Source organism: Melanotaenia boesemani, chromosome 16 (genome assembly GCF_017639745.1).
Source record: "Melanotaenia boesemani isolate fMelBoe1 chromosome 16, fMelBoe1.pri, whole genome shotgun sequence".
NCBI lineage: Eukaryota > Metazoa > Chordata > Actinopteri > Atheriniformes > Melanotaeniidae > Melanotaenia > Melanotaenia boesemani.
In genome coordinates this window covers 8,903,017-8,963,964 of record NC_055697.1, presented here as the reverse complement: position 1 = coordinate 8,963,964, position 60,948 = coordinate 8,903,017, and the positions used below count along the sequence as shown (strand labels likewise).

The 60,948-nt window shown below is 39.2% G+C and overlaps 1 protein-coding gene across 2 annotated transcripts; it reads left to right on the top strand.

Annotated features, from left to right (window-relative positions):
* The first annotated feature begins 23,316 nt into the window (after positions 1 to 23,316).
* Positions 23,317 to 29,469, top strand: cdc42ep3 (CDC42 effector protein (Rho GTPase binding) 3). Of its 2 annotated transcripts, XM_042011213.1 has the most exons (3): positions 23,317 to 23,580; positions 24,022 to 24,168; positions 27,634 to 29,469. In XM_042011213.1, the coding sequence occupies exon 3, from the start codon at positions 27,733 to 27,735 to the stop codon at positions 28,927 to 28,929; it is 1,197 nt and encodes a 398-aa protein (XP_041867147.1). In that variant the 5' UTR covers positions 23,317 to 23,580; positions 24,022 to 24,168; positions 27,634 to 27,732; the 3' UTR covers positions 28,930 to 29,469. The 2 variants fall into 2 exon arrangements, with proteins under 2 accessions (XP_041867147.1, XP_041867146.1); XM_042011212.1 differs by lacking the exon at positions 24,022 to 24,168.
* The last annotated feature ends 31,479 nt before the right edge of the window (positions 29,470 to 60,948 follow it).

Below are 60,948 nucleotides of genomic sequence, written 5' to 3'. Positions count from 1 at the left end.
TGACACTGCCCTCACAGGTCTCCCTAAAAAATTCCATCATACAGCTGCAGTTAGTCCAGAACGCTGCTGCTTGGGTCCTCACTAAGACCAAGAAAGTAGATCATATAAGTCCAGTCCTCAGATCTTTACACTGGCTTCCTGTCGCTCAAAGAATTGACTTCAAAATCCTGCTGTTAGTTTACAAAACACTGAATGGTTTAGGACCAAATACATTTAGGATCTTCTGGTTCGTTATAAAGCAACCAGATCCCTCAGGGTCAAACCTACTTTCTGTTCCCAGAGTCAGAACTAAACGAGAGACAGGGTTCAGCTTTTATGCTCCTCACATGTGGAACAAACTCAGAAAACTGCAGGTCTGTTGAAACTCTCAGCAGTTTTTAAATAAGGGTTTATAACTTTTCTATTTGCTGCCTTTTATCAGAACAACTGTTAATTTCTCACACTGGAACTTCATTTATTGCATTTCATCTATTTTATTTTAGTTTTTTTTTTCTCTTTTTATTTAATTTCTTTCATTTCTTTTAAACTTTGCTTTTAATGCACTTGGTTTTGCTTCCTGCACCCTGCTGTAATTTAATGTTTTATGTTAAGTGCTTTCAATTGTCTTGTACATGAAATGTGCTATACAAAAAAACTTGCCCTGCTTGTCTAGATTCACTTCTCTCCTTCACCTAAATTCTATTTCATTTTACTCCTCACCTCCTAAATACCTTTAAATCATTCCCACTATCTCTACTCCAGATTTATTACAGGTTAAATTACCCCTTGGCAAATATATTCAAGGTATTTTTCAGTGTTATGTCTGTTTAAAACTATGCAGTAATATAACTCTGGTGACCCGGCTTGCCTTTTTTCCATTCTCATGATGTGCTAAGGGGAAGGGAAGTAAATGTAGATGTAAATTTAAGAAATAATACAAGCAGTTAGTCAAATACAGGATGCTATTTCTGGGTATAAGAATGTAAGCTGTACAGGATGGTGCTGTTAATCATGGCATCAGTCATCAGCGTTAACGATAACACCAACATTCCCAGGATGTAACCACTGCTGATCACCCAATTATGTGGAGCTGATTAGGCAAAATTCAGTGACTAATGAGTGTTTGGATCCCTTGAGGCAGATGGAAAAAAATGCAGAACATTCCTTTTTGTTTGGTATCTGAAGGTGTTGGCGAACTTACTCCACTGGGAAATATAAATTCTAAACAATGTAATGGCAGACTGCTGGGGAATTCTTCAGCCATACAGAGAGGGCTATTGTTATGGGGAGGCCAAAAGTTAACATTTGTCATTCTTCAGCTTTCTTTGCTGACTTAAACGTGCAGCACTGAGCAACACAAAGGACCATATGAGTGAAATATTGCCTTTTTATCCAGATGCATTCCAGGCACCTGGTGAAGCACAAACACACACACACACACACACACACACACACACACACACACACACACACACACACACACACACACACACACACACACACACACACTCACCACTGAAAACCCCTGCTATATCTCAAACACTGTCACCCTCTCTGACCCCCACCCCCTCCCGTTTTAACCTAAACTCACACTCACTTTACTTTAATGGCCTGCAAGCGTGCCAACAAGGCCTACTGTATTGATTTACTGTGTAAGAATGACAGACTAAGGGCCTCAGTTAAAGGTTTAGTGACCTGAAATGCCCGTGCTGTCAAACCCGACACATTTAAACAAAGAAATATAAGGAAATTCCTACCATCCATCCTCTGTACAACACCCCAGTTTTGCCCTCATGTCACAGCCCAGGCAATTCTGTCTCCATCAGGGGCTGAAGGTTCTGATCAATGGCTTGTCTTGGCTCAACAAAGTTAGAGATAAGCAGACCCAGATGGGGCAGGTCGGATGTGTCTGTCCACACAATTTAGCTTAGAATGTGGGACAGTAGAGGGGACAAGAGCCTAACACCCCCAGCCGCCATCCCCTGTCAAATACATACCACATGGGAAAGATGTAGATCACTTTGATGATCTTTTTTGATCTGCCCTGTGGGGGAATCAGGATTTCCAGATGTGGCTGACATGTCTCTCTGTCCTCAGCCTCTGTATGACCCAGCAAACACAGGCAGAGGGGTTAGCTATGCAGTGGATGAAATATATAGCTGCTCATTATACAATAAAAGAACTCTAACAGGCTTTTCTTGGACTTCATTACTTTACAGTAGCATCTCTTTCTATGACCCTGCTATCTGGAAAGGTGGTTTGGGAGGCTGCAGTAAAACATAGCAGGTTGAAAGATGGCCACTAATTATGACAGAGAAGATGAAGGATGGATATGTAATAGTTCAAATAAATGAATAAAAAATTAGGACATGATCATTTATTATTTTGTAGTGAACTAGTTAGACATGCAGATGTATTAAGGAGTAGATTCAGCACTGATCTGGTAATCTAAGACAGTGGGTCTCAATCTGGTGGTTGCAAGATAATTTCAGGGGGTTACCAGATAAATTCGAAAAATATATAGCCTATATTTATCAAATCAATTTGGGATTTTTACCAGGATTGTCAAATTTAAACCAAAATTGGCACCTTAATTTTTTCAAAACATTAACGTATAAACAACAAAGTTAGTACACATGTCACATTAAAAATATGAATTTGGCATTATCTCCGTGAGAGAAGTTGATTTAGGGCATGTAGGTGCCTTGAACCACCAAAAACCACTTTATCACCTTTTTTTATGAAGATTATGACAGTTTTCAAAATGTTTGAGAACCACTGATCTAAGACAAGACTACTATAGACTGACCAATTCCAACTATACTGTTTTTCCATTTATAGTACAGCACATCTTTTGTATTACGTCCTTACATATACTAGCATTTTTCATTCAAACATATCTACTTGCAGCTAGATTAAAAATCTACTCCATAAAACACTGCATATTAAAGAACACTTTATCAATAAACTCTGTTATTTAAGCCAAACAGCATCAATTACTTCCATCTAATCTTAGCAGCTCTGTAATTTTCCAGAGGCATTTACTCCCCCAAATCCTTTTAACTTAAGTGATGTCTAAAACATTTATGCCAAAAGAGCTGTGTGCTACCATCATCGTTCACAGTGATTTAGTGTGTTGTAGCCTCCCATATGATCATAGTAAGGAAGAGCACTAAAAAAGTTTATTCAAGTAGGTCAGTCTCTGCCCTCTATATGAAGGTAAACAGCTGGAAATCTGCTTGGACTCCAAATTTAAAAGTGATACGAATATGTGCATTATCAAAACTAATGATGAATTTCACATCTGAAAGCCGGCATCAAGGTCCAGACAAAGGTTCTTGTGTTCGTTTTTGTATGTGTTTGTTCTAGTTGACTTCACTCTGAACTTTATACAAAAAGCTTTACACAACAACATTTACCCATTTGTCACCACCTGCAAGATCTGTATCACTTTAAACTTGGTATTGATCGATTTAGAGATAGACATGCATCTGGATTGGGGTGGTGGCGGGTCGCCTGGCACCATCTGAATGAATAGAGGTTGGAGCCTAGAGTGTTACTGAAATAATAATATCATTATGGCACAACTACCAGCAGCTCTAATTTCAAGGACAGTATTCAAAGCTATTGAACTTACATTGTAGAAATACCGGTACCACTGCCAAAAGGACAAGACTTTCTGCAGAACTTGGAAAGCCCACTTAGTAAAAGGCTGCTAAGATAAGTGGAAGTCTGTTCCAGACGATTAAATAAACCTGGTCTTCCTCTTCTGAAATGCAGCAGCAGCTCAATTTTTCTCTCTTTGAAAACTGGCTCAATTCAACACGAACAAAGACCATCTCTTTTTGTCTAGACCAAATAAGGTACATGTAGCATCCTAAGAGTCAACAACTATGCTAGCATGGCTAAAGCTGACATGGCAACAAAATGCTAACATGCAGACTCTAAGCAGGAATAATGTTCTCATCATTCTTCTAGCTAGCTTAAAATGTTAGCATTACTTAATATTTGTTTTCTTTAATATATTTTAATTAATTTGATTTTATCTTTTACATTTTTTTAAAACTAGCATCTGAAACTAGGGCCTGACCAATATGGATTTTTTTAATTTTAAAAATATACAATGAATAAATTACCTTCATTTTTGGTTCCTTAACGCTTACACCAATAAAAATTTGAATTACAGTCATAACATTCTACTGTTTCACAATATTTTGTTCTTTATATGTTTAACATTACAACAGAAGAATTTCCAAAAACATGCAACAAAGCATTAAATAACTGGGAAATTATATAACCTTAAAAAAGTCTATAAATTAATTGTATAAATGAATGATGAATTAATTAAATATATCCTGTTTTGTACTCTTTGTTGATGCAAATTAGAAGTAGGTCAAAGTACAGGTAGAAAAATAGAAGGTGTATGCCTTATATAACCAACATGAGTTAAGTTGGCAAAACATTATTTTTGGAGCCTTCTGATGCCCTTTAATGTTAAATTACATTTTCTTTACTACAATATTTTCTTTGCCATGAAATATATAATGGCATATCATATATGAACCACAATAAAAACCAGATATGCTTTTCTCAAATGTCAAAAAGATGTTGTCTTTGATAGAGTTGTATTTTATAATGGTCACAAAAGGTCTGGTACTTACTGTAACACATAGAGAGTCGCTGTTACAGCCGGTCACATTAGTATTTTCTGACAAAGTAAAACTAAGGGAGACATGACATCATGACAGTGGCTGAAGACAGACTATAATATTAATAATGTTAGGTTTTTGGTGCTGCAGTGAATAAATCTCCTCCGTTCTGCATTCAAATCTCTCCTCCTAAAATACACCTCAACCTGCAGCTGACGGAGTGATGAACGGTCGTTCTGTACTCTCAGATGTTTTGTACGCTTATTTTATGCAGTCACTAGCTACTTAGCTAATACTATGCTAGGTTGGGATAACCACAGCGTTGTTATTGCTAACATAGACGGGGAGCGCCTTAAGCTAATTTTAGCCCAACTTTAGCAATGCAGCATAAATAAAAAGCTGACCGACACAACAAAGCATGCGTCATTCGTCATTACACATGGCAAACAGAGTTAAACTGAAACTGGAGACGTGCTGAGTCATTAATTTCACATTATTATAAACTTACCTATCGGCAACCTCCACTCAGCCCACTACTGTAATGTAACCTGGCTGTAGCTACTCCTGTTGAAAAGACAGGGGATGATTGTGGGATTGAATAAAATCAGTGCGCTTTCTAGTGGACAAACACTGCAATGACATTATTCTGCATGACTCCCACACTTAACAGTATTTACTGTTTTATGAGAAATTAAGAATAAATCAGCGTTCATTCGGTAAAACAACGGCCAATATTGGCCATTTTGAAAAAGGCTAATATCGGCCAATTTAATTTGCTAGCAGATAATCGGTTGGGCCCTTCTGAAGCCACAACACAAAACACAACAATTGGCTAAGTTTACATTGATATAAAAATGAGAAATTATGGTTAGGCTAGCGGAAAAACAATCGAAACAATATGAATCCCATTGTAAAAATGGACAAGACATGTAGACCAGTTTAGAACAAAAAAGCCTCCCATGTTCTGTAGAACATATGATCTTTAGAGTTTAACAGACAATGCTCAATGGCAGAACTGCCCTGTGCCACTGAGCTATAGATGGAGCCTTTCCTGTTATCCAATTAATGAGTACATTTTCTCACACAAAATGTTAACAGTCCATACAGACTGATTTTGTATGTTTCACCAACAACACTATTTGGTGTAACAAGCAACCCATATTTTTGGTCATTGTCTAGATTAACAGCTATAATATCAGCCCAACAAAATTCCAAACCAACCACAAACAAGGGGTCAAATTTTCCATCTCTGTTTAGCACTTGAGGCAAAAGTGTGAAAGTCTTGAGTTAAACTGATGCTGAGATGGGGATATATGGGCTAGCATAAAATTTTAAATTGCATAACTTTTTTTTTATTGCAAACACTTAATAAGAAGCAACGTTAATCTTACTGTTCTCTTTAGTTTAGGATTTCAGTATTACATAATATTTGCTAATAATTCCTAAAACAAGGAAGAGATGAAGTTAATAATTATTTGTTCAGTGAATATCTTTCACAACAAAGAAAATGAGATGCTTTCCTACACTGATCAATATAATTTAACTAGATGAACATAACCTGGGGACATGGATGGACTCTTGCTAAATGCTGGTAAGACTACACTGGAAAGTTGATCTTACACTGAGGTATTCTTTTGGCTCCAATGACTCAGAACATTTGTGGATTTTCATTAACTCAACCTTTAATCCAGAATATTGGATGTTTACAGACAACACTAGATCATAACCTTTGATAAATAATGAATGGCATGGGATTTGTCAAAACTGTGAAATCACCATCCTATTTACTGATTTTTATATTGATGTCACAAATAATTTGTCTTCAGTCCATCAAAAGCCGGTCCTTTCACATGATCAGCTCTTTTGTGGCCTCTTTGCGCCTCGGTTATGGCTGTTGACACATGCTCGGTTTCATTGCACACGCTTGGTGTCTCAAAACGTCTGTACACGCTCACTGGTTCTGAATACAATAAAGGCTGAGGTATCCCTGGCATTCATGCTGCCCCCACAGCAGCTCTTTCTGCCTCTCACACATTCAAAAGGTTCTGAGGTGCAAGCTATTATTACAGACCTCCCTACAATCCTCTCTGAGTTAATTTCTACGTCTGAGTTAAGTATGATGATGTGTGTGGCATGCATTGTTACATAAATTGTAGGGTCAACTTTATGAAGTTGAACAAAGGAAGAGAGGAATGTTCGAAGGTCATTGGACTTCATTAAGTTAGACAGAGTAACTGCAGAGATGTCAGGTTAAAATACCTGCACTGTTTTTGCCTTTAATCAACAGGTTTGGACAGGTTGTCACGGTCAGCTTTTTAACTTTTAAACTACAGTGTCAGCTTTATTTTGGTTACAGCAGGTTGGGGAGTGCAGGGAATAAGGAAGGGGTTTAGAAATATAATATGCTATAGTATGCAATAACAGTCATTTTCAAACATGAACATTGTAGGTGTTTGGGAGAATATGTAGTACCCATTCATGTTGGAGCCTTTATCCATACATGCAGTGGAGTCCTGAAATGTTCTTGAGGTGCTCAGGAGAGGTGGTATGGAAAAACATAACTATCCATCTGACTTCTTGGATGCTGTGTGGAAAATCTACAAGTGAAATCTCCAGAACTTTAGGCAACAGGGAAACATAGCGGTGCTGCTTTCTACCCCCTCTATTTTGTGCACATCTAGAATTGATATTAGCAGAACAATCATCAAGGAGCTTCACCTGATGTTTTCTGTGAGTTAAAAAGAAAAAAAAATGTTTGAAACACCTAATAATATAAATAGTGTGTTTTTGTTTCTCTGGGAGAAAATCTCCTGAAAAAGAAGTAGGCTGAAAATCCCATTAAAGAAGTCTAGAGCGAATTTTGTGGCCATTTGCTTTAATATATGCCACCATCCCAGAACATCTCCAGGGAATTTGAGGACTCCAATATATGTGCGGAAAAAGCAAATGGCATAGATGGCACTGTGGCTTTTCGTGCTCAAAAAAAAGAGAATGCCAGTTTTCCTGATATTAATGGGTGCAGATAGTTGAGGATAACAGTAGCATACGGCATAATTTAGTGTAGGAGCTCCATTCTCATGACTAGCCTTAGCAAAAAGATCCACAATAATAAGAATAATCATATTTAGGGAGATGAAGCCAGAAGAACAGGACTCCAATTTAACATCAAAAGTCCTTTTCATGATCAAAGTAATGTAAAAGTTTAACTGTCAGTTGTACAGTTGACTGTGCTCAGAGGTTGCACAATTAACTTCTCCACAAGTACTTTCAGCCTTTCTTACTTTTCATGGAAAATGTCCATACCACCCCTGTGTTCGGGAAGTCAAAACAGCACTTGACTTTAGTTAATTATTTGTAAGAAGTTGGCAATTTATCAACTAAAAATCACCATAGCTACGAAAAAAAGGGGGGGGGGGGGACACTATACAAAAGAGTATACCTAAAAGATAACACTAAATTAAAAATGTGTGACCATGACTATATATAGCTCTTAAACAGCCACTTCCAGCCTAATAAACCTGTTACATTTAATTTCAACAAATAATAAGCTGTCATTTTTATAATGTTAAAGATTTATTATCCACTTATACTGAAAAATAAACCAGTACTAGTGAATGAATGCATTTGTTTTTTTTTTTTTTGTTTTTTTAACGCTCCCATCTGCAAACTAAAAGCTGTTCTCCTGTAAACTGCATGTAGAAAAATAAGTCTATATATCATTAAATGTTCTTGATAGTAGAGTTAAGCTTGATTTATGCTTTAATGTTGATGAAGGCAGCCGAGTTTCCATTTACCAGTGAAGCAAATCTGAACCAGCTTTTGATGAGCAACAAAATTGTGTGAATTTGACACAATGCCATGACTGGTCTGCAGTGAATACACCAAACAATGTAGTATCATCAGGGAATAGTGGTGGATCACTAGTGATTGTAATATACAAAAAAAAAAAAAAAAAAACAAGAAAAAAAAAAAAAGAAAGAGAACCCATTAAATGTTTATCATTTTCAAATGAGCATTTAAATTTAAATGGAAACCCAGCCTGCACTGTTAAGTGTTTGCTCCCATAAAGTGTGGCACCTTGATTGCTCTGCAATTAGACCATAAAAACACCTGCTGGAGGTCTGTGTCAACTGTACAAGTGTCTTTGTTGGACCTTAAACAGCGGCACATAAAATCAGATAGCATTATTCTCACAGGAGAGTTCAATATGAGCAAAACTATTTAGATAGGTATTAGTTTTCAGAACTACCTCGGTTCTAGTTGTATCAGACCGCAGCATTGATAAACAACTCATTTTAGGATTTGTTTTGACCTAACATGGAGACTTAAATCACGCTTTAGAATCATCATCAGGTCTACGGGGACCTGTTGTATATGCAGGCTACAGCGCAAGCTTTACGCTCCTTGGATTCAGTGTTCCACGCCTCTTTGCGCTTCATAACAAATTGTAGCGCACGAACCCACCATTGTGAACTATACTCTCGTGTTGGTTGGCCTGCTTTAGCGACTCGGGGCCTCACACACTGGTACAGGTTTATCTACAAAGGACTTATTGGTCTCCTTCCTTCTTATTTGAGCGTGTATCTTCACAGGACTGAAGGTCATTATCATCTGCGCTCTCAGGAGGTCTACACACTAACTGTTCCTAGTGTTAGAACAAAGACGGGAAAAATGTCTTTCCAATATTGTGCACCAACAGATTGGAATTTTTTACAGAGAGCTCTTAAAATTCAAACACTTGTGTCAATGCCTCATTTTAATTCTTTTCTTGATGACCTAGAAATGCAGTCAATGGTATGTCGCTGTTTTTAACCAGGTTTCTGCACTGTATGAAATGTATGAAATTGTATGAAATGTGTGTGTTGGAGCCTCTTGGCCAGGACTCCCTTGAAAAAGAGACCTTTCGAGTCTCAATGGGACTTTCCTGGTTAAATAAAGGTTAAATAAAAAAAAAAAAAAAAATCTTAAAGACTGTCAAACCACTTAGCCATGACATCCACTACAAGACTTCATCCATTACCTTACTTAAAGAAAGAAAATTTTGATTAATTGGAGCAATTTAGGAATAATTAGATTTGCGTGGCATGCTACATTCACTGTTGAAAAGAATGATATTGTCATTGAAGTCTGTTGAACTGATAAATACAACAGGCGGTGTCTGGGTATCTTTAAAATTCTGGCTAAAATCTTCTGCCTGTCTGTGCTCAACACTGTTTTGGAACCAATCGTACACTTTTATTAAGGGGTACAGAAGACTCCAGCTAAAGTGAGCATATTCAATGGCTGAGAAATCATGGAGAATGTTTCTTATAAGAACTATAGATATAATCATTTCAATCAAAGTATTTCTAAATCAGCAGCTGGAAACCTCCAACATCTTTCATGAACTGAGTCTGCAGTGATAATCTCACCAGATGTTACAAAGCACAGTGCTGCTGGTGGAAAAGAACGCACTCATACTTCTGTCTAAGGCTGGTGAAAAGTAGCCAACAAACACACTGTTTGATTATGCACAGTGCTGCAGAAAACTCCCACTGATCACAAATGTTTGTTATTATTATTGGCATTATCAATCAAAAGCAAAACATTATGTCAGTGAATTTTCTCCTCTGCTGAAACTTTCATTCTGTCTTTTTATTGCAAACAAGTAAATTGAATGTGCATGTTAAATGTTTTTTTTTCTGCTTCAAGTCTGGAATGTTATTTCCTGATCAAACAGATAAGGTTTTGTAAACTGAACTCAAGCGACACTTGGATTCCCAGTGGACATGTAAGAAGGTATGAAGACAAACAGGAAGCAATCATTTGATCAGATTGGACGTAACATAACTACAATGGGTTTCAACTGAGGTCACTCTCACTCCCAGAGTTGTCATGCAATAACCATCTGAAGCCCTGTTTCCACTGAGCAGTTAATAGCCTCCAGGTTTCAAAACATAACTGTTTTTTATTGGGTATTTCACAGAAATAGTGGGAATGTTTCCTTCTCCCCTTGTGACCAGCGAGATGCACCACTGAAAAATGTAACCTCTCAGTTGTTGCCCAATAACTGTGTCCAAACATCAGTTTACTCACATTAAACCTTAAAATGAAAATTACATAACCACTGCTGTGTACATTCTCAAAATTCCAACATGGTGGAACATGTTTCCAGAAAGCCAAATCCCACTTCTAATGAGGAACAGACTCTGCCAGGGGGCAAAGAATAAATCAAAGATCTACTAAGGACACTGTACTGCACAGTACACCATGTCCTTCAGCCTATCTACAGATCTGCACCAGTACAACATGAGATTTACAGTGACTCTAGTTTGTGACTCAAGTTCAGGCCTGTAGCTGGCCTCAGCTTGACTCTAGCTGGTATACAACTCCCTCACTCCTCTATGACATGAGGGAAGCCTGCCAGTTCTCATGGATGTAACAGTGAAGTGGTTGTAGATGCAGGAGGATGCAGGGTGGTGAAAATGGACAGCCACGAGTTGATTACAAGAGGGCAGCCTGTGGCACTGTGAAATTCCATTGGAAAGACTCACTTTTTACCCCATGATGCATCACTTGCTCTCTTTCCAAGGATGTAAGCTAGACATCAACACACCAGCATATGCTAGATGTGGTCAGATATTCCTAAATTGTAGACAAGTTTGTCTTTAGAAGAAAAAAAATCCCCTTGGATATTCTCAGACTGACACCAGTCTGATATGTTAACGCATTGCAGTAGTGTATAATGATAAAGTGTTACGTAGTTACAGTTACTTATACATCTTCCCATAGTCTGCTTCCACCCTCCAGACAATTACTCAGTCGGCTGTGCTTTTACATGGACATCATGTCTGAGGAGATATACATAACATGAGTAAATAATTCCTCTAGTTGATATGAATAAATAGGTTACTTTTTATTGTTTTTACCCTAAAGAAAATATAAAATGATCCTGTAAAGTTTCACAACTACAAGCAACAGGAGGGACACATGAATGTTTCCACATCACAGATGTCGTTCCCAAATATTTTTTCTAAGAAACCACAAAATTTTCACAAGGAGGTAGATGGAAGTTCACTTCCTGGTTGTGTTTAGTCAGTAACATTTGGTTAGGTTTAGAAAAAGATTTTAGTAAGAGTTAAATAACTTTATTTTTTTAAAGTAAATGTTGTCCCCATAGACATCGTTTGCTGGTTGCCTTGGTTACATATAAACAAAATATATTACAGCAAAATTTTAGGTCCTTTTGCATATTGTGTCATAAAATAATCATTTAAAAATGTGTTTTCATTGACCCATCTCTTTTGCCTTGGTAATTCTTAAATGCAAAGTAGAGGTGACTCAACTTCATATCAGTGTGTGCTTACACACATTAAACTGGCATTATGGGGTCAGCTAAGTGATAACAGCATAAGGATAACTTAGTGTGTGAAAATGCGGAAAGAATGCACATCAGTCCTGGCTTGAAAGGCATATGTGAAAACATCTTTTGTTACATCCAGGTTGAGTTTATCCAATAACTTCACTTAACCAGCGTTTGGTGACACAGGGAACAAATTATGTAAAAGCAAAAGAGAGAAGGTCGTATTGTTTTCACTTTTTTTGTTGTTATTTGGTAAAATTTACCAAAATTTACACTGCATTGTTAGGTTCAGGAAAAGATCATAGTTTCAGGTAAATATTATTCATTTTAACCTTAATAAACAAACACTTTTTCAGTGTATGTAAAGCAGAACATGACACTGACATGCTATTCTGTGTTAAATCTGCCGAAATGATGCTTGGACTGGAAACTCAGCTCTTGGGCCACTTGTTGTCGTAATTCCAGGTTGAAAGCAATTCAGGCAAACAGGCAGAAAGACAAAAATCAAGACTTTATTTGAAAACAGCAAAACGTGCTGCCACAGCATGCTCAACAAAGTACATAACTCAAAAAAAGAACTCAAACCTCAGAAATAAACACAAGACTGATTGAGTAATTGAGAATTACTGAAAGAGGATGGATTACTTCATTATATTTGCATAATAATACAGCTTTATGTTATTACCATATAAACAACTATACAAACTTTATAGTTTAATGTTTAAAACTAAATCAAACATATTATTACCTTCTAAAATGACAACAAAAATATGTATACCAAAGAAGGCATGTTGTTTACAGTGAGTATAAAGTGTCTTGTAATTGCTCGTACACAGTGATATTAAAGGCAACATTTTGAACTTGGCCTTCTGCCTCCATCCTCCCGATCTCCACATTTCACCTTGAACGATGTTTGTTCACTTGCTAAAATAAACACGGAAGCCGAGGTGCTACCTCATGGTGTGTGTGGTCTGCTGTAATTCAGGACGGTCTGTCGCCCACACACACTGAGAAAAACATTTTGGGATACAGCCACAGAGCAATACAGTGTTTAGACTGCCCACAATCCCATCCTCTCCTCCGCTCAGCTTTACAGTCTTCTACACACAGAACTTTGGCCTGTGCCCCTCATGTTGGGTCCCTCCCTGTATGCGGCCTGTTGGAGTGAGAACATTGTGAAATGTTCAGTGTCAAGATGAGAAGAAATGTGCAGAAAGGAGCCTCGGGGATATAGAAAGAGGGAACTCAGACAGAAAGCTTTTTAAGAGGATGAAACGCAGAGAACGGGGGGTGTCAAGCCTCCAACTCTTCAGGCTGGATATTTAGCTAATGAGAATGTTATGAAACATTCTGACTTACAAGGAAGATTTTAGTTGCTCCAGCTATATTTATTGTGTCATTGTAGAGTTATCTCCTCCTATAGACAGATATGAAACGGCACAACAGTTTTATGAACTCCCCATTTCTCTTATTCCAAAAATCTTCTATCACCGGTTTCATATCATCCCACTAAAGCAAAGAAGAAACAGAGGCAGCTGCCAGTTTAAAAGTCTATGATGCTGCTTTGTGTTTCATCCATAGTCCTTGTCTCAGTTCCTCAGCCTCTCTTAAACATCAAGTGATAACGATGCAGGTTGCTCAATAATGGGTGTAATCACTTGTCATAGAAAAGAGCAAGGGTGGGGTTGTGTTAGGGGCTGATATAAGATTAAACTAAATCTGTGAGACATGAGAGAGTCAACAGCTTTCAGCAATCCCTGGCTGTGTAAACACTGCCCGCCTCAAAACATGTCTGTAAATCGGAATAAATGTGTAGAGCCATACTCTTCCCTGTAAATGTGCCTTTTCCTGTTAATTTGCTTCTGCAGACAAGGAAAGGCTTGTTCAACCTGACCTGCGATCGGTGTGGGGTGTGTCAGTGGGGGCAGGAGTGACATCAGTGGAGCAGTTTGGACAGGACGACTAAAACACCGCAGAGGAACTTTGCTTACAGAGAGTCTTCTTGTTGAAAAGGCCAAAACACAGCAGCCCAAAGCACATTAGGTTTGAAGTGGAAATTTTTTTAAAGATGCATTTCTTCCATGACAAACTGAAAATATGGTGAAAAAACAAATAAGATGACACATCTATTCCTGGCAAACATGATACCATCAGCAGAATACGCCAAACAGCACACAGTGAGCTTCATGCTGCTTCCTTGGGTTTGGTCAACAATTTATTAATACAGAGATGTCATACTGAAGGAGATATATATGTCTTAAAGTCATATAGAGTACAAAGGTAAGCAGTCAGAGACTGCAGACCTCTGCCAATCCATTGTAATTTATAATCCAGAGTAACTGCATTGTTACACGCAAAATGTCTCTTTCCTTTAAATATTGGTTTACAAACACAACATCAGGGGTCTCCAACCTCCGACTCTGGAGCTGCAAGTGTCTCTCTGCACCTTCCACAATGCCTCTAAATATGTGGCTAAAATATTTTTTTAAATCTATCTTTCTTGTCATTAGGTTGGAAACCAGGGACTTTTTTTTTTTTTTTTTTTTTTTTACATTACATAATTTTCCACAAATATCTACATCCCTTAGAAGAAAGTCTGTCTATCCTCTGTTTATAAAGGGTTTATGTTTTTATTTATTTTGAAACCTAAAAACAGAAATAAAAATGTGATTCTTCAGAAATAACAAATATCTTATGGTGGCTCTTTATTAAAAAAAATATTAAGTTGCCTTTTTGAAAAGTCTTGTAACATTTGCGTCTCTAAATGAGTTTTATTTAGCTGGCTGAGGGAAAAATGGCTCTTTGAATTGGAAAGGCTGCAGACCCCTGCACTAAACACATAAACAGATTTAGCAGCAGTTTTCTCTTTAAACAGCAACAGTTAAAATATTTCTTCACATATATTTATTAAATCAAATATTTATGAGAAAGAAGGATGACATGTTCAGGATTTACTAACTAAAAGGTAAAAGGTCAGCAGGATGAATTTAAAACTGTGAAAAATTCACAATATGCACAATAACTTCCATCCGTGCACCTTCAGTGCTTCATTATTCAGATTTTTGGCCTATAAATTCTGTAAATCTGCATTCTTAGCTTGACAGTACTGGCTTCACCTGCAGCCTCCGCTACCAGGAGTTAAGCGATTAACGCGTTAACGTGCCCATCACTACTCTGTGTCAAGGCTAGAAAAAGATATGAGGCAAAGCTTGTAGGACTGATCGAATGCCCTTATGTCCATCTGCCGTGAGAACTTCACAAAAACCACCAACAGGTGTTTGTTATTGTTACTGTAACCAGGCATTTTGTGGTATAGTTGGATCTATATAAAAACAACCATATGTTTTAAACAACAATATACAAAATATTTTACTCACCAGTCACAAAATGATCTAAACAAATTTTCTAATATTTATTTCTAAGGACTCTAAGGTGTACCATCAGCATTACATGTTTGATCGCCGTTAGCCACTTATCACATCTTTCTGCTTCTGTGTATTTTCAGTAGTTTAAGAACGATCTCTTGTTGTCTGTAGAATAATGTTTACAGCAGCCAACCACGACATATGTATTGTGAAACAGCTGTGAGAAAAAGAAATGTATAATTAATTTCTCACTGTATGCAAGCTGTGTAAATGTGTCTGTTTCTGATTAAGCTCCTAAACAAATTTACTTTCCCCAAATACCTCACATCACTATATAGTTGTTGATTAGAGTCAGTGGGGGATTTGTTTGAATCAGAATCATGTTGTTTCATATAGAAAGTGTGTTAGCATGCCTTTGCTAGCATGATTCAGCAAGGCAAGACCTACAACTGGCCAAGTGTGTGTGGTCACAAAATGTATATGATGGGTTCTGCAACAATAATCCAACCCAGCTGCAGAGTTGTAAATGCCCAAAAGTTGATCAGGAATTTTCCACTACTTGGCAACCCATTTTCTCTTCTTCTTTACTTGTAAAGAATACTATACTATACTTGTTTGTGCCCTTTTAGTTTGTACCTTATGAAAACCAGAATTGTACCTCAGGTTGCTGTTTGTATCCTAATTTAAAAGTAAAATAAAATGCCTGTGTCCCACCATAGAACAAAAGAAGTCATTCTTTGTCTCTATCACATACATATTTACATGCCAATGAACATGATGGAGATCAAGTGGGTTTTTGCCCAAGGGCTCTTGAACATATGGTCTGAGGAAACCTGGGCCCTGACTGATAGATAAATGCTCTTCTGCCTGAGCTACAGCCAACTGTGAAGCATTAAAATCTATGAGTAATAAAACCTTTCTTTCTTTTGTACCCAGTACAGACTCCTAATACATAGTTACCTTGAGGTGTAGTTATGAGCTGTAGTGGATATATAAGTCCTGACTGGGGATAGAAATATATTCCTACTTTATCTTTTTTTCTGTAAGTGCTCATGCAAAACGTGTGGCTATAGCTGCATTGACTTTGTAATTTTTCATGCTGCTTTGCATGAACACACCATGTCCTGAACAGTGAATGTCACAATCACATTTATGTTTTGCTGTTTCTTGTTTCTCCACATTGCTACAGGGCTTGTACATAAATTTAAAGGAGACATATTGTGCCATTAAGCTGACATAAAGCTGAGATGCTGAATGTAAAAGTGGACAAGTAAAGATTAACCAACCACTTACACTGGGAATTCTATTCTCAAACACTTTTTCTTGTCTGCATTTAAGCTATGGAAAGTTGGTACTAATCCCTTTTAGACAGTCTCATTACAACTTGTGAGCCACTTTGAGCTGACAGAGTTTGGGAAAACACTTCCACAGAGAGAAACATTGAAGTAACACAATAACCAGCTGGCAAGTGGTGGTTAACACAATGTCACATTTTAATCTGTCACATATGTATAGGCTTGATAAACTCTATTCTCTATTCTCTATTATTATTGATTAAGTCTATTCTTTTGTGTTTGGTCTCCTTTAAGAAGGCAATGTTATGAAATGCAGCACCTGTGGGAGAATCCTACTGTTTATAAGCTCCGTTTTGCAAAGGATATTAGGTGATACTTTAAATATAAAAAGCTCAGTTAATACAGTAGGATGTTTTGAGATTTGCTGTCATGTGGATGTGTGTAAACTTTTTCAGACAAATTAGCTTCAAATACCTTAAAACATATCAAGCAAAGCCAAAATTTTGACTGTTATTAACATGCCCAAGAGAGCTGATTTATAGCAGCAAAATTAGGATTTCACTGTCCCAAAATTTGTTTCTGAAAAAAAGTGTTATTGAATTTTAAAAAAATAAATAAATAAGTGTGAATGATCAAATTATGATGACTGGATTCCATTCAGATGCTTCTAGATAAGGATCTTGGTATTTTGCATGGTGGCTTGCGGTCAGATGGTCATGTCTTACTGAAAGTGATGAGGTATGAACATGATTATCATGCTAGCTGCTATGTTTTGAGACTAACAGCAAGTTTAACTTATACACACAGCATCAGGAGAGAATGTATTTAAATTTTCTGCATTGATAAACACTAATAGTGCACAAAAACATGTACTTAAGGGCTAAAAAAAGTGAATTTTTCATGATATATCCCTTTTCAAATTTCAGCTCCAGCGGGACACTTTTCGTTCTCACTGTGCAGTGCACGTTTTTAATAGCTGTCTAGCAAAGCATATACCAGTGAACTAGCCTGTTACTTAGCTCTCGTGCACCAGCATTGAACCGGCAAAGTACCGGGCTGGCAAGGAAATAAGCAGGATAGTTAGCTCGCTAGCGGCCAGGCTAGCAAATCAACAAGCTGGCTGGCTAAAAAATTAACAAAAGCCTGCGGCCTTTGTGGATGTTTCATTATTTATGTGGCATGGCATGCGTGGCAATTGCATTTGTGTGTGACAGTTGAGGGGAAAAGTCGACATGATGACGTCTGATGTGTTGACATTCAAAGCATAAACAACCCAGGTGCTGGGTTAACTGAAGTTTTTTGGACTGATGGATTTTAACCATAGACTGTATATAACCCAACTGTGTATAACTCAATGAATGGGTTCACAGAAATAACCCAGATAATAACCCCAAACCCATATGATAACCCAAAATGGATTACACATTTCATAACCCAGCATTTTAGGGTGTGGGAGATATTGATGGGTCTGGAAACACTGATGTGCACATAGAGCGAAACACCGTGTCAGTGCACGTATCACCATAAGAAAAAGCTGCTGCTTTGCCTGTCAATGAGGCACCCAACTGTCTTTAAAAGGAGGCAGGTCTGTCAAAGGGACGCGTCTCTACCAAAAGAATCACAGATCTTTTGTGACACAATTCTCCCATTGAATACCGTGATATGGAGCACGAAAGATAAAGAAAGGTTTCTGACGTGCAGGAACATTTTGATCTAATATCGACAAATAAGGTATTTGTTTTTATTTCTTTGTTTCATCTTGTTATTCTCAGTTACCGCTTGATCTATCAGCATTCAAATCCATTTCAAAGTGACTTTTAGTGTTAATCATTCATTTTATTTTCTGCAGGCTAAATGTCGCATTTGCTCGACTGAACTGTCGTACATAAATAAAATCACCTCCTCACTGCTGGGGCATGAGAATGAGGTCACAAACACACCTAGAACACACAGGTATACAGACATTTTAAAACTTCCTCATGGTTGCGTTACTAATGGTGAATACATATTATTTGATATTATTTATTTTTTACCATCAAGCTTCTAGAAAGCGGGTGTTGGACCAGGCAGTTGTGAATTTTATTATGAAAGACTGCCAACCCCTTCAGCATTGTTGAGACTGAGGGGTTCAGGGAACTGCTTCAGTTCCTTGAGCCATCGTATGTTTTGTCAACCAGAAAGGTTTGTATAGAAAATGTCTAGAGAAATAGTTCATACATTTAATTTGTTTAATATTTAATTTAAATATATTGATTTGCTTTTGGTTTAACTTGGTTTTACCCTTAAGTTGGCAACACTGGTTCAGACTGGAGCTGAAGAATTAGAAGAAGAGCGGCCACTGACGTCACTGTCCTGCGCTGCCTGGGATTGGATGATTACCAATTTCATTTATGAATCAAATAATGCACCTATGACCTTGAAATGAAAAAGCCTTTCTGCTAATGAATTTTAATTTTCAAATTTGCCATTTCAAATTGAATTTTGGTACCTATTTGCTGGGGCATGTTTGGAAAATTAAATCTTAAATGTCCTTTTCTTTTATCATTTTAATTAAGTTACAAAATGAGCAGTCTTAGAGAAGAAAATGAAAATGCAGTTTGTATTATTTATTATTCATTTTATTTATGAGTCAAAAATGCAGCTATATTCTGAAAATGAAAAAGCTTGTCTGTTAATCCATTTAAATTGAAATAAGGTACAGAATCGCTTCCACAGTGAAGCAGTCGATAAACTGAAAGAGGAGTGTGTGGCTGTAAATGGGCACACAACAGGGCCACAGCCTGGACCTTCTTCACAACAGATATCAGTACCCACTTCAGGCATGTTATTCAGTATTATCAGTTTTTGTGTGCATTTAGTTGCTTGCAGATCTTGTATTGATTTGTAATTGATGATTAAAACTAAAATGCCAATTTGTTCTTTTGTAGATACCCTGTGGCAGCAGCTGCATGAGGGCGTTGGCAGGCAAACCACCAACGCAACAGACAATTCAATTATTGAGGTCCAGAGATACCTGCCAGAGAGCAACACTGCAAGATCCCAGGACCCTTTAAAATATTGGGAACACCAAAGGCACACATACTTAAACCTCTTCCGGGTGTCCGTACAGTTTTTATGCCCACCAACCTCATCAGTTAGCTTCTGCAGCCGAGGATCAGACCGCAAGGGTTCCTGCCTCTGGTGCCCAGCTCACACTGCACCTGACCTCTATGGCCCCTCCTGCATGTGGTGATCCCACTGGAGGCAGGGCCCATGCCACCCTTTTGGGCTGAGACCAACCGAGCCCTATGGGCAAAGGCCTGGCTACCAAGCGCACGCCTTCGTGCCCCACCTCCAGGCCTGGCTCCTGAACGGGGCCCCGGTGACCCACAGCCAGGCAAGGGAAACCTGGGTCCATGATTTGTTTTCATCATAGGGGTGTTTTGAGCCGTGTTTCATCTGGTCCCTCCCCTAGACACCTGTTTGCCATGGGTGACCCTACCAGGGGCATAAAGCCCCCGACAACATAGCAACTAGGATCGTCAGGACGCACAAACTCCTCCACCACGGTAAGGGGGCGGCTCAGGGAGGAGTATTTGTAAGATTTTATTTGTAAATTTGATGTTTGTTTTATTTATAAATGTGTGTTATATATATATATATGTGTGTGTGTATGTGTGTGTGTGTGTGTGTGTGTGTGTGTGTGTGTGTGTGTGTGTGTGTGTGTGTGTGTGTGAGATGGTGTGTGTGTGTGTGTGCATATGAAAGTTTTTTTTTGCAAACGTAATTATTTTGTTGTGTTTTCTTGTATTATTTTACATACAGGCAAATTTTCTATGTATATCTAAAAAAACGTGTGTGTATGTATATTGTAGATTTTATTTGTTATATTTTACGCACAGACGCAGGATCTTCAAGTCGAACTAAAAGTCTTTGAAAATAGGGAATGTGATCACCTAATATATTTAAAATATTTAAATTGGATTAATTTAGTTGATCGGCTTTTAGATTAAGAAGCGGTGTGTGGTTTACAGCAGTTTGACCATAGTCAAACGGTTAATGGATAATGGATTCATGAGAGCAGCTTTCTGTGCAGTTGGACCAATTAACAGACATTTTCAGTGCGCTGTCCCTAGGAACAGATATTTTGGAGGACTCTTTGTTTTGCAAGGAGGTACCAGGCAGGACAACAAGGGAGGAAATATTTAAGTTTCTGGATGTTTTTATAACTGAAGCGAGACTGGACTGGGGAAATGTGTGGTCATTTGTACTGATGGTGCCGTGGCAATGGCGGGCTGCAGGAGTGGAGTTGCTGCATCTGCCAATCCGAGGATTACAGCTACTCATTGTATTCTGCATCTTCAAAAGATATGGGACCAAATCTTCACTCTGTTTTAAATGCAGCTATGACTGTGGTTAATTTCGTTAAGGTACTGCAAACACGTTTGTTTGGACAACTTTGCCAAAATATGGATACTGACCATGACACACTACTTTATCACATTGGCTCTCTCGTGGTACAGTTTTGTGGCGGGTCTTTAACTTCATAAGAGTGGAAAAACCTGACATTGCACGCTTTTGTACTGACCCTGAACGTGTGGCGAAGTTGGCCTCACAGACATGTTCGATACACTGAACAGCCTCAACCGCTCCATCCAAGCAGGTCACGGATTTATCCTTGAAGGCAGTGACAAAATCACTGGATCCATGGAGAAGGATAATGGACGGGAAAACAAACATGTTTCCCCAACTGACTTTATATAGTCTATATATCCAGATACAACTGACTATATGATTTGAGACCGAGAAAAATTGTTATAGCTACAAGAAACTATTTGTTGCAAAGAAAAACTTTTAATTTGTTGGTGTCTTGCCAAACGAAATGTTCGATCTTTCTGCCAGTGAATGATTTATCTTTAAGGGGAAATTACTTGCTGCCTTTCTGAACAGAACTAGTCTGGGATTTCCAAGGTTTTTATTGCTCTCTTTATAGTAAATGAGAAGACAGGGTTCAGTGTGCAACTTAAAGATCATGTGCAAGCCACATGGATCCCACGATGACATCACCCTGGAGCAATTCGACAACACCAAAGGGCCTCGTTCACAACTGCTGTTTAACTGGTGCTAAATAATGCTTGAGTAAGTTAAATAGAGGGATGTCATTGCAACTGTAAGCTGTTCACAAACAGACACAAACCAACATTCACTTCAGTGTGAGAGTTTGCAAAGCTTTGTGTGTGACTAGTTATTACTGAGATACAACCATCATAGAGTGTAACAGTAAAGAGAGGTGGGGATAAAGGAGATTCGTGTTGTGTATGGAGCTTCTTGCTAGAGATGTGACATTCAAAAACGAATTGATTCTTTTGAACAGCTATTTAAAAGAGCGATGAGAACTGACTCGCAGTTGTGAGGATGGAGATATGGAGTCATCTTAAGGAATGGTTACTATGGAAACATAAGCCAAATAAAATTATAACCAATAATTTAGAGTAATTCCCCCCAACAGAGTATTTGTTGGTGGGGTGTGTAAGTTTGAATTACTCTGATCCAAATCTGACCTTATAATTGTTGCCAGTGATTATTTCCTTGATTAAAATGAGTTACCCCTGATTAAATTCTAAAAATAAACAAATAAATAAAAAGAATGAGCCAGTGTTTTGAATGGGTCTTTGAAAGGAATGATTGGTCAAGACCCGGCTCCATGTAAAGAGCCATAAATCCCATCTCTACTTCATACCATTGATAGTGTTGGATAATTGTTAGATAATATTACAGTTCGTTAGGACAGAATTTCGCCTTTTTCTAACCACAGAACGCACGTGCATTTGTTGAGCCACATGTAGTCGCCCCTCCCCCAGACTTACACTGTCAAACACACCACACGAGCAGACACACACCTTTCCTTTCTGCTCTGTTTGGAGCAAAAATTTATGTTGGGGTGATATCAACTCTGAGCTGTAGTGGTTACCAAGGTGACTGGATCCTTTTTTTAATTTTTTTTTTCTGTAACAGGAATAGAAATAAATGGGGGTTGGGTTTCATGTCCTTGACTTTAGGGCATCAGGTTAGAACCTTTTCCTCACACTGCCTTGTGCCTCATTTAAAATCATTGCAGTGAAAGGGTCTGCAGCTACCCGTGAGCTGCCAGTAAATGTCCCCTGTGCTGCAGTGGTGCAGTATTCTGCAGTGATTAGTCCATTTGTTCTGTGATGCCTCAGCCAACTGCAGCATTTAGAAAATAGTCTTGCACAACATAAATTACCTAGAAGTGATTTTTGCCGAGTTAAGCTTTTTGGAAAAATAATTGGAGTGTATGGGTGTGCATGTGTGATACACAGATAAGGATAGGGAAGAGAGGCTCCAGCTGCACTTACAGATCTTTGATCTTATCAAATGTGGGCAGTCAGACAGTCTGAGGAGAAAGAGGAAAGGCGTCCTGTAGGCATCATGAGACAAGAGAAAGACAGCCAGACTTGCCACGAGGAATTTGTCTTTCTCCACGCTAAGTTCATTTTTGGGGGCTTGTGATCACTCACAAGTATGATTGTCAAACACCATAAAAAAAGAGAAAAAAATCTACACTCTAGGCAAGAGTGAGGACAGATATGCACAGGTGCTGCTAGAGAGAGAGACAAGTAAGGGAGAACAGGATGAGAGAAACAGGCGAGGAGAGAGAAGAGGAGGAGGAGGAAGGGGGAGGGTAGGAGGAGACTTGACTGGCTGTAGAGTGGAAAAGGAGTCGGAGAGCAATTCCAAAACAGCTGTCCGGCAGACGTCCCAGTCGACAGGAGTGCAGCCCCCGAGGCAGATACAGAAGGCAGGACAGTGTCAGCAAGCCACGGGAGTGGCACATCAGCCGCTGAGCAAACACATAGAAAAACACACATTTCATCCTGGAGCTGCAGCGTTCAGAAGGACACCAGCCATATCTGGAAAAAATAAAGATTCCCTCCATCGTAACGTCTAAGGTGAGTGAAGACTGCCTTAATGCACACAGTGATGGTGTAATGTGAACGAACATATAGGGTGATGGTTGCAGATACTTCTTGCTGTCATGTATGTGCAGAGGTTTTTCAACAGTCTCGGTGAGCATGTGCAGCAGAATCAGATACTGCTGATTGTCTATAGAGACTGAATTTTGAAAGCATGCATGGTAAGCTAAGCTTTCACGGAAATGTTTGTCTGGCTCTCATATATGTTACACAAGATTTTAGCAACATGATATCCTCCCTGCTCTCCAAGAGAGACATTTTCAGTCCAGTTACACGCTCAAGGCATGATCCTCTAAAATGCAGAGCCCTTCATCTCATGAGAGGAGTAGATTTTAATGTTTTTAAGGTTACACTGGCAGAAAAATATGTCTTCTTTGCCAGTGTGTTGACATTCTCTTCATGTTTCATATGCTTTAGTTCAGTTTCCTGCTCGTATCTGCCAAGGATAACTCTGGCAAGTGCTGTTCATGCTTGCGGGTGGCACAAGGGGAGCACGAAAGAAAGAACAAATACTCCACCCTGCTATTCACTCTGGTCCCAGCACCGCCACCCGGCCCCTTGAAAGTAAGGTCTTTGCCTATAATTGAGGTCTTTTTTATGTAGCAAACCCTATTCTGTAAGGCCACCATTAGCCTCTGTGGTATGTGCTTTTTATAACAGCCCCAAAAAAGGGGTCTTTCTGCTATGCAAAGGTGTAACAGAAGTCAAGGCCAAAGTTATGTCATTGGTAACTTTAAACTTCCATGAAGTTGCTTTTTGATTACATACGGGGAAATCTGAGTCTGTCTCCAACATCCCTGAGATATTTTATTGATCAAAAATACAAGAAAAATGCAGAATAGCATGGTATTTTTCAGCTACGCTGATGTGAAATTTCAGCCCAGTAAGCCTGTCACGGGAGGGATATTTTTGGGGATGCATGGTTTCTATTTTGAAGAAAGGGGAAGTCATATACAGGTCATATTCTGAACAGCTGCTGTCCTGACTTTGGAGCAGATGGGTTAACAGCAAACTGTAAAGCATCATCAAACTGTAGTATTTATTTAGCCTACAGTAAGATTACACGGTCTCTCAGAATATACTGGCCTAGTCATATCATATAAGACTTCTAGGTGTCCAGGAATACCCAGACAAGTCACGAGCCATTAGTTTATTACCAGATACCAACCCTATATTTATCTGCCCCTGCACTCAAAGCTTCATCACCTTGCTCCCTCTGCTGCCCCATCGCTCATGTATCTACTCCTCCAATCACCAAGTGATGAGGCAAAGCTCCACTTTTAAAGAGACTGGAGGGGCTCCAGATCACTTCATGCCCAGACAGTTAGCTGCTGCTGACCCAATGACACAGTGGTTTTCTCCTGCAGCTCCCACTATGATCGGATGGCTGCTCAGACAAGCAATTCTTAAGGGAAAGCTGCCATCAGACTCCCACTTCCGAAGAGGTGTAAATTAAAACCGGGGACTGGATTCTGCGATGGTGGCGCAGCAAGGATGGCACCTCTCAGAACATGCCAGGCTGCCTCTTTTTGGAATAGTTCCAAAAGCAGGGTGCAAATCTGGCCTTGGCTTTGAGATGTTAGAATACACCTGTTCAACTATTAACAGCCTGCAGGGGTACTCATGGATTTACTGGGTCAGCAAGCCATAAGGGTCCATCCCAGGAAATCCTTTGATGTTGTGACTGATTTACTGTCTGTTGAGCCAAAATAAACATTGCTGAGAGTTTGGAGTTTGATTCAGTCACCCAATAATTAATCCTCATTTAGCAAAGGAGCATAGGTAGGACATAAAAGACTAATATCTAATCATTGTTTCCTCATACTTTGTTGTTAGCCCCTGGAATTTCATTTATGTTTGCTATTTAAGCCAAACTGACCCACCAGCAGGACATGATGTGAAGGTCAAAGCTTTCACTCTATCAGCTGTCTACTCATGGGCCACAAGTAGAGTCCTTGTGTAGGATGCACAGCAGATGTCTCCCTGTGAGAGCTGCAAGGTTTCCTTCAAAGATTTCTATCCATACTCATCGATTCTAGCCAACAATTATCTTCTCTTGCCCCTGGAGAGAAACAGGACCACAGACCAGGCAGTTGTTTTGATTTCATCAGGAGTGACCAATAATCAATAAATATGCTTGAGAGGAAGCGTTTCAGCCAGCAGTGCAGCATTGGCCATCTGTTATCACAAGCTGTAGCATCAAAATTAATACAGATATGGATATGCTGTTCACTCTGAGCTCATAGGAAGGAGCCTTTGGGTCAGTGCTGCATTTCTTTCACTTCCCATCCAAGCCCCAATGTCCCACTGCAGTAAGCATCAGCTGTGAAGGTCAGTGAGGACTGAGGTGTGCCGGCAAATGGGAAAGATGCTAAAAAGTAAAAGCGAATAGAAGAAAGAGAAATATATACCCCCACCCCCTTTCATTTGATCAAAGACTGCAGTACTCCTCTTCACGCTTCACCCCGCCTCTTTCTCTCCTTCACCGTTGCAAAACAAACACATTCTCCCTTACACACATGGGGAGCCTTCAAAACTGCTATCTCAGACACCTCGCACTTGCACCGGCCCTCGAACAGAGTTGCCATTCGACACACTCAAACATATCCTGCATCCCTCACTGTGTCATAGCTATATATAGTCCTGTAGCATTCACTGGTTGACAGGTTTATTTGTGCTTTAATGCCCTCGTCTAAAGTGAGATTTCACCTCGCATGGCACATTTTATACTGTTTATTGAAGTCGCAGTTTTAATGAGGAAAGATATTGATGCTGCAGTTGTTTCTCAAGCAGGTTGGAGACACATTTGCTGAAAGAGTGTGATTTCCTAGACTTCTGTTTAGCTTCAAATACCCGGCAAGTTTCTGTCTCTTAGGCGCCACGTTAATGTGCCTCCTGAATAAACATGGTCTTCTTAAAATGTTCTGATAAGGCTGGTGCAGTGTGTCTGCAGCAGACGGTTGCAACAGGAATGTGGATGTTTTTTTAGTGAAACCTTTCTTATTTTTTGCAGAGGGGATGTGGGCTTGACCGCCCAGGCATTCTGTCAGATGGTCACTGCTGACAGACCCCCATAAGTAAATATGTCTATAAATGGGCAAGCTCTCTTCTCACTGGTGCACCCTCCCAACCCCCCCACCATTTCAAATATACACACACACACACACTATCACCTCTCCTCCACCGGAGTGTTTTCTCTTTTTCCTTGGTTGCTATGTCATTTAACAGTCAAACTGATTCTCTTTGTCTTTTTACTGAGTTTATCCTCCACTAAACTTCCTGTCAACATGGTGAAGTCCTTGTGTTTGTAATGGAAAAGCTCAGGAAAGGCAGCATGCCATCGGGAACCTTTTTTTTTTATCAAATCCAAACTTCTTTAATTATGTTTACCCATCCTGAAGTATTGAGCAACCTAGCTGGTATCATTGCACTTAGAAAAGTTCATGGTGACCTCTACTCTTGAAAGCAAAGACCAATTCACAATCTACACCAGCGTCTTTCTTAAGATCCACTTGCTCTATAATCCTTCTTTCTAAACCCTGTAAACCCCATTCCTCCCTTCATCTCCCCCTTACTGGTCCATCTCTTTTTTTTTTTTTTATCTCTGTGCGTGTCAGAGCAGTAGCTTGCTCCTAAAGTAGGCTGTCCCATTCTGATCCGTCTAAAGTCTCCCCCCTTTGCTTTTCCTCTCCCAATCTGTGTTCCAGCTGTTCCACATTAGCACATCCAGAGTCGTGGAGGCCAAAGGAGGCTCATGTGTGGAAATGTGAATAGAGAAGTAAAAAAGCCTTAGACTCAGGCCTCATCTGCCCCCTTTTTTTCTTGCCAAATGCAAGATGAAGATGAGGATGTTTTTTTTTTAACAGCAAGGTCCAGAGTTTATTTCTGGGACATGCGTTGGTGGACCGTTTTTTGTTTTTTCTCTCTCTCTCTCTCTCTTTTTCCATAATGGCAGGACAGGAGCTTTCTATCAGTGTTTGTTGTGTTTTGGAAGGATACTAATATGCTCTTCATTTGTCTTGGTTTCAGGAAAGTGCCCGTTCAACTTATCTACATTGCTGAACATCGCCACCAGTTCTTGGGGTGATTTTTCCAGATCATTGCCACAATTGTTTTGGGATCCTGTCTATGTGGTGTGTTTCTGAGAATGTAACTGAAGCCCCACCTCTCTGGAGAATCCTAACGTCCAGATCGAACAGAGAATTTTTTACTTTTTCATCCTGCACATCTGAGATCTCCTCCATAGAAACAGCCATGCCAGCAAAAGCACCCATATACCTGAAACCAACCAACAGTAAGAAGGGAAAGAAATGTCGTTTGAGAGATATTTTGTCCCCTGACATGATCAGCCCACCACTCGGAGACTTTCGCCATACCATCCACATCGGGAGGGGTGGAGAGAGAGATGCCTTTGGAGACATGTCGTTCCTTCAAGGGAAGTATGAGCTTCTACCAGGAAAGGGAGACGTCCACCCTCAGTATGGCATCCAGAGTGAGTTTCTGAGAGCAAACAGCACAGGTGATGCTTCCTTTGCCGAGACCCCCTCTCCTGTACTCAAAAATGCGATCTCACTCCCAACTATTGGTGGCTGCCAGGCCCTCACCCTTCCACTCATGTCCTCCACTGTTTTCTCCATGCCACCAGAGCCTTTGGAGGACATCATGGGACCTGCATCTCCTATGAAAGCTGAGAGCACTGAGGAGGTCGAGATCCTGCAAATGGATGCTCTGTTGCGTTCCATGGACGTCTTCAGCAGCGAGCCCCCATCCCCCTTCACAGACATCCAGTCGAAACCTGATGTGCTTTTAGATTTGCTGGAAAACACAGATAAGTCCACCTCTAAGGCAGTTGGCAAAGCTAATAAATTAAACAAGAGCGAAAGCAAATTTGACAAGCCAACATCCTATTATATCAGCGCCCACACTGACAGCATCTATAAAGCTAACGGAAGTCTGAACAGCAACACGAGCAGCGACAGCTTTGATAGCTACAGCAGCAAAGGCGACTTCCAGAGCAAGATCTACAATGGCAGCGGGAATCTCAACGGTAACTGCAACGGTTATGGACACTTTAATGGCATTACTCTGGGGTTTAAGCAGGAGCTCTCCAAACACAATGGAGAGTGGGTGGACAGGGACAGTGGGATGGAGGAGGGCCGCATCTGTGATTTTGAGTTTGAGCTTTCCAAAGAGAAGAGTACGTCCCGGGATTCCCTCGCCCAGATCACGGGGTCATTCCTCTCTCTCGAACTTGATCTGGGCCCATCCATCCTGGATGATGTACTCAACATAATGGATAAACCCGCAGCGAAGAGCAGGCCTTAAGCTGTGCTGAGGCCCACAAGATGAGAAAGGGATTTATTAAGATATTGCCAAGGAGGGGAGAAAGACTCAAAAAATAATCAAAATGGTGTCTGGTTATATCATTGAGATGAAAAATCAGCTACAATAGATGAAGCTGCTTATGTTTTTATTGTCAAAACTTATAACTATTCTAGCTTCTATGGAGTGATGATGATTCTTCTTTGTTTTGTTTGCTAAGCCAGCAGCATGTTTAAAGTGCATGAGCTCTTTGAGTTACAGCTAAAACACAGCCATCGTGCCTTTGATTTTCAATTACTGTAAAAATGCTATGGTAGATCTGCGTTCTTATGTTGACCTTCACTGTATAAACACAATATCTTGGAGTTCTTTTGCTTTTTTTTTACAGTCCTTAAAGTCAGACTCTGTTAACAGATAGCATTTTGTGAGTTTGAGTGTGTTTAACAAAGCACTTTTTTGTTTGTCACATGGTTCGTTGACAGCAGAACACTATGCATATTTGTGTTTTTATAGATGTAACACAAATAAATTCATTTTTCCTAATGTGACTATCTTTCTTGCAGGGAATGTGCATATTCCAAAACTTATTTAAACTCAAGAAAGGTTGAAAATCAGAGTAAAACTTACAAAAACAAGACATATGTAAAGTAAAAAGAGCTACAGATTGAGCAAAAGAAGGATTGAAGTATTCATTCTCTCGCCTCTGGCATTCCTTACATTCTACCTAACTGCCCTGCTGTGGGAGCATCAGTGGGCCTTCATCTGCCCAGTCAGGCGCCTGCTCCATTTGTTTGAGTGTGCACGGGACAGGCAGAGGAGGGGTCTTTGAAATTCCTTGCATTCCAGCCACAGAGCACAAGTGTCCAGGACCGGACATAAATCAGCTGTTTCAAGTGAGGAGGAAGGGCTTTGGACTAGAGCCACACTATCCATCAACTAGAGTGTATAGAGAAACTAGGCCATAAAACACACTTACAAACCAACAGTAAACTTTGTTCAATGCTGGACAATAGATGGGCCCTGTCCTTTTGTGCAGTTACAATAAATATATGTTGACCCAGCCATGTAAAGGCAGAAGCCTAACAGAGCAGTACAGCAGCACCCACAATGTGCATGCAGCCTTTCAAATCCAACCACCTCTCTGCAGTGGTGTCCAGAACCTGATCCTCTGTTTTTAAGAATACTTTTTAGTGTAAACATGAAGGAAAGTCAGAACAAGGGGAAGGCTTACCTTAACACTCTCATATCACTTCCATGCTTGTTTAGTGAAAACAACATTGTTACTAGACTTTAACAAACTAAATTCACATGCAAATAATTTTCTGGATCCAATTCCACTTCCAACATATAGTGGGACAAATGAGGCAAACCTCTCCAAATCCCTCAAAGGCCCTAGTATGTCCGTAAACAACCAAGACTGGCTCGACCATGACATCTGAAGACACTGTGAAACCAGATGTCTGAGCAGACATGATCATTTCCCCACGCAAGAAAACCTATGCCATGGCAAATACCCCAACCAGTGGAAAATCCCAGCTAAAGAGTTTGCATCTGCTGAGTTGAAGCAGACAACCTCTGAACATGAGTAATGAAAACCTTCTCTGTCAAGGTAATTACTATGCTTATACCTGAAATGGTCCATCACTGACTTGATGACAGGCTTCATTTTTGACAGGCGTGGACCCCAAGCAAATTCCCTTTGGTTTACAAAAGAACTCGACGACCACAGCAGTGTAGCATGTTGTGTAACACTAGAAATACATGCCAAAACTGACACAAAATACCAGGAAATAGCAGTGTTTTATGAAATTCTAAACGAATACTTGACACATGTTAGATACTGAGGAATGTTCATCACTGTAAGGTCAGCCATCTGAATGAAATACGAGATAAACAAAGTTGCTTTGTTAGATAAATCAGCTGGCATTCTGCCATCAAAGATGTAGAGGTTTGTCTTAGGTAAGATGGATGTCTCTGTTCTTTCAGAGTTGAGATAACAAATCACTCCATCTATATTTGAATTGCACTGCTCCATCAGTGTGTTTGAGTCTCTTGTCTTGTCTCTGGCTTTAGTGTTCCCTGTGCGCCTGAGGGCAGATGAGAAAATCCACAAAAATTGAAGGTCAAAATAGACCAAGTCAGCTGTTTCTAATTAAAAAAAAGGTCATGGTGGAAGTTCAATCTGAAGAAACTTTAACTCCAAATGCTTCTGATATTTCATGCTAGCAACCAAGCAGCTTATTGTGTGACACCCACAGATTCAGAACAATATTCTATTTGTTTTGCCAGCAGGCCACAGCTCAGTTAGTTAGACCATCTGTTTCTGGGATCACTTGAAGGATAAATTCATTGAAAAAATTCTGGTAATTTTGTAAAGCATGGAGGAAATATATTTTTATTCAGATGAATAGCTATTACTGAGAACATGGTACAACCTGTCAAATTGCTGAAATTGGTGAGACAGGGAGGTGACATGGGTGTTTCCCCTCATGCTGCCTTGTAATTTCCCAACAACCTGCTGTGTTGACACAGACAGAAAAAGACTAATTGCTAAATTTTACCTCTTTTATTTGTATGCTGTAAGACGGACAACACACAAAGAGGAAAAGAAAAGTACTTTTTCTGTTCATTATCATGTTATTGTGTTGGCATCTAAAAGGCAAATATTCCAGTAGACAAAATTCCAAAATCACACACAAAAGTCAAAACATCTGTCTTACCATCACAAGCCAATCATTCAGGAAAACTTCCAACTCTTCCCCCAACCAGATGTGAAGACAGATTGTGAAATAGGTACCTTGCTCCACGACTCAAAACATTAGTTTCACAACAATTCAGGAAGTCATTCAACTGAACTCGCCCACATCTGTTGTTTGTTCATACCATCTAATATGTCTCAGAATTGTGTCCTGTAAAGTATCGCCCCTACTTGTTGTTTTCTCATATTAGTATCTCCAAGGGAAGAAGTGGTCATTATGAAGTCTATTATTATCAAGATGGTTGCATTGCATGATTATACTCAACATTTAAGTAGTAAGTAAAGTTTATTTATAAAGCACTTTTCACAGATAAAAATCACAAATAGCTGTACATGAAAGGGGTGCAATAAAACAACACAAGACAACTCATTCCTTATATTTTGCACATACATGTACTCACCCACACTAACACACATGCTTATACGGTTACTGTGTTATCATGTAGATCTAATCACCGGTAGCTACTGTAATGTTTTCAAATACTTGGTGCTGGTGTTGTGATTATGATTGTTCATGTTTTTCTCAGCTGTCTTCATACAGATACTCCTGATGATTCTCTGCTTTGTTTCCTTAAAGAAGCCAGAGGATGTTTAACGTGTGAAGTTTGTTTACAGGTGCAGCGGCTGGTTGTTGATTTTTTACTGTTTGGGTTTTGCTTGTACATGTCAAGGAATGGATTTGAGGAGATGAGATGGAAGGACCCAACAAAGATGGCAAGACTGATGAAGATTTAATATTAAAACACACAACTGAAGACCACACAACTAAGACACAAATGAAGCCTAAAGAACTGACCAGACTGACAGAGCATCAGAGCGCAATGACTAAAGGAAAACTAGGAGCATATACAGAGAGGCTGGTTATGAGATGAAAAGCAGGTGTGAAAATTAATGACTGGAACCAGGGAACAGGACATGAAGCAAACAGGATACACGGGGAGAAACAACTCTACAAAATAAAACAGGAAACAAGACACAACTAAAACAAATGACAAAAAGACTAGAAACTAAATAGACTGCAGAACAGGAACTAAAACCCACCAAACCTTACAGCCCATAACAGTTATTGATGTTGTTTTCTATCTTTTGTATTGTTGACTCCTTTTCTTCTCTTCCCTCCCTCTTTTTCTCTTCTGTTGAGTCCCCACCTTTCTTTTGCTCCTTCTGTGAGGTCCAGCATTAATATGTAATTCAGCATTAACCAATTTAAAACTTTAGAATCAAGGGGAGTCTTATATTCACAAAGCTTAATTTCCTTTAATATTCCTAAAACTCCCCTTGGCACAACATGGCAGCAACACCATTATATTACTTGCCCTGATGCTGGAAAGGTTAAATAAAAAAAATAAATAAATTTTTCAGGAACACAGCAATATGTCCCTAAAATACTCTTCTCACTTCCTGGTTCAAGACAAAAACATAACTTCGGTAGAATTAGAAAACAATTATGGATTGGCTTAAAACCATATTTTTTCCCCCATTCGGGATTCCTTGTCTACTGTGCCTGCTGTTGGCTCAATTAGGCATTAAAAGTTCAGAGTAATGGTTAAAATATCTGTACACGATTAGGCCTACATTTTACAAAACAGATAAATGCTTACAAATATCTACATGATCATGATCCAACAACTCCCGTTACATACTGTGGCTTCTGCCTGACAGAAATCTAGAGCTATACTAACATCTCACATCTGACATGGTTTGTGATTTTAAAATGTAATGGACCCATGGGGGAAAATAGATATTATACTGTTTCTGCCCAGATGGGCTGCTTCCTTTGCGGCACATGCATCCGGGGCTACAGCCGTTTCCTGAGCTAAGGTAAAGCCGTCAGTTCACAGATGAATAAGCTTTGGCCCAGAAGCAACCAGAGCCAAAAAACACAGTTAAGACTCAGCTAAACTTTCCACCCTACCTCCACGACAGACATATAATGTGCATACTGTCTTTCACATAGCTGATGAAGGAGCCTCTCATTGCTGTACTTGGGCTGCTTCAGGTGGATGAGAGGAAAAACTAATAAGATGTTCCCCTGCTTACTGGGCCTTGATGGAGACAGCAGAGATGTGAGCAGCAGGATAAAGCTCCTCTTGTCTTCACCTTCTGTAAATATTCAAGAGAGCCCAAACAAAGATACAGTATATGTTTCATCTGCCTATGGTGTTTGCAAAAAGGCTTGACCATAGCCTCTCTCAGAAATATTAGTATTAAATATTTGTCTTGCTTGCTTCGGCGATATCATTCATTGTTGACACATTCTGTACATGGTCCAATTTTAAATGCCATGACCATGATAATCAGGGTCTTAGCAGGAGAATTTTCTCGGGAACATTTACTTTGGGATACCGAGCATGGAGCTTGGATTCAACTGTTCTGTAGATCTGCTGATTTAGCAGCACAGAGCCCTAGCTCTCTTTTGAAAGACAACAGGGGAGCACAGAGAAAGCGTTTTCTCAGGCTCAGATGAATATGAGCCTGAGCAGGTTTTGATGCACAGCAGATATGAGCAGTTTGGTCTGGCAGGCAGGGAATACCTAAGGTTCTCTGCACTGTTGACTGTTGTTTGGCTGACAGTAACCATAGCGAGTTGAGTTTGTACCTTCAGCACGTGAGGGCTGAGCTGAAAAAGGAGGCCAGAGTAGGACAAGAGTTAAACAGAGCAAGTGTCACCTAAGAGGCACCAGCATTCCTGTCTGATAAAACCCAGGCCTGTTTCATCACAATACAAGCTATGTGGAGCCAAGCTAAGACTACAGCTTAATTAATTAGTTTTCATTCATCAAAAGATTTAGAATTTAATGTCCATAAAGTGTTTAAAGAAAAACAGATAGAGCTTCACATCAAGAATATTTCAAAGAAATGATTATCTGCCTTTATATAATGATGATTAATCAGTCTAGAGCTGTAGAGGACATAAAATCTCATCTTTTACAAGTAACTGAGCATTGCAAACAGCAGATTTTAGGTTTGTCTTCCACACTTCTCTGCATCAGCTTTACCTTGCTCAAAACATGCAAACATATCAAGTTATACAATCGTAGTGTGACGTAAGCAGTATACCAAATAGGAAATATAAACACATCAATCCTTTTAGATCCAGAGATTTGTCTCCTTGGACAGGTAAACTTGAAAGTAGGTCAGCGTCCAAAGAAATTTAATTTACAAAGGCTTGCTGCTGTTTCCAGTTTATCAAAGTGAATATAAAAGACTTCAAACTTCAAACCCTCAGAGAAAACGACGTACATCCTGAAAAAAGATGCAATGTGTTCATAAGGATCTAGCAACTTTTTTTTTTCCTTTTTTTTAGTTGTTTAAAGGAATATTTCTGTTTTTCTTTTTCAAAGTTGAAATACATTAAGCTCTTCTGGTACCAGCTTAGAGGAGAAGAAGAGAGAGAAGAAATCAAACATTCAGTCACTATTAAATGGCAAAAGTTAAAGCAAAGCATTGCACTCATGAGTTTTTGTGGTGATGATTATACCTATAAAACATTTTAAAAGATAATTACTGATATGTAGGAGTCAGGCTATAAATGTATGAGTCATTGCCTGTTCTTGCATGGCATCATAAGTCTGATCCTCCATTTGTCAGATGTTGACCAAAAAAGCATCTATAGCCACTAACTCCTCTTTTGTATTCTTTCTCACCATCTGAATATTTCCCGTTTTCTAATGTTTTTATGATGCTAATTCAGCTGGTCTCCCAATGTAGAACAAGCTGCTGCACAAATAGATATAAGTAGTTCATTTTAAGGTGATGCTTCTTTGAATAAAAGGGTCTAAACCACACACAAATTCAATATTCACAAGCAGAATTAACACAACCAGGTAATGTGGACATGTTCATTTATTGTTGAGTACTGAACTGTAAAGCAACTGTTTTTATTGATTTCTTACTATATTTTAATGTTTCATTTGCCTACAGTCACCATTCAGTCTACCTTGATATGAATTGATACTAAATTAGGACTTTTTGAAACTGATGAATGCATACATGCTACCATAAATGAACCCTAAAAGACATTACTTTAATAGGTTTAGCATGCAATTACTAACCAAATCACAGTTTTTGTGCCAACTTAATAACAAGTGGGGCTTTGAGACACTGGACTGCACAAACTCTTGGCTTGCCATTAAAAATCTGCTTAATTTGTTGCAACTCCCACTCCCAACAAGCCATGAATTATTCATATTTTTTGTCTGATAAAGTAACAGAGCTTAAACAGAAATGCACTGTGTGCTCACTGTATCTGAGTTCTCCTTCTATGGCTGCATAGGGAAAGGTGAAACTTCTAAGATCACTCTGTCTATATTTTGACCCATTTTAAATGGCCTGCTCCCAGCCCAGGGTAGCAACTGCCTAATGGGGTGCTCTTCTTTGGAAAACAGGCTATATTCACACATAGGAGGTATTTATATATTTGCTCTTTGATACATTTCCTCCAGACAGCCCTCTTGGAATTCCTTCAATGCTACTCAGAGGGAAGGGTTTGGGAGGGGAAAGGTCTTGGGGGTATCTCTGCTTTTAGATGTGGGTGACATCATTTACCAACTTTACATCTGACAGGTCAACAACATCTCCCTTTACCCTCTTGGATCGGATCTTCAGTCCGGGTCACCAAGTTAGTCTTGGAGTTGTGTTTGCTCAGGGATAAAGCTCTCCTACAAATAGTTTATAGGGTGTTCATATGATTTATCCTCATGTATCATCGTGTCATTTCTTTGAATTGCATATATTTGGTCTGTTAATAGGTTTTGGTTTTTTTCTTTTTGTAGCTGAATCAAGATCCCTCCTAAGCCACGTGTTCACAATCTGTTTTCAAAAAAGGGCACCAAAGATCAGAAAGGATCACAGGGAGATTTTAGAAGCAGATGTCAAAATTAGATTTGCAAACATACAAAATCACAACACATTTACTGGATTATTACTAATGATTCTTCTATCTAATGCAGCCTGATATGGGTTTTCTGCACTACTGGAGGCTGGAGTTTCAGGACTTTTGGGAATTTCTTGCATCATTTATGCACAATTTAAAATTTGTAAAAAATGTTGTTGAAAATGAGAATCCTGAGAGTGTGGCCACGGTCTTTGAAATGTAGCCCTCTGTACTGTGGAAACCCCATATCAGGTCCATGTTTGACACATGAATTACAGCTTATGCACTGGCTACACAGGTAACGGAGCACACTTACAATTAATCAGGTCACTAGCCAGCTTAGGGATGGATGTAAACTCCTGCTACAAGTATGCAGAGCTGGGCAAATGCACGATCGTCACACTTTAAGCCTTTTATTGCACCACAGTAAAACATAACAGAAGAAAAGCATCAAATGCATAATACTTAATAACCTTGAGATGTATAATCACAAACCTTTTATCGGGCTTTCTACTGCTGTGCATTCTGTCAAGTAAAACAAGGGTAACCCAAAAGAAGCAGTGACAATTTAAATGTCTAGGGAATTCTATCAGCTTGATGTAATATAACAAGATGTTCTCACAATAACCCAAGAGCAAAGAAGAAAAAATTCAACGCGGAAAGTAGAACTCAAGTTGGAGCACATGAAATTTGGATTAAATTTGAGAAAAGGAAGCAAAAGTTTTAAATTGAAGCACTTTTTTATTTTTACTTTTTGAGTGCATAAACAGAGTTTTGCGAGAAAACCATGCAATATTTGAACGTACTCCTCTCAGATAAAAATATATATATATGTTTCTAATTAAAAACACTAATATACCTCCATACATACCTTGCAACAAATGGCTGCAGGGTCCTGAATCACACATCATCCAGCAAAAAGAAGTTCTTCATTTGCAAACTGAAGTACAGAGTTTTAAAAATGTAAAAGAAAAAACAAAGCAAAAAAAAAAAAAAAAAAAAACCACAGCAGATAAAACAGACTGATAACAAAAAGTGTACCAATATTTGCCAATCTTAGCGCATAGGTAAACATCAAAGAAATCAGGACTTTAACTTCTAAATAAATAGGTGCAAGAATACATTTTAATTCACAAATAAACATAACATGTGTTTTTAATATGTTAACCTGTTTATTGTGCTTTAAAAGTTCCATTCTTCAGCTGCAAAAACAATATACAGGGTACTGACAGCTTGATTTATAGCTCAATGTGGTGAACATTAACACTTAAAAGACTGTGACAAAGCTTATAAACATAAAGTGAAAGTTTACCATCTTTCCAGAGAGCTAACATGACTCTAGAAATTTAACATCCTGTTCATAGTCTGAAATCCTACATGTTTTACATACATGATTTACATGATTCAGATCTTCTAGTAAGTTAGAATCCATGACAGAGCCTCTCAGAGCTGATGCTTGTCTTTTTCACCCGTTGCATGTAATGTGAGGGACTCAACACAGTTTTAGACTGCAGTGCATGAAACCACTGAGCTTTCAGGTTCAGGTCAAGGGAACATTCTTGTCAGTATGTCATACAGCTTGCAGGATTCTGCCTTTTAAGGTAAGACCCCACTTGGTTTCTCTTTATCCCCACACAGGCTCCATCCCTTTAGAGGCTCACTGTGTGCCCCGTTGTGTCTTTTTATAGGTTGTCACCAGTCAGTCATGCAAACACATCTGTAGGAAATTTCCTAGCAGGTTCCTTCCCCAAGAAGAAACAGCAGCTGACGACCATTTATTTTATGCTTTGTTTGGGAAAGTTTTTACATGGCAGGTTTGCGCAGCTGAATTACGACGAGGTGAAAGAGTCAGCAGCATGCCGAGGGAGATCACAAAACTTAATATTTTAGAAAAAAATAGTTTTTTGGAAGAGTCATGAATGAGTGAATGAATGTGCCATAATCATTATCTAGGTCTAAAGAGCTGCTTTGTTCTTCCACCAGCAACACACTGGGATATGTCTGTTAAATTCATCTGATTTCTACTTGATACTGTAGGGAGTAGCATAATTTAGCAGCTTTTTTCACTGGATTGTCAATCATCTGTGAGAATGGGTTCTCTCCATCATCCACGTCAACATTAGAAAATGTCTTGGAGAGACTCCCGGTATGCGTTAAGATAAATATTAAGCCACTACTAAGAGGTTTACTGTTGAACAATACAATAGGAGTCAGTGTCTGGATATGGATATCTCAGAGGTGGACTCAATAAATTTAAGCTGGATGTCATGATTTCTTTAAATATTTGCTTATGAAAACATTCCTTTATATATTTATCCATAGCTCTGTAATTCAAGTAAATTTTTCTTTGAGCTGAGCGAGAGAGAAACTGAATGAGCCCTCTATGGGCAAGTTTGGTCATAGCAATAAATCACTGTATGGGAAAAAAAAAACATTTTTTGCATGCTCACTCTCCTGGTTTGCCCAGACTTCCTTGACAGATGGCATTACTTCTGCTTTATGATGCACAACAACCTGGTCGACTCTTACATATGTGACCTTTCCCAGGAGTCGCAGGTCATAGAGGCTTCTTGCCAAAATGATATCTGCTGGCAATGAAGTCTCCCAGAGGCAGACAGCATGGTTTTTGGCTGTCAGGGAGGTTAAAGAACATGACTCTCAAAGTACAGAATATCCAAAACCAAAGTTGGATCATTGAGTTCAGAACTAAGGATCAATGAGGACCTGAGAATTCACAGATTTTTGGAATGATGTGGTGTGTGGTTTTTGAGTTTCCCATTTTGTCAATCTGATAAATTGTAGAAAAATGCTGTAATCAGATAGGCAGCCCACACATGGATGCAGGAAAAATAAAGAAGCTCTGCTAGTATGTCCCAGTAGTGCTGTAGAGATAGAAATAACTAGTAAAAAAAACATTTTCCTGATTTTGCCCTATATACTGTTGTTTGTGCTCATGCACCAAATAGCAGTTCAGAGTACCCACCCTTTTTGAAGTCCTTGGAGGGGGTGTTGGAGAGCACTGCTTCCAGAGATTCCCTTGTTCTGCTGGGGGAATTCAATGCTCACGTGGGCAATGACAGCGAGACCTGGAGGGGCCCCCCTGATCTGAATCCAAGTGGTGTTTTGTTGCTGGACTTCTGTGCTCGTCATGGATTGTCCATAACAAACACCTTGTTCAGGCAAAAGAATGTCCACATGTGCACTTGGCACCAGGACGCTCTAGGCTGCAGTTCTATGGTCGACTTAGTAGTCGTGTTGTCGGACTAGCGGCCGCATGTTCTGGACACTCGGGTAAAGAGAGGGGCGGAGCTGTCAACTGATCACCACCTGGTGGTGAGTTGGCTTAGATGGTGGGGGAGGATGCCGGTCAGGTCTGGCAGACCCAAGTGTGTTGTGAGGGTCTGCTGGGAACGTCTGGCAGAGTCCCCTGTCAGAAAGAGTTTAAACTCCCATCTCCGGCAGAGCTTCAACCATGTCCTGGGCGAGGAGGGGCACATTGAGTCCGAATGGGCTGTGTTCTGTGCCTCTTGTTGAGGTGGCCAGCCGCAGCTGTGGCCATAAGGTCGTTGGGGCCTGTCGTGGCGGTAACCCCCGAACTCGTTGGTGGACACCGGCAGTAAGGGATGCCGTCAAGCTGAAGAGGGAGTCCTATCGGGCCTTTTTGGCCTGTGGGACTCCAGAGGCAGCTGATGGGTATCAGTGGGCTAAGCGGAGTGCAGCTTTGGCGGTCGCTAAGGCAAAAACTTGGGCATGGGAGGAGTTTGGAGAGGTCATGGAGAATGACAACTGGACGGCTTCAAGGAGATTCTGGTCCACCATCCGGCGGCTCAGGAGGGGAAAGCAGTGCTCCGTCAACACTGTGTACAGTGGGGATGGGGGGCTGCTGACCTCGACTTGGGACGTTGTGAGGCGGTGGAGGGAATACTTCGAAGACCTTCTCAATCCCACCAACACATCTTCCGATGAGGAAGCAGAGTCTGGGGTAGCTGGTGCTGGCTCTCCTATCTCTGGGGCTGAGGTCGCTGAGGTGGTTGAAAAGCTCCTTGGTGGCAAGGCCCCGGGGGTGGATGAGGTCCGCACAAAGTCCCTTAGGGCTCTGGATGCTGTAGGGCTGTCTTGGCTAACACGCCCCTGCAGCATCGCGTGGACATCGGGGACAGTTTCCCTGGACTGGCAGACTGGGGTGGTGGTCCCCCTCTTCAAAAAGGGGGACCGGAGGGTGTGCTCCAACTACAGGGAGATCACACTCCTCAGCCTCCCTGGTAAGGTCGATTCAGGGGTGCTGGAGAGGAGGGTCGGTCGGATAGTCAAACCTTGGATTGAGGAGGAGCAGTGTGGTTTTCGTCCCGGTCGTGGAACAGTGGACCAGCTCTACACCCTCTTCAGGGTCTTTGAGGGGGCATGGGAGTTTGCCCAACCAATCTACATGTGCTTTGTGGACTTGGAGAAGGCATTCGACCGTGTCCCCTGGGGACGCTTGTGGGGGGGTCCTCCGGGACTATGGAGTGCCGGATCCGCTTGTACAAGCTGTCCGGTCCCTGTACGACCAGTGTCAGAGCCGGCAGTAAATCAGAATCGTTTCCAGTGCAGGTTGGACTCCGCCAAGGCTGCCCTTTGTCACCGATTCTGTTCATAACTTTTATTTTTCAGCTGAGGTGTTAAGGGGATCTGGTTCGGTGGCCTCAGGATTGGGTCTCCACTCTTTGCAAATGATGTGGTTCTGTTGGCTTCGTCGGGCTGTGATCTTCAGCTCTCACTGGAGCGATTTGCAGCCGAGTGTGAAGCGGCTGGGATGAGAATCAGCACCTACAAGTCCGAGACCATGGTCCTCAGCCGGAAAAGGGTGGAGTACTCTCCCCGGGGTCTGCAATAGGGTCCTGCCCCAAGTGGAGGAGTTCATGTATCTCGGGGTCTTGTTCACGAGTGAGGGAAGGATGGAGCGGGAGGTCGACAGGCGGATCGGTGTGGCGTCTGCAGTGATGGAACTCTGCATCGGTCTGTCGTGGTGAAAAAGGAGCTGAGCCAAAAGGCAAAACTCTCGATTTACCGGTTAATCTACATTCCTACCCTCACCTATGGTCACGAGCTGTGGGTTGTGACCGAAAGAACTAGATCGCGAATACAAGCGGCCAAAATGAGTTTTCTCCGCAGGGTGGCCGGGCTCTCCCTTAGAGATAGGGTGAGAAGCTTGGTGATCCGGGAGGGGCTCAGAGTAGAGCTGCTGCTCCCCCACATCAAGAACAGCCAGATGAGGTGGCTCGGGCATCTGGACTCGGGCATCTGGATAGGATGCCTCCCCGGTGAAGTGTTCCGGGGACGTCCCACCGGAAAGAGGCCCCGGGGAAGACCCAGGACACGCTGGACGGACTACATCTCTCAGCTGGCCTGGGAAAGCCTTGGGATCCCTCCGGATGAGCTGGTGATTGTGGCCGGGGAGAGGGAAGTCTGGGTTTCCCTGCTTAGGCAGCTGCCCCCGTGACCCGACTCCGGATAAGTGGCAGAAAATGGATGGATGGATGGATGGATGGATGGATGGATGGATGGATGGTGCTAAATAAAGGCATTTGACTAAATGATCATTGTGAATGTGAGCACCTCTATAAAAGCACAAGTTTTAGTAGTTTGCTTGTCTGAAGCTTTTCAGTGTGTGTTAACACAATGCCTAGGAGGAAAGACATCAACAAAGATCTTGGAGAAGCAACTGTTGATGCCCATCAATATAGGAATGGTTGTAATGTAATTTCCAAGCTACTTAGAGTCCATCATGCTACAATTAGAAAGATTATTCACATCTGGAAAACATCAAGACAGTTGCAAGTCTTCCCAGGAATGAACATGGACATCCCAGCAAGTTCACCTTAATGTCAAAGCATGGAATCATCAGAGAAGTGGCAAAAAAACCCAAGAATCATATCTCAGACTCTACGGACCACTGATCCAGCCCTGCCAGACCCTATTGCTGAATAAATCTGTTATTTTATACAGTCCATCTGCTGTGTGCGGTTGAATTTCCAGGTCCTCACAGTCACCCATTACATAACTGACCAGTTCTCTGTACTCAGCTTCTTGTCAATCACTGATACTCTCTACACCTGCAGAGTAATCAGAGTATTTCTGCAGATTACAAGACTCAGAGTTGAATTGGAAGTTTGAGGCATTGCTTTCCAACTTATTTTCCTTTACTACCAAAAGGCTGTGGGTCCTGAGGACTTTTCTGTTGTGATTAAAACTGAAGTAAAGGTAACTATGAACAAATGATTTGCACTGTGGTGTTTCTCAGACATGTTTCATTAAAGAAATGGTGCAGGAAGCAACAAGGTTACCAGGATAGACATGAACTACTCCACTACCATAGCACCATTAGCTCACTGACCTCACTAATCCCCACAGTACATAGACTAAAACTATCTGGATGCACAAAGTGGGGTCAGAGGCCTCGATGTACTCAGAGTCGCAAAACTCTCATTGACTCCCGTGTACAAAAAATGGTGGTGCACTTCCGTGTTACTGTAGATGTTGAATACTTCCAAACACCAGATCAGACTGCAGTCATCTCCAATGCATTCCATTCATTTTCAGAGGTAAATCGATGCAGTATCAGTCCAAGTCATGAAAATGCATGCACATTCTGTCAGAAGTCCTGCATTAAAATAACATCTGTTCAATGTGATAAGTTTTTGTTTAAATGTATTTTGCCTTTAAATTTTATAGATATTGCCCTTTTACGCCATGGCCTCCCAGCTTTTTTGTTAAGTTTGAATAAATGTGGTCTCAGTCTTATTTATTTCAGTGTACTGAGCAAGAGCATTGTTATTCATAGGTTCATAGAATTTGATGTTCAATATGACTTAGGTTAGTGGAAATGTATTAAAAATTAATACAAAGGTATTGTTCTGTCACCTCTGTAGACAAAACGTACATTACATAGTTTCTTATTGTTGCTTATTCGTGCAGCTATATTAAAATCCTTCCTGCCGACCATTACAATCCACTTCTTCCTCCGCTCTGGGTCCCTCTGGAATCCATACATTGGGTAGCTCCTCTCCTCATCTGGTTGGAGCATCCAAATGCTGCATAGTTCACCATGAATGACTGTTTACTTGTCTGTAAAATGTTATATATAACCATTGCATATAATAGAAAATCGGTGGTTGCCCTGTTAGGTAATTATCCAGAGCCTTCTGGCTTTTCTCCATTAAATTTAATTTAAACTGTTTAAAACTGCCTTGTCCCCTTTTGTTTTTCATGTTCTATTCACCAATAACTGACTAATAATCACCTAAATTTGGTTCCTAATTAAGTTACATTTCACCAATACCCTGTGCATCTCTATTCACTCACTATCACTGTTTTATATTCCCTCTTTATTCTTGCATTACTTTTTCACACATACTTGTTCACTTATCTGGTAACACTCATTGATATTAGCTCATGTTACAGCTGCTCTAAATTTACGTTCTGTAGCTAATTTAGCCATTATTTAAAAAATATATATTTGTTCAGGAGCAGCAGGCAGGAACACTGACATCCATCAGTGTGTCATTTTTCCTTTCCCCAAGGTTTATTTTTTATCATTTCATTATGCACACTGAAAATGATTTATTTACTTTATTGTCTTGCCCTATTGTCTTATGTCATTAAAAAATTTGTTTTTTGAAAGGTTTCCCTTGTTTTCTTGTCCTGTCGATGCCAGTCCCACCAGTAGGTCAAGTGAGTCTTTAGTTAAACCAAGTTGTTACTCAGTGAGACTCTTCTTTTTACATTCAAAACAAAGCAAGTTTATTTGTGCAGCACAATTTAACAACATGGTGACTCAGGGCTTTACAGAGACATTAAAAACATACGAATATATGAAGCACAATTTAAAATAAAACACAAGACAAAAAGGGAAGAACATAAACTAAGCATGATCAAGTTTAAAAAGAAAATCCAGCTTAAGAGAGACAGTGCAGATTTGGACTTTTAAATACAAACAATTGAAATGCAGCTGAGAGACACAGTCCTGTCTGAAGGGGATCTTCAGTGTTATATGCATTTTGTCTTTGACTTTAAGTCCATACTGCTGGGACATTACATGCTACCACAAGGCTGGCTTTAATTATTAGATGAAAGTAAGCCCTAACAACCTAATCATTTAACCTTACAAAAGTAAATTGTAAGGACAGTCAGCAGTAAGAAATATAAATCAACAAACATCATCTTCATTATGCTGCCTGATTTTTCCAGATGACAGTGGGCTCACTAAAGCAGGTAGATGATGGCATCTTCAAGCCCATTATGATAAGCAAACTGTAACGGGTACTGAAAGGTGTTTATTTGCTTACTGAAGTGAGCCAATAACCATCAATTAAGATTTTCATGGTGTGACATGATATTTTACATAGTTTAACCATGTTTCAAAAAATCGCAAGACCTACAACAACCACAGCAGTGTGCAACATTAATACACAATATATTTACTAATAATATTAAACCCAGTATGATAAGTGGCAAACTAATAAATTATATTAGTGACCACTCACCTGTATTTGAATGTCAATTATGAATGTAAGTACCAAAGAAAAGCAATTAGTTATTTATAAGAGATTATGAACAGAGGATATAATGACTGCACTAACAATGATTTAATGGCTAAAGATTGGGATATTATCTATAGTGAGGAAGATGTATACATTGGCATATAGTAAATCTATTGATATATTTAAATCGTTATATGAGAAAAAAAACAGTCCAATTAAAGTAATTCATAAAAGTTTTAAGTATAAAACCTGACCATGGTTAACTAAGGGATTACAAAATGCTTGTAAAAAGAAAAATGAGCTTCATAGATGATGTATTAAATTAAGAATAAAAATAAACGAATATGTTAAATGAGAATAAGAATGATATACCAGGTGTCTTGAGCACGTTAAACAAGCTAATAAAAGGCAGGAAAAAGAAAACTCCAGAATATTTTACTGATAACCATGGTGATTATTGGGTAGTAAATAGAATGAATAACTCTTTTGTGAATGTGGGATCAGAGCTGGCAGCGAAGATTTCAGGCCATGGAAGAGACACTAACTGATTATGAATAATTCCCACTAAGTCTTTCTCTCAGCACTACATGAGTTGGAGGTTGAATCAGCTGTTATAACAACTGTAATAACAAACGCTCCAGGGACTGTGATGGTATTGATATGGCGTTGGTTAAAAGAGTTCTTGACTGCCTCATTTCCACAGAAAATGAAAATAGCAAAAGCAAGGTAAAAAACATCTGAATACAAACCATACAAATCAGCCTCACTCCTCCAACAATTTTCAAAAATCCTGGAAAAACGTTTTAACAGATTAGAAAACTTCCTAAATAAATATGAAATCCTGAACAAGAGTCTGTATGCCTTTCTATCATAAATTATCTTATTGAAAGTGGAACATTTTTAACCATCATTCATCAATATTGACAGTGAGTCAGCAAATTTCAGATTTTTTTTTATCACCCTGTTATTGGTTGTGGGCTGATAGTCAGATACCTTTGGGACAAAATGTGTAACAGGCAGCTTCTGTGTGAGTGTTTATGGACAATATATATAAATAAACACTTTTTAAGATAGTTTATTCAGTCTACACTTAATATATATTAATATATATATTTTTTTATTAATTAATTTATTTGTTTTTCGTTGAAATAACATAGCAGAGAAGCAGACACAGAGACCATTTCTACACGCTAAATGGAAACGTTTCTTATCTGATCCATCATTTCTTATGTCTGTCTTTCTTTCTCCTTAAAACACAAAATAGGATGAATGCTGTTCTGACATTTTTATTTTATTTACAAATTACACTTTTTAGAAGTATTTAACATGTTTCAGTGATTCCTACTAACTAACTGTTTAGATTGTGGCTTTAAGGAGTTGCATGGCTGATATGATGTAAGAGAGCTCAAAGATTTATGGTGTGTATGATCATATATGGACTGGCCTAAAAACCAGTAAAACACTGCAACAGGCCATCTTCTAGTTGCAGCTCGAAATTAATACTGCTCCTGCATCTTGTCAAGGAAGTCTACTCCTAACTTTGTCCACTTGTAGTAAGAGGAGCTGATCATTCCCCACCATTTTAGTCTTCCTCATTCATTTGTTGGAGCATAGCCAAAGTTTATTCTGCATTGATTCTTCTGCTTGTGTTAATTTTTTAATTATGTTTTTCGCTGTGTCTGTCTGTTAGTAACATACCTCAAAAAGTTATGAACAGATTTTGATGAAATTTTCAGGAAATGTCAGAAATGATTACATTTTGGGGGTGATCCAGATCCCCGTCTGGATCCAGGATTTTTTTTTTTTTAGGATTCTTTAATATTCGGAGATAGGGATGTTATGATCTGACATTGTTTGACCCAGTAATGTTGATATTCTGGATCTGGTGATCCAGAAAGTTCAAAATATAGGGGGTACTGGAGGGGCTGTTGGGCCTTTTGGGGTTTTCCTCAGGTGGTTGACTCTATGGCTTGGCTGAGGTCTGCGCTCTCTGAGTGCTTCTAGTTAATTGTTTGAAAATTGGGCCAATCAAATATGTCTACTTTCAGCTTAGTTTTTGTTTTTTATATTTTAAGTTATCGGTGCTGCTTATGTTGCGTTTTGTTTGTTTTGGATTCAGTGCAGTTAGGTTTTTGTTTGTTTTGATTTGAACCTTAGTTAGTTAGACTGGTTGGTGTGTTCTACGTCTGTAGTTCCTTCTGTTTTTTTTTTCCTGTCATTTTACATTTCACCTGGGACAATACTATGGAGGACAAAAACTGCCAAAATTAAAACGAAATACAGAAATACAAAAAATGTCTCAAAACAAGTTGATGTGCCGATAAATTATACAAAAAATTCCATTTAAAAAACTATAAAACATGACACAAATTTATGTTCCTATTTTGTTACAGTACAAGTTGTCAGATAAAGGTCAGGAGGTCGTTGTGGTGGCAGTGTATCTCAAACCATCTCCTCAGGACCCACTGCCCTGCATGTTTTAGAGTTAACCCTACTTTAACACACCTGAATTCAATTAATGGCTCATTAACAAGCTTATAAAAACTTGACAAGTAAGTTCATTAATTTGAATCGGGTGTGTTGGAGTAGAGGCTTTTCTGCTTGGTGCTGAAAAGCGCTGCTCTAACCCAGGGCCACAATCACAACCTGTCAACACCTGTTAAAACAAGCCGAGAATGGTTTTACTGTCACAAACCTGGACATGTCATTACTGACTATTTAGCCTGAAAACACAAAAATCAGTCAAATCCACAACAGCCTAGGGGTGATGGTTTGATGCAGGCAAAGACCTTGGTTCCGGTTAAGATGGAGTGCCTGAGTCATGTTTTAAGCTGATCATTTTTGATGGCTTTGTTTCAGTGACTGGTGAACCTGCAGACCAGCACCTAGTTCACATATTACGAGATACTGGAGGATCCCAGTCTGTCCTTCTTGGCAGTACTTTGCCCATCTCAAAGCACTCAGCTTGGGGGTTCAACTTAGTATTGCGTGGCATTGAGATAGGGTATGTACCTAGACCTGTACACCATGTTTATGTAAACCCCGAACTTATCACAGGTTTCTTTTTTGTCACTGTTTGTCCAGATCTGCTCATAACAGGCATCGCCATGTTAATGTGGAATGATGTTGCTGGTGGTTTAGTGGCACTGCATTTAAAAGTGTTGGATTACCAAATAGCTGGTAAAACACCAGATTCTTCTTCCCAGAACCTCCAGCTGTATTCGGCTTGTGTAGTCACGCTTGCACAATCACGCAAAAACACATAGGTTTCTCTTTCTGCTCAGAGCAAATCCAGTATATGACTGCCACAATCTTCCTAAAAAGTTCATAAGTAAGATGTAAATATGACAAAGTTGTTTGCAAAGGCTTGTTAAAGCTCAACTAGAGATGTAGTTATGGCTCTTTGAAGGGAGCCAGATCTTGACGAGCGTCCCTTTCAAAGAGCCATTCAAAAAACTGGCTTGTTCTTACAATATCTTATAAAATTTTACAATATATAAACAAACAATCAAAATATGTACTACAATCTACTATACTAGATTTAAAAAATTATAGGAAAACTATAGCTATAAACTATAGCTCGGATTCATAGCTACTCAGCTATGAATCCGAGCGAGTGGCCATGACCTGTGGAGTCCCCCAGGGGTCAGTCCTTGGACCTCTTCTGTTCAACTTGTATATGCTCCCTTTGGGTAAAATATTACAGAACTATAGCATTAGTTATCAAAGTTATGCAGATGATACACAACTTTATGTGTCTCTGTCACCAGATGACTGCAGTCCAATAGACTTAATGTGTCTGGAGCAAATAAACACCTGGATCAGGGAGAATTTCCTACAATTAAATGAAGACAAAACTGAGATTATTCTGTTTGGTAGCAAAGAGAAGAGGGTCAGCATTGGCAAACACCTGGAGACTCGGGCTCTTAAAATCACAAACCAAGTTCGTAACCTGGGAGTGTTGATAGACTCAGATCTGAATTTCAGCAGCCACATCAAAGCTGTCACTAAGACAGCTTTTTACCAGCTCAGAAACATCAACAGAATTAAAAGTTTAGTTTCCCAGAAAGACCAAGAGAAACTCATCCATGCATTCATCTCCAGCAGGCTGGATTACTGTAATGGTCTTTTAACAGGACTTCCTAAAAAGAGCATTAAACATCTGCAGCTCATCCAGAACGCCGCTGCTAGAGTTTTAACCAGGACTAAGAGATCTGAATACATCACACCAGTTTTGAAATCTTTACACTGGCTTCCTGTCAGTCACAGAATAGATTTTAAAACCCTTCTGTTTGTTTACAAATCCCAGAATGGTTTAGGCCCAGAATACTATATATTCAGAGAATATAAACCTAGCAGAGCTCTTAGATCCAAAGACTCTGGTCAACTAGTCCAAACCAGAGTCCAGACTAAACATGGAAAAGCAGCATTTTGCTGTTATGCTGCAAACAAGTGGAACAAACTGCCAGTGGAGACTAAACTTTCACCAAATGTAGACATTTTTAAATCCAGGTTAAAAACATTTCTTTTCTCATGCGCCTATGCATGAAATCTGCACAGTAACTTTTTTTTAACTTATCTTGCTTTTAATCATTTTAATTTAATTTATTATTTTATTGTGATTATGTGTTGATGCCTTTTACGATTTCTAAATATCTGTAATGTCTTTGTTTTATGTAAAGCACTTTGAATTGTCCTGTACATGAAATGTGCTATACAAATAAACTGCCTTGCCTTGCCTTGCCTATAGATTTAAAAAGGATAAATCTAAACAGTCAGTTTCTGGACAATACTCTGCCCATAGATGCTTCACATGAATGGAGCGTGTTGGACATCAGACTTCTATTATGTCAAAAATGTGATGAAGGCAGTGTGGAAAATTTGTACATAAAAAGAATGGCTCTCAAATGAACGGCTCACAGCTATGACTCGGTTCCCATTGTTCATTTAAAACAGGGGTGCCCAGCTCCGGTCCTCAAGGGCCACAATCCTGCAGGTTTTTGATGTGTCCCTACTCCAAAACCACCTGACTCAAATTGATGAGTCATTGTTCAAAACTTAATAGGCTGTTGGATCTATTTCATTTCAGTCAGGTGTGTTGAAGCAGGAAACATTGGAAAATGTGCAGGACAGCGGCCATCGAAGACTGAATTTGGCCACCCCTGATTTAAAGAAAATCAATTCGTTCATGAACTTCACATCTCTAAGCACAGAAGATGGATAAGGAGACAGAGAGAGAACTTTGTTCATCTCCTGCTTCAGTTATGCATGTAATTTGGCCCGTTTTCACAGAGCTTAGCTATCCAGCACTTGACACAGAAAACATGGCAATACCACCAGGAATCATGGGGGCAGTGCTGAGCAGAATAGCTGACATGCGACCAGCAAACGAAACAAACCAGAGAAGAAGAGGAATAGGGAAAAAAAAAAAAAAAAAAAAACTAAGAAGAATGAAGACAAGGACAATAATGTGAACTTTTGAAGAAAAGGCTATGCAATGTTTAGGGTGTGTTGGGCAGTTTGAAACAACTTTACCGCCACCCACCGGTGTCTGAAACTGATGTTGGACTGCTGGAGTAAACTCAGAACTCCAACTAGTGGAGGGATTGACTTCACAATCATGGCAACGTAAAAGATGCATGAAAGTATGAGGACAGCATTGTATGACGTTTAAAATGGATCTCCATATTTTTGTATGGAGTATAAATGAGTGAGATTGTTTATCTTGAAAACTCCATGAATAAAATTTTCAGAGTTTGTTCTTTTACATTTTTTTTTAAAAAAAAAAAAAAACATTTACTCAAAATGTTGTTTTTCCTGTTTTAAATATTTTCTGGCAAAGCCTTCAGAATGATTGGTGATTGAGGCCCAGTGACTTTTCGACAGACAAGACCAAAGTGCAAATGCTTGCAATAATGGAGAAAAAAACACATTTGCACAAACACCTCATATTTATTGCCAAACACTGTGGTGGAGGGCCGATGATTTTGTCCTCTTTTGCAGCCTTGAAGTGATTGAGTTTACCATAAACTCCTCTATATACTAAAGTATTTTGCAGTCAAATGTGAGTCAATCTGCCTGACAGCTAAAGCTTTGCTGAAACTAGGTCATGCAACACAACGGTGATTCCAAACACAGCAGCATACAAAACAGAATGATGAAACACTGAAGGGTGAAGGTGTTGCATTGACACACTCGAAGCCCAACCTCAATCTGATTAAAATGTTGAGGGACCTTAAGAGGAATTTGCATAAACAAATGCTTACAAAACCTCAATGAACTGAAGCCGCATTGTAAAGTAAAATGGCCGAACACTCCTCCACAACGATGTGAGACTGATCATGTCATACAGAAAACAATTGCTTGCATTATTGCTGCAAAAAGGGGTTCTACTATTATATCATGAGCTGTTGTTCACACACTGCTTCTGATTTTTGGCTTAGGTTTTTTTGGATACATCATGTCAGCATAATATGTAATGTACTGTTGTTTTTCTGAGTCTGTATTTACCTCACTATAAGCTGAGGGAAGGCTCTCAGTAATTCACCTCACAAAAACATGGTCAATAGTGCCAGTTGTTAAGCCGACACGGCTGAAAACAAAAGGTGACAGAGCCTTCGCAGCAGTGGCTCCTTCCCTCTGGAACTCCCTTCCTCTCAGCCTGAGATCTGTGGACTCCGTGACTTGCTTTTACTTAGTTTTATTTATTTTTATGTTCTCTGTGTTAATTTGTTATTTTGTGTTCTGTTTAATTGTTTTTTATTATTATTTTTTTCCTTTTCTTTTATTGTATTTGGTTCAGTTATTTTGGATTTTTGCTATGTAAGAATTCATCCATAATGAAATACAACTTAAACTTCAGATGAAGTGAGATTGTTTATGCTGAAAACTTCTTGAATAAAATGTTCAGAGTTTGTTCTTTTTACTTTTTTTTTTTAACAAACATTTACTCAAAATGTTGTTTTTTCTGTTTTTAAATATTTTCTGGTGAAGCTGAGAGTGAAGTTTTTTTACTGGATGAAAGAACATATTGATTCCACATTTTATTGAATTTATTTAAACAGAGTTTTGTTTTGATTCTGTACTCAAGGACATGTTATTAAACTATGAAAAATAAATCATGTATGTATTTATTTTAAATACATGAATGGACCTGCAGTAGTCATGGTGATGATGAATCTGAGGGATGGTGCGTAGCGCCCCCTGCTGTTGTGTTAGAGCCTTTCTGTGTTGCTCTCACTATCGAGTCCATGATCTTTAAAGCACAGTCTTATTTAACAAAATCCCAGAGCTTTAACAATCACAGCTTTAACTCTGGTAAGAGGATTTTTCATTACTGGAAAAAAAGCAGATTTCCAGGCCTCTCAGACTGGTCCTACCACTTGACAAGGACATTCCTCACTTCTAAATGTCAAACAATTAAAGTGTCTTCAGGTGTTGTCTTGTATGATTAGACTCATCTAAATTAAGAGATATCAACCTGAAAATGTTAGATGGCTCTTTTTCATGCTTAATATCCTTATTATGTGGTCCTCAGCATGATCACTGCTTAGTAAAACTGTGTTTCCATGCTCAAATCACACTAATATCACCTGCAGGTTTAAATAAATTAAGGTCCGAAGTGATAATAGCTGCTGAAGCCTCAAACTACAGGGTGAACTGATTGGGTTGTAAAATGGCTGACATAATTAGCAAGATAAAGCACCATGTGGTCAAAGGAAAACTGATGAGAACAATATAATAACAGTCTTTTCAGATTCATGTGAAGTCAGATATGTAATTGAGCTGTCAATGTGAATTGAACAGTTAAGGGTTACTTCCGAGGCTCTTTTACAAAAGTTATGTTTTGCTAATGAGATTATCTGCGTTAGCACTTCGTTCCAAGGGCAGGGAGAGGGTTAGGGAGAGGAAGAATGAAAATGACTCAACTATTTTGTGGTCTGGCCTTATCCCAAGTCCTTTGCATGCAACCTGCTAATTCACTGGGCTGGCTAACGAGCAGCTTGCGTGCCAGTCGATCATTAGTGCCCCGTCAGAAACAGTCACCAAACATGTCACATGCCCCCCCTCCATAACTCTTTTCAAGGCTGACTGCAGGGGGCCGTGAATGAGCAGTTAAGGTCGGGACACAGAAACAGAAAATTAAGCTAATTAGCAGTGAGAGGCTTGGGGCTGTAAAGACTCACAAAGCTAACATTTACGTGACTCAGTCCAGTTTTATTATTCATATATTAAACATATTAGTGCCCAGGGAGCTAATTACCTTCTAAATGTAGTTAAAGTTTAATTGAAAGTACCTGGTCTGTCACTTGGAGAGTTATCATATAAGCATGTTATTTGCAGTTGCTGCAGAAAGAATTTATGATCTTACTGACCCCACTGTGGCTAAAGTTTCAACAGTTTTTCTAGAAGTGTTTAATTTAACTTACATGCATCATTTTAAACCAGCAAATTTGTTATTGGTTAAAATTATTTGAATAAGTAAGGTAAAATCAAAAATGGTCTTATATTCAAGAAAAATGTTTACTTTTGGGGGCTTTATTGATTACAATTATCAAGTAGTATTTGCTCCTGTAATATATCAAAATGACACCAAAAATATGTATTAATACAACAGTTTAATTTACATTTCCTAAACTAACATATAATTTTGATGTACTTTTACTTTTGCGTTTTACTGAGTTTTACTTTGACTTAAATTAAATTAATTTATATACAGCCCAAATTCCCAAAAGTTTGTGATGTAGTGTGATTTAAATAAAAATCTCAATTAAAACCATTTGCAAAGATTTATTGCTCTTATATTACACATATAATCCATAAGATATTCACATTGAAATGTAGAAAAAACTATTTCATGAAAAACAGCTCACAGAAAAAGTTTGAATACAGTTAACAAAAGGCAAGAAAAGTATATGGTTCTATAAGCAAAAACTAGCTGGAAGACCATGTTACAATTAATCAGACTGATTAGTCACTAATCAGTCAATCACTGCCCATCTTTCTGTCTCTCAGACAGAAAGATTGGCAGACATTTAGAAACTGCATCTAAAATTTGATAAGCAATTTCAGAATTATGATCTAAAATAGAAATATGAGAAGCGTTTTAATATTACGTCATTCATAGGACAGAATATGTGAATATTCCCAAAATCTGAAGAAGTCTCTGTGTGTAAGAACCCTACCATAAATCAATATTGAATGCCCATGATCTCTAGTCTCTCAGGTGATATTGCATGAAAAACAAATATCTCTTGGAAATGTTTGTTTCAGAAACAGAGTCTATGAACACAATTCAACATGACATCTGAAAGTGCAGCTTAAAGCTCTGTCATGCACCAATCTCTCATGCAGGTTCAAAAACACTGCTGTGTTCTTTGAGACAAAACTCATTTAACCTGTTGGTACCAAACATCCCATGGGCAAGATATACCTGCGCATGTTATTCCACTGGAAAGCTAAGCTTCTTGAGACGTAAATGATGTATACCATTCCAGGCTACAGTCATAACTGTAGATTTAATAAACACTTATTTCTGACCAGTCACTAATTTATTTTTGAAGCCATGCTGTAGTCCAGAAGCAGATGATGCTGCAACAGAAACGCTCCTGTTACATCAGTATGGGTCCAGTAAAAGTAGTCCAGTAAAATAGTTGGTCCACAACAAATCTTTTATCCGTAAAAACAGTTTTAGGTGAAAATGTTGCATTGTAAGAGGTTAAAATCTTTGAAAATGTGATGGAGAATTACCAAATAAGAGTTTCTAAGAATTTCTTTTAAAGTGAACAGACATTTAAAACTAGATTATCAGATAAGCCCAGTAGTAGAGTCAAGCTTTTTTTTTTATTATTATCTTGTTTAATTTAATATTTGTCAAATTGCTAAAGCAAAAACATTTTTAACAGCTCCCTCAATATTTTGAGACATGTATCCATGCCTTTATCACTTCTGGATCACTGTAACTGGTTTTATTTTAGAGTAAGCCCGTTTTCTCTCTCACGTCCTGCAGCTCATCCAAAATGCAGCCGCTTGTCTCCTGGTTGGACAGCTTAAGAGAGACCACATTACACTGATTTTAGCATCGCCCCACTGGCTGCCTAGAGTTCATTTTAAGATTATTTTATTTGTTTTTAAGTCCTTAAATGTGCTCACCCTGCTGTACCTCTCTAAGCTTTTGTCTCCCTATTCACCAGCTGATCAGCTCCTTGAGATACCGAAGTCTAGGCGGAAGCTCAGAGGGCACAGAGCCATGGCAGTCACTGCTCCAAAAGGTTTGGAGCTTTTTACCGCTGCAGCAAAGCTCCATCACTATCCATTTTTAAAACCCCTCTGTGAACGGGTGAGCCTTTTATTGGTGGTTTTTTAGTTTTGTTTTTATAATCATTTTATGTTTTGTGTTCAGCACTTTGTTTCACATTTAGCACATTAATGCTAAAAGTTGTATACATGTGTTACTACCATCATTATAACATCTTTTTCAGGGAAAGTTTTGCATATTTCAGCAAGGCAATGCTAAACTTTACACTGCATCTGTTACCACAGCATGACTTCTTAGCCTGGTCTGCTTGCAGTCCTGACTTTAACCAACTCCTTTGAAACATAAAACATAAAATATTACAAATAAGCCCAAGGACTGTTGACCAGTTAAATGTTTATATCAAAAGAATGGGACAAAACAACACCCCAAACCACATTAACATGTTTTTAATTAGCTACATCAGAATATGTAATAAAAAAGAGACACAAAAGACTGCATTTAAAGCCCCTTTTTTGTATTTTTATATTTTTTCTTTAAACACCTGAACTGTCTTGCTGGAACTGAGTCTCCATCCACGACGACTGGAAGTCAGGTATACTCTTTAACCAGGTAGTCTCTTCAAACAAAACACAAAACACAAAATGTTTCTGGTTTACAGGAGGAGAGGAAAGTACAGATATAGACCTGTGTTTTAATTACTAAGTTGACTAAAATGTGCCTATTGATACTTGTGAGGTCAGGTTTTTACCTGTGTCCCTCAACACACTGTAGAATCTGGCAGAACAGATCAGATAAAGTAAGAGTTTTCTTGCTCACTGTGTCTTCTTGTAATGTGTGAAACCACTGGGTGGCACTATGCTATCACTGGATGATCTTAGGGCTGAGAACAGATCATCATCTCTCCGCTGTTTAACACATCTGTGAACTTTGTCCCCACATGTAACATAAACTCAAACACTAAAAGTTAATAAGTGTCCTAGAGGAAGAAGGTTAAATGCTCTATTTGCAGACATGTGGTGTTATTAGTGTTTGGTGTACCCATACCCAGGACACCAGAGGCCTATCTCTTTGGACATTCTCATAACTCATAAAGGCATGTGCTCATATAAATATGACTGTAACTTTAGAAAAAGTATTGGAATATTAAAGATGTACATTTTTTGTTATGGTAAGATATAGAAATATCTTTTTACCAAAGAGAGAAGCCACTTTTCCGTTGTGATGAAGTTATAAGGCAGAAGATATTCAATGTTTTCATAACTAATCATTTCATGCCTTCCAGTCTACTATATCGTTAGTGGTACTCTCTTTACTGTAACCTGTGTCTGCCACACAAGGTGAAAGAAAAAAACTTTTTTTTTTTTGGGACAGATTCGCTTAGGCTGGTCTTACTTCTCCGAGTTTCCTGCAAGAGGTAAATGCTGAAGCTACTTCAGGACTCTGAATAGGTCACCGTCTTTCCCAGAGTCAGGGTCAACCAGCCAAATGATCCTGATAATGGTGAGAATTCAGCTAAATACCAAAATCTTGAGCATTTCATACGTTTCTATTCCATGCAAGGAAAAGACTTCGAAACATGCAGCGAGCCCAAACTCTATTATTCGATGGGACATCATTTATACACATAGATGAAGAGAATCATGTAATTTCACCCAATTTAAAGGAAAGAAAGAAGTGACTGCTGTTTCTTTCTCCGTATCCCTACAGTGCAGATAATCTTTGCAAAAGCAAAATAGACAGATTCAGGGACAAAGTCCAGAGAAATCACCTCTGTGTGGTGTAATCTGAGTTGCTCTGTTCTCTGTGGTGGACGCCCATCCAGATGCACGCCCATGTTAGTGGATGCAAGTCACTTCTGCCCAATCTAACAAAGAGGAACTTGCAAATTTGATTTTGATTTGTTTTGTAAAGTCTCTAAATCCATTGCTGGCAGTTGCCAGCTCGTTGTAATGCTTGTGCTCCTCTACAAACATCTCCTAATGAGTACTGAGAACGAACTGATAATGCTGCTCACCTGCACCTGTAAGTGATTATTTATTGGTTAAAAAGGTTCCGAAGAAAATGATAAACAGAAAACCAAAGAACCTGTGACGGCAGACAATGACCCTTCAGCACAGGTCGGTGCTGCAGTGTTGGTTTGAGGTTTTCTTTTCAAATAATTTCATTTCTATAGAAGAATGTATTAGCTGGGAAATGCAAAAATAACAAAAACCAATCAAATGTGTTCAGCAGAAAAAATCCAGTGTCTAATCTGCTCCCATCATCCCTCTGCTCAGAGACAGAGAATATCTAAATGATAAATCTGTAAAGTATATAATATAACTATGCACTAAAACACATGAATTTAACACAAATCTTATGACTAGCCCCAAGTCTTTGTATTGTAAAAGGCCTTTAGCTGGCACCGATCCAGAATATTATGGGGGAGCTTAATGCTTGCATGCTAACTGATCCATTAAAGCTCTAAAATGATCTGATCCAAGTCAGCTTTCCTAAATTACATAAACCTTATTAGAGGAGTTTAACAACTCAGAAAGTGGAGCAGTCACAATACCACCACCATATGACTAAAATCTCATCAGCAAACGCAACAAAATCTCATCCATAATCTCACATTGAAAACCTGTTGTTGCATGTCAAACCCAACTGCCCTGACTTAGCAAGCCATGTGGAAAGTTTTTAATTGGTCTTAAGGGGTCACAGCTCAGTGTCTGGACAGTTTATCATTCACACATGCGTGCATATGTGCTCACGCAAGTCAACATGTATCTCCACAATATTTACAGCTAATGCAGAGAACAGTGTTTTTTTGGTTACGAACCACGGGGTCTGATAATATTTTCAAATCCCTTTTGAATGAAACATAACTGGGACAAAGAAGCATTTAATGTGTTTTTTTGTTGGCATGCTGTATGTCACCAAAGAACAGTTTGTAAATCCACAAGCTGAGCTGCTTGTTTCATGAAGATGAGATCAGGGAAAGATCTTCAAAGAAGACTGAGGAGAAGACCAGATAGTGCTAATCTTTGAAGTTTTTCCTGTCTTAACCATATAAAGTTATGTGAGCTTCTAAAATTTACAAAATGGTTGAAATGGTTGAGTTTATGTATCAAAGTTTGATTTTAAAAACGAGAGAGGAGGAGGAGGAGGAGAGAAGAAAATAAACAGAAGAGGAAATAGTCATTTTAATTCATTTGTAGCTGTGCAACAAAGTGGATTATTTGATCTTGTTCGCCATCTAGTGGTCAAGTGAACATGGTGCAGCAATAAGCATCAGTTCAGGGCAAATGGATTATTTTTATGTGTTTTGAAATTGCTAGATTAATTCAGCAATAAGCTACTTTTAGAGATTCTCATAGAGGCAAAAAAAAAAAAAAAAAAAAACAAGAATTGAGAAAATGAACCTGTGGTACTTAAATTAAGAGTCTAAAATTGTATTTCTAACAACTTACTGAGTTTTCATTTTTAGTATATCTATATATATTTAAACAAAGATTGAACCATCTTCCAGTCATGGCATTGTGGCAGCTGTGGTAGAGGACATTAATGGACTCATAATTCAATTTAACGCTGTAATAAAAACTGAGTGCTGTAATATGAGATTCAGGACCTCTCACAGTGGGGTTTTGTTGTACAATGTCTTGTGTTTGCAGCACTGCTCTGAATTTTTATGACAACGGGAACCATGTTACAGAACTTGTTAGAATTAAAGTCAGGCTTTTGACTGTGTGGCTTGCATACAAAACAACTATCAATCAATAACGATGCAGCAAAGGTCACATGGCCAAAATATGTTGGAGACATTTGCAGTTTTAGATGCCATAGAGAGTTTAAATTAATTTAAAATGGTTTAGTTTAGTTCAAAAGAATTTTAAAGCCAGAACAAACATTTTTATTGTATTGAAACAAAACAAGGTAGTTAAGTTGAACACTAGAAATCTAAGGCAGTAAGAACTGCAGGTGAAAAAGTAGTGCCAAGCTGGAGTATATAAATAGCAATGGGCTGATTAGCAGAGTGGAAAGAGATGAGTAGGGGAGCAGGGAAAGTCATGTGAGGCAGCAGGTGGTAGTAATTTTCTTAATCTGGAATTGGATTTGAATGCTTCTTTTGCCAAGATGAAGAGGGATGAACATGTAATCATATTATAGTATGTTTTTTTTAATTTCACAATGGTACATCTTGGACCGCGACATTTGTTCATTTAGATAACTTAACTGCCGTGAATGTCAGCTGGAAATTTGACGTGCTAGAGTGTGACATTCAAACAAAATGGGAAATCCTTAAAGAAGCATTGCATATAATATCCACATCAAAGCAACCAACTGGAAAATGCCTTGAATTTCTGAGAGCAATATATATAAGTGCATTTAAATTATTTAACTATTTCCATCATGGTTTCACACTATGGTATTTCAGACATCTGGGGTTGTCATCTGTAGGAGGTCATTGTGAATTCTCTGTGCATTTGACATATGGCTTATTTTTGATGGGATGCATTAAACATCATCCAGCTAACTTCAATTAAAAACATTTTAAAAGGCTTAGAGGAGAAAGAACAGAGCATGCCGAAACCTCATCACTTCAAGGTCATCAATCAACATGTGTTTCCATGGCAACGGTAAGACCATGGTAGGAGGTTATACCCTCAGTCTGTCTATGAGTCTCAGTTCCCCACCTTTTCCGCCTCCCCTGTGATTCTGCTGTTATAAATCACTGATCATCAGGAAGAATAAATACAGTAATGTATTATCACGCTTCATGGAGTCCTTGACTGAGTGCCTTGCTAACTGACAGGTTAATAGAAATTCTGGGATATTTTTACTATTCCATTCTTGCAAAGAGTGGAATCAGAGTGGGGGAAAGTGACACACAATGAGCACTGCTAACTAACTGCTAATTTTCCTATTAGACTACAGAGGCTCTTGCCTCTTGATACTCTGAAACCCTGTTTGTGGGAGTTAGGGTAAGGGTTAGGGTTACAGCTAATAAAGAACTGTGTTTCTCATAAATATCGATGAATCTTCTCGAACCACCTTTCAAAATGGAAGCCATAAATCACTTCGCTTTCCGTGTGCTGTGCGTGTTTATAACCCTTATAAACAGCAACTACTCTCCTAGTAATTTCATATCCATTTATCTGTATTTAAAGAGAAACATACCAGATTTAAAAATAATCTCTAGACCTTTGTTAAAGGTATAATTGCAAAGTGGTCAACAGCCAATTGAGTTGCGTGGTTGGAAAACCATAGTGGGAACGGGAAATCAATAGGCGGATGGGTGCACCAACTGCAGTGATGTGGACTTTACATTGGTCTGTCGTGGTGAAGAGGGAGCTGAGCCAAAAGGTAAAGTTCTCGATTTACTGGTCGATCTACGTTCCTACCCTCACATATTGTCACGAGCTGTGGGTAGTGACCAAAAGAATGAGATGGTAAATATAAGCGGCTGAAATGAGTTTTCTCTGCAGGGTGGTCGGGCTTTCAATTAGAGATAGGGTAAGAAGCTCGGTGATCCGGGAGGGGCTCAGGTTAGAGCCGCTGCTCCTCTGCATCAAGAGGAACTAGATGAGGTGGTTAGGGCATCATGTTCAGGAAGCATCCTAGACGCTTT

Bases quoted from the DNA above. Each gene is read 5' to 3' on its own strand.
- cdc42ep3 (XM_042011212.1), top strand. From the start codon at position 27,733: ATGTGGTGTGTTTCTGAGAATGTAACTGAAGCCCCACCTCTCTGGAGA.